This window comes from Apium graveolens, chromosome 6, assembly GCF_009905375.1.
Source record: "Apium graveolens cultivar Ventura chromosome 6, ASM990537v1, whole genome shotgun sequence".
Classification (NCBI taxonomy): domain Eukaryota; kingdom Viridiplantae; phylum Streptophyta; class Magnoliopsida; order Apiales; family Apiaceae; genus Apium; species Apium graveolens.
Window position 1 is genome coordinate 166,091,006 of NC_133652.1, and position 72,089 is coordinate 166,163,094.

A 72,089-nucleotide genomic window follows, 5' to 3' on the forward strand; every position below is an offset into this window, starting at 1 on the left:
TAATGCATCACAACAAGGTGATTGTGTATGCGTCAAGACAACTAAAACCACATGAATTGAAGTATCCTACACATGACTTGGAATTAGCAGCTATAGTATTTGCACTTAAAATCTGGAGACATTACCTTTACGGAAAAAGGTGTGAGATCTACACGGATCATAAGAGTTTGAAGTATATTTTCACTCAGAAGGAGCTCAATATGAGGCAAAGGAGATGGTTGGAATTAATTAAGGACTATGATTGCTCGATAAATTATCATCCGGGAAAGGCAAATGTGGTACCTGATGCTTTGAGTAGGAAAGAGAGGTTGAATATGGCAGCGGTATCAAAGGAATTATATGGAGAAATAAGGAGATTTGAATTAGAACTGTGTGTTTGCGGAAAAACTGAGGAGATTTGTCATACTATGACTTTTCAGCCATCATTGTTGGAAAAGATAAAGAAATGTCAGGAAGAAGTGATGAAACATGAGAATAATCAACTGACCGGAGAAGAGATTTGTACTCAAAGGGATGAACAAGGTATATTAAGGTTTTCCTCAAGAATTTGGATTCTTCATATGACTGAATTGAAGAATGAGATATTGCAAGAAGCTCATAATTCTAGATTTTCAATCCTTCCAGGAAGCACCAAGATGTACCAAGACTTGAAGAAGAACTTTTGGTGGCCAAATATGAAGCGAGAAGTAGCAGAATGGGTAGCGAGGTGCTATACTTGTCAGAAAGTGAAGGTAGAACATCAAAGACCAAGTGGATTAATTCAGCCTTTAAAGATTCCAGAATGGAAGTGGGAAAATATTTCCATGGACTTTATTGTAGGATTACCGCGAACAAAATCTGGACATGACCCTATATGGGTTATAGTTGATCGCCTTACGAAGTCGGCACATTTTCTTCCAATTAACGAGAGGTCTTCATTGGACAAATTGGTACACCTGTATGTGCATGAAATTATATTACGACATGGCGTATCCGTATCATTAGGTTCGGACAGAGATCCATGATTTAACTCGAGATTCTGGAAGCAATTTCAAGAAAGTCTTGGCACCAAGTTGAATATGAGTACGGTGTATCATCCGCAGACTGATGGTCAAAGCGAGATGACAATTCAAACAATTGAAGATATGTTGCGTAGCTGTGCGATTGATTTTGCGGGAAGTTGGGACGACCACATGCCATTGGTAGAATTCTCCTATAACAATAACTATCACACCAGTATTGGCATGCCACCATACGAAGCTTTATACGGACGGAAATACAGGTCACCAACCAGCTGGGATGAAGTGGGATAAAGAAAGATTTTAGGCCCGGAATTGGTACAACAAATGCATGAGACAATCAAATTAATTCAGAAGAGATTACTTGCTGCTCAAGATAGGCAAAGAAAGTATGCAGACCCGGCACGTAAGGATATCAGATTCCAAGTAGGTGAAGCCGTATTGCTGAAAGTATCACCGAGGAAAGGATTGTCTCGATTTGTCAAGAAAGGGAAGTTAGCACCTAGATATATTGGTCATTTTGAAGTTTTGAGTCAAGTAGGGAAGGTGGCCTATGAATTAGCTTTTCCGCCTCGGTATCAGCATGTGCATAATATGTTTCCTTTGTCATTACATAAGAAGTATAATCCTGATGCCAACTATGTGATAGAATACGAACCTATAGAGATTCAGGCAGACCTGTCATTTATGGAGCAACCTGTGAAAATACTCGACTAGCAAGAGAAGAGTCTTAGAAATAATTTGGTTAAGTTGGTAAGAGTACTTTGGAGAAATCCCAAGGTTGAAGAGTCAACATGGGAACTAGAGTCGGATATGCGTAGTCGGTATCCTCACATATTCTCCTAGATTCTGAGGACAGAATCCTTAAAGAGGGAGAGGATGTTACGACCGGTATTTCTAAACCCTATCTATATATAATTATGTGTTTATAATTAAAATTTAAATTTTATGGAATTATAAATATGGATGATCTATATGACTGAGTGCCTATAAACTAAGTGTTTAATGTATTAGTTTATATAAAAATATTTGAAAAGAAAATCTTATCATTTAGTATTTTTAAATGATAATCAAAAGTACTTCATTTTATATGAAAAATCGATTTTAAAAATCATTTAACAATAAACTTTCAAATTTTATATCATTAAATTTCTAAAATCATAAGCTATTTTATGATATTTATTTTTTGATTTATGGAGGTGCATTTATATTTATAAAAATTGTTTTATATAAATTAGTTGATTTTTAAATTGCAAATTACTTAGTTGTCCATGCAAGCAAATGCCCTCCAATTCAATTTAAAAGGTCATAAGAGACAATTCATACCCCACTAACCTTCTTCTATCCAACAAAAGACTAAACTACCCTTGCATGCACTTTTGCTTGGTTATTGGAGAAGGGCACTTTAGTACATTCCAAATTCCACTATTGAATTAGTTCATGATGAACCATAAAGAGAGGAGTTAACCCAAAACCACACTCCACTCAAGCTCATCATTTTTACTCTCAAATTTTCTCTCCTCCCCCTCTCTTTTTCTTCATTCGGCCGAAGCCCCTTCCCCCATTCCCTTCAATTTTTATTCATCAAATCCTTTCCATTCTAGTATAATTCCATTACCCATATAATATATACTTTACAAGAAGTTCCATGCTTAGGAGATGAAGTTTATTGCTTGCATGTCTTGATTTTATGTGATCTCCAAAGAGAAACTCTTAATTCATGTGGATTAAAGAGTTCTCTATGAGATATACTTTTTTATGCATAAACTAAGTGTTTCCATGAATAAAACTCTTTTAAAACCTTTGCATGCTACTGATATTTAGTTTTAAAGTCATATTCTACTTTGCATGTTAGAGATAGGGCATTATTTTCAAGTATAGTCATGTTATATATGCTCTTCTTTTCAAAAATGTACATGTATTCTTAGTTTGTGTTAAATTCGACCTTATATGTGCTTAAAACGAATTGTTTCCTTGATATTATGCTTGATTTTAGTTGTTAAAAGGTAGTGTGCATGATCGTTTGAAGTAGTTAAGTATTTTAGGTCGAATTTATGAGCTAATAACCCTCTTATTTAGTCGAACTTGATTTAGTGATCATCTTGAGTTGCATGTTAAGTTTTTTTTTGTATGTTGGTACTATATGTTGGATTTTTAACACAGCGGGGGCATGGCAAAACTCTTTTACACATACAAAATCCAAATAAAAGCATATAAATCGTGAATAAAAATTCGAGGGATCGAATCTAACCTTTAAAAATAATTCGGAGACAACGATCAGAGATCCTTAGCAGTTGCTCCTCAAGTGTGAAGCACTCCACCGGTATCCACCAAGAAAACGATGTTAAGGAGGAGGAAGGAGGTGGAGAGAATTGGGTTTTCCAAACTTTTTGGGTTTTCGGGTTCGATGTTGGTTAGAATAAAATAGGGTCTATAATAGTGTATTTATAGGCAAAATTTTCAGCTGAAATTTTCCCATAAATAATATTATTATTATCCCAATTATTATTCTCATTAATAATTAAAACACCTTTTAATCATTAATTCTTTTTCTAAACACTTTAGAAATAATTCTCTCTCTTGATTTAATTTCCAAAAATTAAATCCTTTAATTAATAATATTAAAAACTTTTCTTAATTAATTTATAATCAATTAAATCTAATTTAATCAATTATTAAATTTTCCAATTAATTATTTATTTCATAAATAAATAATTATTAGCCATTATTAATTAATTCCTCCACCATTAAATCATTCTCTTTTTATGGTGTGACCCTGTAGGTTCAATATTAAGCCGGTAGTAGAAATAAATAATAATAAAACTATTTTATCATTATTTATATTAATTCTCTAATTTATTAAATATGATTAATTAATTAATCACATTTATTCTACATCGTGAGTGATGCTTCTCAACATATCGCGACTATCCGGATAATATGTATTCACTGCTTAGAATACCAAGAACCTGTCAGTGAATAGTTACCGTACAATAAACTCCTTCTACCCTATAATGTCCCGATTAAATACAAGGCATGGATCTCGTGTCAAGCCTATCTAATTCAATCATTTTGCTTACCATTTACTATGCGTAATTCTATGCAAATTAGAAACTCCTTTCTAATTTCATTCACTCTGGCCAGAGATTTCTGAACTAGCATAAGTGGATCAGCCTTGAACATTCGCTTCCTTCACTGGAAGGGGTAGATCCTTTATTGATCATACACTATCTTCGTGTACAAATTCCTATACCCAGAAGAGCCCTAATAATTATCCCTGGAGACTAAGAACTAAACCAAAGCATAGTTCAGTGTACACAAGATGACTATGATGACCTCAAGTCTAAGGATACTTGTACAACTATCACTATGTGAACAACTGCTGACACGTGAGTGAACTCCATCAGTTGTTCAGCTGGGCGAGTCATGTTCAGTGAACTTATTCCATAATAAGCACCTACATACTAGCTATAGTGTCACCACACAAATGTCTATGAGAACAGACATCCTTCATAATGAAGCAAGCATAGTATGTACCGATCTTTGCGGATTATTAATTACCAGTTAGTAATCCTATGACCAGGAACTATTTGAGTTTAGAGTTATCATCTTTTTAGGTCTCACTATTATGATCTCATCATAATTCATAAAAAGCTTTACTCTAAACTATGGTATATCTTATTTAAACACTTAAATAGATAGAGCCCGTAATAAAAACAAAACAAGTCTTTTATTAATATCAATAAAATCAAAACAGATTACATAAAAGTTATTCCTAAATCCTAATACATGATTGGACTTAGGACATATTCCTTTCAATCTCCCACTTGTACTAAAGCCAATTACTCTGGTATCTAATACCCATCTTGTCTTCATGACGATCAAAGTGACTTTCATAAAGTAGCTTTGTGAGTGGGTCTGCTATGTTGTTATGTGTGTCAACTCTAAACTCTTTTGTAGACCCATGGTTCATCTTTATTTTTGATAAAATCAAACTCTTTGATTGTCTCATCAAAATGAATGTTCCATTTTTCGAGAAGCTTGCATTAAACCACATGGTTCGCAGCAGCTTACACACTAGGTTTTCATTTCTCTTGGAAAGAAAACCATCTGGCCATTTTCCAGATTTCATAGTCGTAGTAAGCAGCAATCGCAAGCAAAATCCGAACTGATTTTAACAGGGCTACAGGTAAAAGGTTTCATCAAAGTCAATCCATTTCCTTTGTTTGAATCCTTTTGCCACAAGCCTGGCCTTATAGGTCTCCACCTGGCCATCTGCTATAATCTATCTTTTGTATACCGTATACATAGATTCCATTCCGGATTTCATGGCACTTTGCCATTTCTCTGAGTCAACACTACTCATAGCCTCATTATAGGTCACAGGGTCGTCATCATCAATGATCGACAACTCAGTGTCATTCTCAATGACAAGGCCATATAACCTCTCAGGTTGGCGAGACACTATCCCTGACCTATGAATAGGATGTTCCACAAAAGGTTGTTCAGTTTATTCAGGTGTTTCCACTTGATCCGTAGTAGTTTGTGCTTCTTGAACTTCATCAAGTTCAATTTTGCTCCCACTGTTTCCTTCAAGGATAAACTCCTTTTCCAAGAAGGTAGCATGTCTGGAGACAAACACCCGATGATTAGTGTAAAAGTAATACCCTAAAGTCTCTTTAGGATATCCCACAAAACTACATTTTACGGATCGATATTCCAGCTTATCTGGGTCAACTTTCTTGACATAAGCTAGACATCCCCAAATCTTAACATGTTTAAGACTCGGTTTCCTTACTTTCCATATCTCATATGGAGTTTGAGGAACAGATTTGGAAGGCACCTTATTCAGTAAATATGCTGAGGTTTCCAATGCATAACCCCATAGGAATACTGGAAGATTTGCATAGCTCATCATGGACCGAACTATGTCTAACAAAGTTCGATTTCTCCTTTCAGATACTAATCTGGAGGAGTCCACTGGGAGACTATACCATTTACTTTGAGATAATCTAGAAACATTCCATTAAAGTATTCACCACCTCGATCTGATCGAAGAGTTATAATACTATGTTTGGTTGTTTCTCCACTTCATACTTATATTCTTTGAACTTTTCAAAGGCCTCAGACTTGTGTTTCATCAAACACATATCCGAATCCAAATCTATCATCTATGAAAGTAATGAAGTATAAAAATCCACCCATGGCTTGCGTAGACATTGGTCCACATACATCTGTGTGTACCATTCCTAGCAAATCTGCAGCCCTCTCTCCATGTCCACTAAATGGAGACTGCAGTGCAACTATGAAGTGAGATTTTCATCATCCCTTTTCTTTTATTAGTTTGTTCAATCTGAAGTAAATTATGTCACATACATACAAACCATTATTTAAAGCACCACGTCCATAAAGAATATTATCTCTAAGAATAGAACATTCATTATTCTCAATAATAAATGAAAATCCAGCCAAGTCTAACATGAGAATAATATTCCTCACAATCGAGGGAACAAAATAACAATTATTTAAAATAATAGTCTTGCCCATAGGCATATGTAAATGAAATGATTCTACATCTTCAGCAGCAACTCTTGCTCCATTTCCCATCAGTAGAATCACCTCCTCTTCCTCAAGAGTCCTACTTCTCCTTGGTTCCTGCAACAAATTGCAGATTTGAGAACCACAGGCGGTATCTAATACCCAAGTAGAAATTTGATTTAATGACATATTCATTTCTATCATGAACATACCTGAATCAGAAGCGGTAGTCTAACTACCCTTCTTCTTCTTCAATTCTGCAAGGTAAACCTTGCAGTTCCTCTTCTAGTGCCCCACCTTGTTACAGTGAAAGCAAACAACTTTGCTCTTGGGGTCTTCAGCTTTTGGTGGAACCGGCATTTTCTCACCTACTTTCTTCTTCTTGGAAGGGTTCCTCTTCCTTTTCTTAGGATTGGAACCTTCACCAATTAGAAGAACAGAACTCTTCTCAGGGGGAAAATTCGATTCCGCAGTCTTCAACATGTTGTGGAGTTCAGGCAGGCTGACATCCAACTTATTCATGTGAAAGTTCACAACAAACTGCGAGAACGAACTCGGAAGCGATTGCAAGACCAGGTCTTGGCTCAGCTCCCCATCCATGACAAAACCAAGTTGTCCAAGACGTTCAATCAAATTGATCATCTTAAGTACATGGTCATTCACAGATGATCCCTCAGACATCCTACAACCGAACATCTCCTTCGATATCTCATATCGAGCTGTCCTCCCCGCCACATCATACAACTCTTGTAGATGCATGAGGATAGTGTGAGCATCCATATGCTCATGTTGCTTCTGTAGCTCAATGTTCATGGAAGCTAGCATGATGCATTGAGCAACATTTGCATCATCTATCCACTTACGATACACAACATGTTCATCATTATGTGCATCACTAGCAGGTTCAGTAGGCTTAGGTGAGTCAATCACGTATTCCAGCTTCTCAATCCTGAGAACAATTCTCAAGTTTCGAAGCCAGTCAGCATAATTAGGACCAGTCAATTTGTGAGCATCTAGTATACTCCTGAGTGATAGTGCAGAAGACATAACGTACAAAGTAAATCTGTAAATGATAAACACATAACAACACTTAGCAAATATTCGATTTCATTTCAAAACACTATATGAATCGGGTCTTTATTCATAAGTGGCTCCCACTAGTTTTCCTAATTTATTCAACCCCCTACATGAAAAATTAAGCATTCATAATGCTAGTGGGAATAGGGATCCTACATTCCATTACACAACCCCGGCTGTGGCACGAAACGCCATGTAATGTTCAATAGGCAGACAACTCTTGTCAATTACATCTTATGTTATTCCCTAATCAAACTTTAGCCTCTTGAATAATTGAGTCACGGCTGTGGCACGACAAACTCAATATTCTAAGTCAAGTCTAACCCAACATTCCGTACAATTGAATCAGTCCCCAAAGGCCCACGGCTGTGGCACGTAACGACCTTTAGATTCTTATTCAATGTACAAATCTCTATGTAATAGACAAGTATTTCTTATTTCGAAATCAAAGCCCTCGGCTGTGGCACGAAACGACAATGATTCAAAAATAAGAACTACTTTCTACCATATTGGAAGGCTATGACCGACACAAGCCCGTTGTATCATTGGCCAATTACTACTTGATATTATTTAATTTTAGAGGGATTATATTACGTTACAATCATAATCATATTATATAGAAATTCTTCCTTGTAAATTAAATATTTCAAATCAATAATCAATAATCAGATGATTCCCAGATCGGGTGGAGCATTGTCAAGAGGCGTCACTTAATAACCCTTTCTTACAGATATAAATCTGTTGTTGACAGAATCATCCTTTCTCTCATATCGAAAATTCATATTCAATTACGTGTTTCATAAACACAAGAATCTCATGATTGTATTCATAATATTATTATTAAGGTTATGAAACAATTTCACTATACTAGGTTGTCTAACAAACGCCCTATGTTTATTTAAGTTCACATAAATCTATCATCGCATGATAAACTAAGCATATATCACATATATCAACATGAATAAACATCAAGGTAGGCATTTACATTATCTAGCACATTAGTCTAAGCATTATACATCTCTATGTATCACATGAAGCATTTAAAATCAATTCAAATGATCAAAAACAGCTTTCAACACTTCATGGAATATAAATAGTTCAAAACTTTTATATAAACTAAAATTGATCACTCCATTAGATCCGTCTCGAAAAAACGAATCCAACGGTATATTGCATGCCTAAAACGGAGTTACGAAACTCCCAGAAAATCAATTTTAAAATCAACAGAATTGCTGTAACGCATTACAGGAACGCGTTACATGGCCTGTAACGCATTCCGGTGATGCGTTACACCCCTTTTCAGCCATTAAAGGGTGTAACGCATTCCGTGAATGCGCCACAGGTGTGTAACGCATTCCCGGAATGCGTTACACCCCTATATTTTTTTTCTGTTCAGAAGCCGCCTGTTTCCTCGGTTTGCATGCATGTCAGACCACCTGATCTTGTCTGTCTTCCGTGCAGCAGAGTTTGTACAGCAAGTAGATGACAGATAAATACATACATACAATACATATATATATATAATTATTTATATATCTTTATTTAAATTTAATTGAAACAACTTCAAAAATTCATAATAAAAAATCTATACATCATAAAATTATGAAAAAAATACCCAGACGATCTACAACACTTGTAGAACCCAGATCAACATTCAAAATTATTCTGAGAAACGATTTCTCATCAGACAAAATTAATCCATGATATAACTTGTAAAAATCATAATTAATTCATACAAGCACATAAAATTCTGAAATTTTTACCACATATCTATATGCATACAACCTATGCTCTGATACCATTGTTGGATTTTTAACGCAGCGGGGGCATGGCAAAACTCTTTTACACATACAAAATCCAAATAAAAGCATATAAACCGTGAATAAAAATTCGAGGGATCGAATCTAACCTTTAAAAATAATTCGGAGACAACGATCAAAGATCCTTAGCAGTTGCTCCTCAAGTGTGAAGCACTCCACCGGTATCCACCAAGAAAACGATGTTAAGGAGGAGGAAGGAGGTGGAGAGAATTGGGTTTTCCAAACTTTTTAGGTTTTCGGGTTCGATGTTGGTTAGAATAAAATAGGGTCTATAATAGTGTATTTATAGGCAAAATTTTCAGCTGAAATTTTCCCATAAATAATATTATTATTATCCCAATTATTATTCTCATTAATAATTAAAACACCTTTTAATCATTAATTCTTTTTCTAAACACTTTAGAAATAATTCTCTCTCTTGATTTAATTTCCAAAAATTAAATCCTTTAATTAATAATATTAAGAACTTTTCTTAATTAATTTATAATCAATTAAATTTAATTTAATCAATTATTAAATTTGCCAATTAATTATTTATTTTATAAATAAATAATTATTAGCCATTATTAATTAATTCCTCCACCATTAAATCATTCTCTTTTTATGGTGTGACCCTGTAGGTTCAATATTAAGCCGGTAGTAGAAATAAATAATAATAAAACTATTTTATCATTATTTATATAAATTCTCTAATTTATTAAATATGATTAATTAATTAATCACATTTATTCTACATCGTGAGTGATGCTTCTCAACATATCACGACTATCCGGATAATATGAATTCACTACTTAGAATACCAAGAACCTGTCAGTGAATAGTTACCGTACAGTAAACTCCTTCTACCCTACAATGTCCCGATTAAATACAAGGCATGGATCTCGTGTCAAGCCTATCTAATTCAATCACTTTGCTTACCATTTATTATGCGTAGTTCTATGCAAATTAGAAACTCCTTTATAATTTCATTCACTCTGGCCAGAGATTCCTAACTAGCATAAGTGGATCAGCCTTGAACATTCGCTTCCTTCACTGGAAGGGGTAGATCCTTTATTGATCATACACTATCTTCGTGTACAAATTCTTATACCTAGAAGAGCCCTAATAATTGTCCCTGGAGACTAAGAACTAAACCAAAGCATAGTTCAGTGTACACAAGATGACTATGATGACCTCAAGTCTAAGGATACTTGTACAACTATCACTATGTGAACAACTGCTGACACGTGAGTGAACTCCATCACTTGTTCAGCTGGGCGAGTCATGTTCAGTGAACTTATTCCATAATAAGCACCTACATACTAGCTATAGTGTCACCACAGAAATGTCTATGAGAACAGACATCCTTCATAATGAAGCAAGCATAGTATGTACCGATCTTTGCGGATTATTAATTACCAGTTAGTAATCCTATGACCAGGAACTATTTAAGTTTAGAGTTATCATCTTTTTAGGTCTCACTATTATGATCTCATCATAATCCATAAAAAGCTTTACTCTAAACTATGGTATATCTTATTTAAACACTTAAATAGATAGAGCCCGTAATAAAAACAAAACAAGTCTTTTATTAATATCAATGAAATCAAAACAGATTACATAAAAGTTATTCCTAAATCCTAATACATGATTGGACTTAGGACATATTCCTTTCACTATAGGGTATGGATGATCTCCATTATTCGTTAAGGCCTTAGTTTAGAGTCTTATAGTAGTAAATTTGCCTTCGTTGAGATTTAATTCATGGTTTTAAAGTGGGAGTTCAGGTGGAAAGGCTAGGATAGAATCCTGAAAATTTTTCCAGATTTGCATGTGAGTTTTGTGTTGATTTTGAATTGGCGTTTCTTAGGAATTGTTAGGCCCAAGCCACGAGGAGTTAAGACTTGGGGTATAATTGAGTCTAGAAGTTACACATTAGAGAAACCCAACCATTTAGTGAAGTGCACACACCAAAATTTAGAATCTGTCCAGCAGGGGACAATTTTGTTGCAACTTAGAAATGAGGAGTTTTGACCATGTCATCGGTAGGCCCTCACTAGGCCTTGGTTAGCCCTAGTTAGAGGGAGTCAGAGGAGTTTTTCCAGCCATAGTTCATTGGAATTGAGTTAGAATAATGTGTCATAAGTTAGTGCAAAATAGGACACTTTTCTGTCTAGAAAACAGGGGAACATTGGACTTTTAGCTTAGGCCCAGGTAGGCCCAAGCTAGGCCCTTGAGCCACACCAAGTTTGAGAGTTTCCTTATGGCCAGAAGAGTCTAGTGTAGAAGTTTTACAGGTAAACCTGAAGTGTAAGGGTGTCAATTGTACTCATAAACCGATTGGTGTCACCCTGAAATCACTATAATGAGCAAAATCACTTAACCATTAGTTTTAGGGCACTTATTAGTGAGGCCTAAGTTGACAACCATAGTTTTAATATAGTATGAGGTCATTAGAGTGTAAGGTCTAAGTCAGGGTCCATAAGAACTTGATGGTTTAGAAAAGGCACTTCGAGTTATGAGGACGATATTAAGAGTTTTGGCTAGTTTAGCATAACTAAGTGACTTGAGTGAGATCATCCAAGCCTAGTGATGGAATATAGTGTGTATGGATATATTATTATGTACTTAAATGTGCTATATGAACATGAGTGGCTATGTGAACTATTATGCTTATAAGGTAATTATAAGAGTTTATGTGTATATAGGCCTAAGTGCAAATGTGCGTAATTTCGGTTTATAATTAGGTTGAGTTAGTGAGTATATATTATAATGAGGATATAATTATTTTGTGTAGGATCTCGAGACGAGGGTAAACTTACCATTAAAGTCGAGTGTTGTGCATATGCTGTGTACTTGATGATTTCATAAACAAAACATCTAAGTAGATTTTACTTAGTGAAATTATGTAGCACTCGATGGATAAGAATTATAGTCCCGACGGATAACTCATTATAGTCCCGACAGATGATTAACTTATTATCCATCGAGTGAGTAGCTTATGTAATAATAAGTTTATAGCACAGTTATGTATGCACCTTTGTATAGAATCTGTAGTAGCATATAAGTCATGTTGACTTTAACTAGATATGCAGAATAGGTTGATTAATTGTACATAAATGATGTCTTGTAATTCTGCATAAGTGAAATAGAGTCAAGTGCCAAAATAGCTACCGACGGATGATTAACAAAGCCATCGACGGATGATCAAATGACTATCAACGGATGTTTAATATAGCAGTCGGCGGATGATCAATTAAACCATCAACGGATGTTCTGAAAGTCAACGGATGATCATATGAAGAATTCAAACAGCAGTTGAACATTGAAAGCTGACACACAGCCGTCGAGATGTATACATACACACTGTGGAAGCCCATTAACTGGGTAATAGAGGATGAAAAGCAGCAAAGCTTAAGACTGATAGTTTTTATATTTGTTCAGTCTTTTTGACTTTGTAATCTTGGTATTATATAAACCAAGAGAGTAGCAAATAGAAAAATAACTGAGATAGCTGAGAAAACACAAAAACAGAGAAATCTTTGTAAGCAGAATCATTAGCATTTCCTGTATTCTCAGTAGTTCAATTTGTAAGCAGCTGTGAGCATTCCTGCACACAGAGTCCTCTCGATATATTATATATATCTCTGGTGGACTTGTTTAAATCCACCAGAAAGTTTTTAAAGACTCTTGTTTTTAATTACTTATGTTTTGATTCTATTAAGTTTCTATTCCATATTGTGCTAATCAAAACATTATATCTATATTCGAGTTGAACATTTTTATTTCGAGAAAAGGTTCAAGAATTCCATTCAACCCCCCTTCTGTAATTCTTGCTATATTGTTAAGGGACTAACAATTGGTATCAGAGCAAGCTCTTAATTTACAAAGAGTTTAAAGATCAAAATAATTCAGCAAGATGAACAAGAAAGATGTTGGAGTCAAGATTCCTTTTCTTGATAAAGATAATTACCATCATTGGAAGGTAAAGATGCATCTTCATATGCTTTCTCAAGATGAGGCCTATATGGACTGCATAGAAAGAGGCCCTCATGTTCCAATGAGAGCTGCAACAGGAAACGAGCCATCTGTTCTAAAGCCAAGGCATGAATGGTCTGATCCTGACATTGAACAAGTCAGGAAAGATAAAAATGCCATGAACATTCTATTTAATGGTGTTGATGCAGACATGTTTGATAACATCATCAACTACAAAACTGCCAAGGAAGTTTGGGACACAATACAGATAATTTGTGATGGCACTGAGCAAGTAAGAGAAAATAAAATGAAGTGAGTCACTCACTGACATTTTTAGTAGATTCCAAAAACTACTAAATGCTCTTAAGTTGCATGGAAGAGTCTATCAGACTAAAGACTCCAATCTGAAATTTCTCAGATCTCTTCCAAAGGAATGGAAACCAATGACAGTCTCATTAAGAAACTCACAAGATTATAAGGAGTTTACTTTGGAGAGACTGTATGGCATTCTGAAGACCTATGAGCTTGAGATAGAACAGGATGAAAGAATGGAGAGAGGAAAGAAGAAAGGAGGATCCATTGCACTAGTTGCTGATCTGGAAAAGGAGAAGGAAATGAAGATGGAAGCTGTAGAATCAACTTCAAAGGTCTGTGAGAATAAGGGTAAGGCGCTAGCTGCAGAAAGTGAAAAATCATTGAGCCAAGATGACATGGAGGACATTGATGAGCACCTAGCATTTCTCTCAAGGAGATTTGCCAAGCTCAAGTTCAAGAAGAACTTTGGAGTAGCCAAGCCAAATAGAAACATGGTGGATAAGTTAAAATTCAAATGTTTCAAATGTGGCTTGGCAGGGCATTTTGCAAATGAGTGTAGAAAGTCAGATTCCAGTAAGAAAAGGTTTGAGTCTGTGGATTATAAGCAAAAATACTTTGATCTACTAAAACAAAAGGAAAGGGCTTTTATTACACAAGAGAATGACTGGGCAGCAGATGGTGTGAATGAAGATGAAGATGCCAGCTATGTCAATCTAGCCCTAATGGCCAAGTCTAATGAAATAGAGACAAGTTCCTCAAGCAATCAGGTAATCACTACAAACCTTGCACATTTATCTAAAGCTGTGTGTAATGATGCCATAAATGACATGTCTACAGAATTGTATCATTTGCGTGTTACACTTAAGTCCCTCACTAAAGAAAATGCTAAAATCAAAGAAAACAACTTGTTTTTAAGTGAGAGGAATAATGTGCTTGAGTCTCAGTTTGTTGAGTTTGAGAAACTAAAAATTGAGTGTAAGATTGCCAAAGAGGAATTAACCGAGTCCTTGAAAAAGGAAGAAATTTTGAAGAAGCAGCTCGAGCGTGAACAAGAGGTGATTAAAGCATGGAAAACATCTAGGGATGTTCATGCTCAAATCACCAAAGTTCAAGGAATTGAGTTTTTTTGTGATGAAGCCTGGAAAAAGAATAAAGAGAAACTAGAACCTATTTTGGTAGATGGGTTGCTGACAGATGTAGACTCGACGGATAATGAGGACTATCCGTCGGATAACAAAAAGTGTTATCAGTCAAATGATAAAAATCCTCATCCGTCGGCTGTAAGCAAACCCATTAGCAAAGCCAAATTAATCAAGCTAAATGATAAGTATGGGTCTGTTTCCAAGAACTTTGTTTCAGGAGACTCAAGTCAAGCTAAGAAAGGGAAAAAGGCTAATGTTGGTCACATGACTGTCAAACAGTTAAGTGACAGACTTGAGAAAATAGAGGTAAAAACAGAGACTAAAAAGAAAAACAATAGGAATGGTAAAGTAGGGATTAACAAACATAATAACTACACACCTGATAAATATGCTCCTAGAAAAATCTGTGTCAAGTGTGGTAGTGTAAATCATTTGTCTGTTAATTGCAAATCTCCCATGCCTACTCCCATGTCTGTTCAGCCTCAATTTCCTAACATGAATGCCATGCCTCCCATGTCTGTTAATGATATGCCTACACAGAATATGAATGCACAGTTTGCTAATGTGCCCTTTGCACCTAATCCATATTATGATGCACACAATATGCCTCAAATGCCATTTAGCATGGCTTACTGGAATAACATGTTTGCACCAAGCATGCCATTTCCTATTAGCCATAACATGCATGATAATTCTGTTGCATTTAGTGGTTTCAAAGGTACAACCCAATTGACTAAGGAAGAATCTGAAATTCCTAAGTCAAATGAGATAAAACCTAAGAAACAGAAGAAGAAAGCTAACAAGGCAGGACCCAGGAAACTTGGGTATCAAAATCAACTTGATTTGATTTTGATGTGTGCAGGGAAACAGAAAGAATCTTTGGTACTTGGATAGTGGCTGTTCAAGACACATGACTGGTGATTCTACCCTGCTCACAGAGTTTAAGGAGAGAGCTGGCCCAAGTATTACTTTTGGAGATGACAACAAAGGTTATACTGTGGGATATGGCTTGATTTCAAAGGACAATGTCATCATTGAAGAGGTTGCCTTAGTGGATGGTCTCATACACAATCTGTTGAGTATCAGCCAACTTTGTGACAAAGGCAACTCAGTAACCTTCAACAAAGAAGCCTGTGTTGTGACTAATAATCAAAACAACAAAGTGGTTCTCACTGGTGTGAGAAGAGGAAATGTGTACCTAGCTGACTTCAACTCAACTAAAGAAGAATCTGTAACTTGTCTTCTCAGTAAAGGAAGTCAAGATGAAAGTTGGCTATGGCACAAGAAGCTATCCCATTTAAACTTCAAGACCATGAATGAACTGGTAAAGAAAGAACTAGTAAGAGGCATTCCTCTAGTGGAGTTTACAAAGGATGGACTGTGTGATGCCTGCCAAAAAGGGAAGCAGATCAAAGCATCATTCAGGAAGAAACTTGATTCAGCAATTCAAGAGCCTCTGCAACTGCTTCACATGGATCTGTTTGGACCAGTCAATGTATTGTCAATTTCAAAGAAAAGATTTTGCCTAGTAATTGTAGATGATTTTTCAAAGTTCTCTTGGATATATTTCCTAAAGTCTAAAGATGAGGCTAGTGAAATCATCATCAATCACATAAGGCAAGTTAACAATCATCCTGATTTCAAAGTTAGAAGAATCAGGAGTGACAATTGAACTGAGTTCAAGAACTATGTCATGAGAGCATTTTGTGAGGAAAATGGAATCTTACATGAGTTCTCAGCATCAAGGACTCCACATCAAAATGGAGTAGTGGAAAGGAAGAACAGATCACTTATTGAAGCTGCAAGGACAATGCTTGAAGAATCAAAATTACCAACATATTTTTGGGCTGAAGCTGTAAACACTGCATGCTACACTCAGAACATCTCTCTGATTAATCAAGCAAGATACATGACTCCTTATCAATTGTTCAAGAACAAGAAGCCAACTCTAAACTTTCTTCATGTCTTTGGCTGTAAATGCTATATTATGAGAAATCAAACTGATCAAAATGGGAAGTTTGATGCTAAAGCAGATGAAGGAATTTTTGTTGGATATGCTGTTGGTAAAGCATATAGAGTCTACAATCTAAGAACCAACATTGTTGTGGAATCTATACATGTTGTGTTTGATGATAAAAAGATTGAAGGACTGAAAGATGGAGATTACCATGAGAGCCTCAAATTCGACAATATTGAGATGGTCAATGATGAAATTGATGATGAGAGTGATCAAGAAACAGTGTCTAAGGATAATGCAGACAAATCTACCAACAATGAATCACAAAACTCAACATCCGTCAAGTTACATAATGCTTCATCCGTCGGAAGGCAATCTATGTTATCCGTCGGAAGACAACTTGCCTCATCCGTCGGTACTCAAAATTCACCATCCGTCGGGTTATCTAAAGGAGCAGGAAGTCAAGGTAGATCACCCATAGAAAGTACCCCTTTCTCAAATCAAAGATCCTCAAACTCAGGGGGAGTTTCTAGCAATCAAAACTCAATCACACATCAAGACAACATTGAGGTCTCTTCATCTAGAGCTAATCTACCTCAACCAAGGAAATGGATAAAAGATCACCCCTTTGAACTGATTATTGGTGATGTTTCTTCTAGAGTTCAAACCAGGAGAGCAACTCAAGAAGAATGTCTATACAGTAGCTTTCTGTCAAAGGAAGAACCAAAGAAGGTAGAAGAAGTCTTGTTAGATCCTGATTGGATTTTAGCTATGCAGGAGGAGCTAAACCAATTTGAAAGGAATAAAGTATGGAAGCCGGTACTCAAGCCTAAAGGAAAGAATCCAATAGACACCAAATGGGTATTCAGAAACAAGATCGATGAAAATGGCATAGTAGTAAGGAACAAAGCCAGATTGGTTGCTAAAGGCTATTGCCAGCAAGAAGGAATATATTTTGATGAAATATTCAGAATCTTCTTAGCCTATGCAGCCCATGCCAATTTCAAGGTCTATCAAATGGATGTCAAAAGTGCCTTTCTGAATGGAGATTTGGAGGAAGAAGTGTATGTTAGTCAACCTCCTGGCTTTGAAGATCCAAATTTTCCAGAGTATGTCTATTATCTACTGAAAGCACTTTATGGACTGAAGCAAGCACCTAGAGCCTGGTATGACACTTTATCAAAGTTCCTTTTGGAAAATCACTTCACAAGAGGCACTGTAGATAAAACTTTATTTTTCAGAAATGTTAATGGCTCTAGCATACTTGTTCAAATTTATGTAGATGATATTATTTTTGGCTCTACAGATGAGAAACTTTGTAAAAAGTTTGCCAAACTGATGCAAAGTAAGTACGAAATGAGTATGATGGGAGAACTAACTTACTTTCTTGGTTTACAAGTTAAGCAAGTTAGTGATGGAATATTCATTAGTCAAACTAAATATATTTTTGATCTTTTAAAGAAGTTTGATCTAATGGATTGCACATCTGCAAAAACTCCCATGGCCACTGCAACTAAGCTTGAATTAAACACTACTGAAAAGTCTGTGGATATTTCAAGCTATAGAGGCATGGTTGGCTCATTTCTGTAGTTAATAGCTAGTAGGACAGATATAATGTTTGCTCCATGTTTATGTGCTATATTTCAGGCTGATCCTAGAGAGTCTCACTTGATAGCTATTAAGAGAATTTTCAGATATCTCAAGGGAACACCAAAACTTGGCATTTGGTATCCTAGAGATTCTGGTTTTGATCTAACTGGTTATTCAAATGCAGACTATGCAGGTTGCAGAATTGACATAAAGAGCACAACAGGAACTTGTCAATTTCTAGGAAACAAGCTTGTGTCCTGGTTCAGTAAAAAGCAAAATTCAGTTTCCACTTCTACAACTGAAGTGGAATATATTGCTGCTGGCAGTTGCTGTGCACAGATTTTATGGATGAAAAATCAATTGCTAGACTATGGTTTGCAAGTTGAGAGGATTCCTATTTTATGTGATAACACAAGTGCAATTGCCATCACTGAAATTCCAGTGCAACATTCAAGGATAAAGCACATAGACATCAAGTACCATTTCATAAGGGAACATGTAATGAATGGTACTGTACAGTTATATTTTGTTCCAAGTGAGAAGCAACTTGCAGATATCTTTACCAAGCCACTGGATGAATCCACCTTTTCAAGGTTGGTAAGTGAGTTAGGTATGCTTAATTACTCTTGAATTTATTTTAGTTATTTTGCAAGTTGAAATGTAGCTAGAAATTTAGCTGATTTTTAGTCATGGATGAAATTTTGGCTAAGTCAAAATTTGCATCTCGACGGATGACCATTATCCATCGAGTTGAGTCATCTGTCGATATACTATTTACAAATAAAAATCAATTACTTTTCTGGAATCTTTTAAAACTCGATGGATAACAGTTTATCCTCATCCGTCGAATTGTCTAAATCTTAACCGTTAATTCCCTGAACATTATCCATCGAGTATACTTACAGTTTGTAAGCATTACACGACAGATAATGGGTGGAATTTTTACAGTTTATTTTTAAAATGACTATTTTAGGAAATTTCTATTGGGTAATTTACTTTTCTTTATTATTTTCATCCGTTGTTTTTGAGATAGTATAAAAGCTTATTTCATTCCAATTATTTTCTTTTATCATTCTCAAATTCAACTGCTTTTATTTCATTCTCTCTCAAGCAAATATTCTCTTTCTCTTCAAGCTTTCATTCTCTAACAATGGCACCTGTAGTAAAGATTATGTCTCAGACTAGGTTCATTATGAGAAGAACAACTTCACTGCTTTGGTCAATAAGGGTATTCAGCAATCAGAAGACTATCATAAGATGATGGACTTCGTGAAGAACTGCAAGTTAAGTTATGCCATGCTTGAATCATCCACAATTTTCTGTGAAGTTGTTGAAGAGATGTGGACCACTGCAATCTACAACTCTACTGACAAAACCATCACTCTAACTATCAAAGGTAATGAGTTCTGTATCAATAGTGATGTGATAAAAGCATGTTTCAAAATTCCTGATGATAATGTAACTTCACCACACAATGACACTGATATTATCAATATGCTTAATTCCATGCATTATGCACTTCCTACTACTAAGCTAAGTGATATTAGAAGATTAGGTCTTAGGAAGGAATGGAGTTTCATGTGTGATGTTGTGACTAAAGTTTTCTCTAGAAAAATCAGTAATTTTGATTCTGTGAACATTTCCATGCTTAACATGCTATACATGCTAGTTACAGATAAATTTTACAATTTCAGTGACCTTGTCTTTTATGAGTTAGGTTTTAAACTAGGCGAGTTAGCCAAAAGGGGAAAGAATGTATATTATGCTAGATTTTTCATGATATTGGCTAACCATCTTTGTCAAGAGATTGTACTTGAGAACTCAAACAATAAATTAGCTTGTTGGGTTCAAGAGAGAAGAATCATTGTAGATTTGAACAGAGCCAACCATCATAGGGATGTGCCAATGTTCTACTTTCCTGTAATGCAAACACCTCAGGTAGGTGAGGTAAGTTCATCCATACCCTCAACTATTCCAATCTCTTCAATTTCTTTGAGTTCAGGAGTAGCTATAGCAACTGTGACAATGACCAAACAGTTGCCTACCAAAGCTGCCAAAACAACTGTAATTTTAAAATCCAAGTCAAAGAAAACCCCCTCTGGTATCTCTCAAAAGGTACCAGTTGAAAAATCCACCAAAGCCAAAGAGGGGAGTGTGAAGGAGGGTCAGTTAGGTGAGGGAAGGGGTGAATATCAAAGAAACCCCAAGGATAAGGTTGGAGAGTTGAGTGAATCCCAGCCTAGCCACACTGCAGTTTCCCAACAAACTGCAATGCTTAAAAAGGACAAAAGCTCACTTCTAACTGCATCCTCCCAAAAGGATGTGGCTATTGAACATAGCTCTCATCCAAAAGCACAGGCCAAAAGGGTTAGGGACACAAGCTCACCCCAAACTTACACAAGAAAGAAGAAATCCAAAACCACTGGGGATGCACAGGGCACACACACAGTGCAAACTAGTGTTAAAGACACAGTCCCTACACTTTTTCAAATTCAGTTTGATGTGGCTCCAATAAATGTGGAGTCACAGCCAAAATCTCTTATAATAGAAGCCTCTGAAACACCATACTCACCAACAAACTCTCTGGAAGTGGATATGATAAGCACTTCAATTCCTGATTCCCCTTCTTTAACTCTGTTGGGGAAGCCAAAATCTAGTGCAAGTGAGCATCATCTTTTAGATGATTTGTTGGCTCACTTGCCAATTCTTTCAGATACTATTGTGACATATGTGCCTCAAATAACTTCAATCAACACAGAGTCAACAATAGTTTCTCTTCCCACCTCATTCATTTCTACTCTCTTGATGGATATTGCTCATCCATCGAGTAGTGATTGTATCCCGACGGATAAGCTTAACAGAAGTTATCCGTCGGATAGCTTTACCACTCACCCGATGGATATCACTTATCCGTCTAGTGTCTCTGCATAACTTCAAACTTCAATTATTTCTAGTGCAGAAGATTTAGTGGTAATACAGTCACTCTTAGGACTGAGAGAGGAGAGTGCATTGAGTGAGAGGCTGGGTTGCTCCCAGGCAAAAGGAGAGGAAAATAGTGAATCTCAGCAATCCATTAATTCAGGATTGGCAAAAGTGAGTGAGAGGAGTCCCACCTTAGTAGGTGAAGGTGAGGGTATGAGGGTGGGGAGCCAGGGTGAGACCCTAATGCAACAAAAGAGAGATTATGAGAGAAAGGCAGGTACAGGAGAAATAAGGGTGGATCCAGCCATTGCTAGTGAGTCAATGATTGTGGATGATGCTGAAAAGGAAAGACAATTTTAGCAACATTACAAAGCTGAAATTGATAACATTTTCTTGGATGCTGACACTTTTACTCATCCTGTGTCAGCCTATCAACTGTTGGCTGCTCAGGGCAATGTGGAGGCAGAACATACTTTGAATTTAGTACACACCTCAGAATCTCTTCAAAGAGATAAAGCTGTTGTCAATAGGATACTTTCTCAAGCTGGTGAGCCATCTGAAGAATTTGGAGTAAATTCTAATGATGATGACTCTGTTTCTCTGGATGGAAGCATGAACTTAGGGGGAGATGAAGGCCCAAGTTATGTTTTAAATTTACCTGGATGGGCATGGACAAAGGAATCTACACCAGGATAATTTGGTGTATCTTTGGTCAAGCAAGTGATGGTTATTCAAAAGGCCCTTCAGGAAACTTCAGATGCTGGTACCAAGGCTATTCTTTAAGCTCACCTAGACTCTCTACATCTCATGAAGATCCAGCACTTAAGACAGAATCTGAGTGTGGATGAAATAAAAAGAGATATAGCTGACTTGAAAACTTATAATTCTGAGAAGCTGGATTTAGTAATGCCATATGGTACCATGCAAGATCTATTACTGAGACTAAGGAGAGAATCAGATTCTGAAAAGAAGCTAGCCAAGCTGAAAGACAGAGTTCAAGTTATTGAGAATTCAGTGGCTATCCTTCTTCAAAATCAACAAACTCAGACAAATCTTCTCATGCAACTGGCTAAAGCACAAGGCCTAACTCCTCAACTTGATGATAACAAAAAGGGGGAGAGAGAATCAAGTAAGGGGGAGAAAGGAACAACTGAGGGGGAGAAACTTCAAGTACAAATCAGCAAAGTAATTGTACCTTCAATTACTGTCTCCAAGCCAACAGTTGCAGATGGTATAGATCTAATTAAAGCAGCAGCAACAAATTTGAAAGTTGCTGAAAAAGGAAAGTTGAGTTTGATCAACTGGAATAAGATTGATGAGGAGATACAGAAAAAGTTTGAACTAGTCAAGGAGCCAGTTAAGTCAGCCATCCATCACTCTCATGTCAAGCCAATCAGTGTGAATGAGATGAGCATGAACTATCTGGAAAAAAGGATAATCTTCCTGCATCAAGTCTACAAAGGCTGAAACAATTCTTAAACCAAGGGCAAATTATCCAAAATCATCTTGGAAAAACCCCATGGACACTGTGTATGAGACACCCAAGCTTGATGAAAAGAAGCTTCTGTCAAGATCTATTGTCATCTATAAAGATCCAGCTGATTCAGCTTCAAAAAAGAGAATTGCTAAGATATTCAGAAATGGAAAGGAAATTTGTGTGGTAGCTGGACATCCACAATTTACTCAAGCAAAGAAAGAAGAAAAATCCAGATTAAAGCAGGAAAAGAGGCAAGATGCTCTAGATGCAAAGAAGTCTAAACAAAAGAAAGAACAAATTACTATCTTGGCCAAGCTACAGGCCGTAAATTCTTCTCAACAAATTCCCTCTCAACCATCTGAAGCTGCTGAATCAAAGAAGAAAATTGAAGAACAGAAGAAATCCCCATGGAAGAAAGAATTGGCTAGAAGAACAAATAGGAAACTGGATGTTGTTGACAAGGAATTGGAAGATCAATTTCCTAAGGAATCCACACCAGCTACAACTCAAGCATCAAAGCCCTCTGTGGTATTTGAAGACATAAGGGTGGTGGATCCCTACATGAACATACATGGTGAACCTATTGTGCCAAAGGATGAGCTAATAGAGTGGGATAACATACCAATTCCTGACTTCAGCTTACCAATCCTTAGCAAGCCAAAAAGGACAAAGTCAAGGGCAGTCAAGAAAGTGAAGTTGTCACCTCTCAAATCCAAGTCACTAGTTAAAGCTGAACCCAAGGTCAATAGGGGAGACTACTTGTACTTGTGTGACATCAAAGAATTTTCAGATCTAAATCTTTATCTGGATGAACTGGATGAAGTAAGGGCCATTGATGCATACAGAAACCTACCTGAAAGGTTGGTGTTCAAGTACAAAGGAGGAAGGGAGATTCAGCGGCCACTTCACAGGATTCTTCAAGAAAGCCAAGCTATGCTGATTAAAGTCTATTCATCCTTCAAGAAAAACTTTGGGTTCAATGTAACTGCAAGAAGACTAGTATTGAAGAAGATTGAAGAGCTGAGGAGTGTTAGAGCTAAAGATGCACTCTCAAAGACACTAATCATCCCATATACAGGGAGAAGAGTGCATCTAAGGCCCTACTGCCGGATGGAATTCATGGATGACAAAGGTGTGAGAAGATTCTTCAGATTAGAAGACCAACTGTGTATCTCTAGCAATGAGACTCTCTTGGAAATGCAAGAAAAGCTAGATCTCTCAGAATCTGATGAACTGGAATTCCACAGGCAGCTCCAGAATCAAATTGAGGAAAATAACAGAAAGCTTGGAAGAAGATCCAGACCTTCAAGGAACTAGAAAAATTTGCTCAGGCTAGAGGAGCATCTTGAATTGACTGTGAGCCAAACCTTGTACATTTTGTTTAATTAAAGCACTTTCAGTTTATCTACTTATCTTTAAAGATGTATGTTCAGGATGTTTTGTTATCATCAAGTATCTCTTAATTTATGGCTACAATTCCAGTAGACATAAATTGGGGGAGATTGTTGTGCATATGTTGTGTACTTGATGATTTCATAAAAAAAACATCTAAGTAGATTTTACTTAGTGAAATTATGTAGCACTTGACGGATAAGAATTATAGTCCCGACGGATAACTCATTATAGTCCCGACGGATGATTAACTTATTATCCATCGAGTGAGTAGTTTATGTAATAATAAGTTTGTAGCACAGTTATGTATGCACCTTTGTATAGAATTTATAGTAGCATATAAGTCATGTTGACTTTAACTAGATATGCAGAATAGGTTGATTAATTGTACATAAATGATGTCTTGTAATTCTGCATAAGTGAAATAGAGTCAAGTGCCAAAATAGCTACCGATGGATGATTAACAAAGCCATCGACGGATGATCAAATGACTATCAACGGATGTTTAATATAGTAGTCGACGGATGATCAATTAAACCATCAACGGATGTTCTGAAAGTCGACGGATGATCATATGAAGAATTCAAACAGCAGTTGAATAGTGAAAGCTGACACACAGCCGTCGAGATGTATACATACACATTGTGGAAGCCCATTAACTGGGTAATAGAGGACGAAAGCAGCAAAGCTTAAGACTGATAGTTTTTATATTTGTTCAGTCTTTTTGACCTTGTAATCTTGGTATTATATAAACCAAGAGAGTAGCAAATAGAAAAATAACTGAGATAGCTGAGAAAACACAAAAACAGAGAAATCTTTATAAGCAGAATCATTAGCATTTCATGTATTCTAAGTAGTTCAATTTGTAAGCAGCTGTGAGCATTCCTGCACACAGAGTCCTCTCGATATATTATATATATCTCCGGTGGAATTGTTTAAATCCACCAGAAAGTTTTTAAAGACTCTTGTTTTTAATTACTTATGTTTTGATTCTATTAAGTTTCTATTCCGCATTGTGCTAATCAAAACATTATATCTATATTCGAGTTGAATATTTTTATTTCGAGAAAAAGGTTCAAGAATTCCATTCAACCCCCCTTCTGTAATTCTTGCTATATTGTTAAGGGACTAACATCGAGTGAAGCTCCAGTTGCTCCCACCTGCCAGTCAAGTCAAGCCTTTCTCAAGGCAAGTGTTTTAACCTACCTTTTTGTTTATACTTAAAGATAGTGTTAGCCCAGCTTTTATATATGATGCGAGTATTCTAATTCACCTTGATATATATGATCCAAGTGGTTTCAAATCTAACTTTCGTATTATATGCAAATGCCATGAACCCTCAAGTATCTATTGTAAGTAGTTTAACTTTGTTTGGAGATTTCTATGCAAGTAATTCAAAAGTCATACCATGCTAATATACCAAGTAATTGTAATGTGGAACCCTGTGCAAGTTATATTCAGTAACCTTATCTTGATACCTAAAAGTCATCTATCCCTTAAAAGTCGTTCATGATTGCTTGATAACCCTATTCTTACCCCTAAAACATGATACTCTGTTCTACTTTGAACTGATGTTCACCTTCTTTATATTTCAATACCTATGTCTTATCTAGAACCATTACCTTGAACCTAGTTTGACTTAATTCGTTCATACTATCTGATAACCCTGCTAATTCTCATTGTCAAATTCCTTGTGAATAGAAACCTTGTAATTCCCTTGATAAAAATGCTCACTGTTTAAGAAATTAACCGTCACTTGGCATCAGTTTTTAAAATAAAAAGTTAAAATTTGGATTTCCAGTCCCAAAGGGGGACAAATATTTTATTTAGATAGTGGATCTGGACTGAGATGCAAGTCCTTTTCGCTCTTAATTTGTAGGTTTAAAAGTTGCCTAGGGATCCCATTAATGTTCTAGAACCCAGCGAGGTTCGGGATTACTTCGCGGCTGATCACCGGCTATAATCCGTAGCGTCATAAAATGATTTTTGATAAGGAAATGTTTTTGAATGGTTTTATTACAAGAAAAGATTCCATCACCCTGAAAGTTTATCTCTTGATACTATATTGTTGAATCTTTCAATTCCATTGTTAATGTTTTATTCTTGTTTATATATATTATAGCGCTTGTTGAGCATTTGGCTCACTACTTTCTTACGCTGATATTTCAGCTAGCAGATATGGTTAGATTCAAGAAGACAGCGCGTAAGACTTGTGATTCCGATTCGTATGTTCGAGCTCAGGTAGTTAGTGTTCGTTTTGTGTGAGGAGTCGATATTAAAATCAGGTTGTATTAGTTAATAGTGTTGGGCTGTTCCAAACCCTAAACTGTAAAGATCTTGGATTCAGATGTATTTACTTCCTTTTGTTAACTAATATAATTACTCGTATATTGTCTTTTGTAAATATTTGGGGCGTGATAAGCCGGCTACTAGCAATTTGACACCTAGCCACACAACAAGCAATGAAATCCAATTTCTCCAATTTTTCAATATCCATGTTTTTTATTATTAAGAGAATACCCTAAATTTTAAATATAAACAAGCGATTAAACCTCGATAATTAAACAAATCATGACTATGATCTAGCACTCTAGCAACCTATAAGACTTAGTGAAATACAAATGTCTCTAGCATGCAAATCAATCCAATAAGACTCAACATCACTAAATACGACATCACTACACTAGCATCAATATCACCAATTTATCGGAAAAATTATCTAAGGGAATCATAATATAATGCAACTACATGAAACTACATGAACAAACTATCATAAAACTACCAAACAAAAACCACATGGCAAAATATATGCAAACTATATGAAATATGCAAATTATATTAAATAAAACTATCATGAACATGTAACTATACGAGACTCACACAAACATATTTCTTAAACTACTACCCCCAAACTTAAAATATTCACTGTCCTCAGTGAAGGTAATAGTAAGGAATCGGGCATACCTACTGCGAATCAGAATCTTCACCCTCAAAGGGTGGAGTGTCAGGTGTGTCCGGAGGTGGATACACGGAATCTTCACCAAATAATGGCCACTGAATGTCAACTTCGGTGGCTCTAAATGTAGTCCCAAGTGCCTGGGTGATATCGCGTGCAAAATGACTATGGATGTCGTGCATCGCATCTATCCTCCTCGCAAGATGCCTATACTGTGTCGAACTCAAACCAGCTCCCATCTCTGCTCCTGCTGCGGCGGACCGGCTTCCTCTCCCAACTCGGCTATCCAAGTCGCCTTGCTAGCCTGTTGTGTACCACCGGTATATGACTGAGGGGCTGGACGTGCTCCTGGTAGATGATCATATAAATAACCAAGCCCCTTAGGATCGAGCTTCCCTCCATACCACTCGACCATGCTGTGCAGCGTAGAACTGTCAATAGGAGCACTGGAAATCAAAAGCTGATCATGTGCGGGCCAATGAAAACCAACTGCCATGCACAACTTCATCACAATGGATGTATACGGAATCGCCCCAGTAGTACCTCCTCTCAAAAGCCTCATGATCCCCTAATATATCACCATCCCCAAATCAATGTAATCACCCTGCAGAATACCCCAAAGCAGACGAGCACGCTCCACCGTAACCTCATGCACATGCGAAGATGGCATGATATTAGCATAAATAAATGAGTTCCAATCCCGTGCATACCTGTTCATGCATAAAGCAGGGAATATTGAGTAATCAGTGGTGCCTCTCTTGAACTTTCAATGAGTCTCAAGCATATAGAGAGTAGCAACGATGAGATCCAAATCGAAGTCCTCAAGAGACTTATCGTTCCAAGTGTCCTGGCCCACCTTCCTCGCAGGCTGCTCAATCACCGTCCTGATAGCCTCAGCACTGTACTCAATAGTCCTCCCCCTCACCACCGTAAAACCATTCTTCTCCACCTTAGCGTAGGTGTAGAACTCCCGCACAATACTCACGGGCACAGCAGCGGGAGCCTCACAAAAAGGAACCCAGCCCATCTCCAAAATCATCTCCAACAGCTTACCATCTTTTCCTGATGGCAGAAATCCTCTCTACTTAGCAATAGGCTTCGAGAGAAGACTCGTGTACTCCTCCTCAGCCTCAGGAGTAGAGAACCTGGGCCTCACACCACTCGCAGTAGAAGAATCGGTGGCGCTGCTTCCAACTTGAGTTCTCTGTCTTTTGGGTGCCATTGGGATTGACAAAGAGAGAATAAAAGCTTAAGTGTTTAGAGAGAATATGTGTTTGAGAGTTTGTGAATTGGTGGAGAAGTTGTATGCAAATGTATGTATTAATAGGTGGAGGGGTGTGAATCTGATAAGGAATAGAAGTGGGAATTGATTATGGGAATCGTGGGAATAATGGAATTGATTAGGAGAGGGAATTATGGGATGTGGAAGAGTAAAAATTGGGTTAGAATTGATTTTGGAATTAAAATCCCGATTTTCTCTTAATAAACTGCTATTTTTATATTTTTCTGAAAAGGGACTCGGCGCGGTCGCGCGCTAGGATAGCGCGGGCGCGCTCACATTCTGGAAAACCGGCGCGGCCGCGTGCTAGGACAGCGCGGGCATGCTTGGTTACTGGAAAAATGGCGTGGCCGCGCCGTTGGCCAGCGCGGGCGTGCCCAGCTTCTGTACTTAACCCCGAATTTTTTTCTTTTTCTGATTTTTTTGTGTTTTTCTATTTTCTTCTTGCTTTCTCTTCTTGCCTCCCAAGAAGCGCTTCTTTTATGTCGCTAGCTCGACATAGAATCTCGAGATCAAGTGGACAATAAAAAGGCACTAACCACCTCGCGGTTTACCATGTCACCATAATAATGCTTCAACCGTTGACCATTTACCTTGAATGTTTGGCCCGGATCATTCTCAAAAATTTCCACCGCTCCATGTGGAAACACAGTTTCAATTATGAAGGGCCCTGACCATCTTGACTTCAAATTTCCAGGAAAAAGACGGAGACGAGAGTTGAATAAAAGAACTTGTGGCCTTGGCACAAATTTCTTGAGCACTAGACCCCGATCATGCCACCTCTTGACTTTATTTTTGTACATTGTGTTGTTCTCATAAGCTTGAAGTCGAAATTCGTCAAGTTCATTCAATTGAAACATCCTTTTCTTCCCAGCCGCATCCAAGTCCAGATTTAATTTCTTCAAAGCCTAATAAGCTTTATGCTGAGCTCCACTGACAAATGACACCCCTTACCATAAACCAAAAGAAATAGCGACATTCCCAATGGAGTCTTATATGCTGTTCGATACGCCCAAACAGCTTCATCAAGTTTCAAAGACCAATCCTTCCTTGATGGACATACCACTTTCTCCAGCAAGTTCGTAGCAATGCGATGATTCACATTATACCTCGTCATCATGGCAGTGAACTTACGGTTGCAAAAATGCGACCCCTCATCACTGATTATGACTCTTGGAGCCCCAAACCTTGTGAATATCTGCTTGTGAAGAAAATTAAGCACTACTTTCGCATCATTCGTTGACAATGCCTTAACTTCAACCCATTTTGACACGTAATCAACCACCAATAAGATATATTAATTGTTGCAAGATGAGACAAATGGCCCCATGAAGTCAATTCCCCAAACATCGAAGACCTCAACCTCGAGAAGCACATTAAGAGGCATCTCATCCTTTTTAGACATATTGCCCACACGTTGACATCGATAACATTTCAAAACAAACTGATGAGCATCTTTAAATAATGTTGTCCAAAAGAAACCTGCTTGAAGAACACGAGCTGCTATCTTTTCTCCACCATAATGTCCTCCATAAGTCGTTGAGTGGCAATCTCGCAAGATCCCTCCCCCCCCCCGTTTCGCTGTATGGAATACATCTCCTGATGATTTGGTCAGCTCTTTGGCGAAAAATAAACGGCTCATCCCACATATACCACTTCACTTCATGTAGAAACTTCTTCCTTTGAGCATAAGATAAGTCGGGAGGCATGATGCTACTCACAAGGTAGTTCACAATGTCTGCAAACCACGTCTCTTCTTCTTGCACTCCAAACAGCTGCTCGTCGGGAAAAGACTCATTTATCAAGGTCTTATCCAATGAAGTAGCATTGGGATTCTCTAAACGCGAGAGATGATTAGCGACTTGATTTTTGGTTCCTTTTATATCCTTGATCTCTAGTTCAAATTCTTAGAGCAAAAGAACCCATCTAATCAATCTAGGCTTCAAGTCCTTCTTTGAGACCAGATATCGAATGGCGGCATGATCGGTGAAAACTGTCACCTTAGTCCCAAGTAGATAAGATCGAAATTTCTCAGAACCATAGAAAATAGCCAAAAGTTCTTTTTCCGTAGTAGTGTAATTCAGTTGAGCACCATTTAAAGTCTTACTTGCATAGTAGACTACATGAAATATATTGTTCTTCCTCTGCCCAAGAACTGCTCCAACGGCATAGTCACTTGCATCACACATCATCTCAAAAGGTTCATTCCAATCAGGTGCAGTTATGACCGGTGCCGAGATTAGACTCTTCTTCAATGTCTCAAAAGCCATGAGGCACTCGATATCAAACTTGAAAGGGACATCTTTCTCTAGTAACTGCACAATGGCTTTGAAATTTTTGAGATGTCTTTGATGAAACGCCTGTAGAAACCCACATGACCAAGAAAACTATGAATTCCCTAGACAGAAATAGGTGGGAAAAGATTTTCAATGACCCCCACCTTGGCCTTGTCCACCTCTAGACCCTTATTAGAAACCTTGTGCCCGGGAATTATGCCTTGACGCACCATAAAGTGACATTTCTCCCAATTTAGAACCAGATTGGTCTCAACGCACCTCTTGAGAACGTGTCCAAGATTTTGCAAGCATTCATCAAAAGAATCGCCAAAGACTGAGAAGTCATCCATGAACACCTCTACATTCTGGTCAATCATGTCAGATAAGATGGCCATCATACATCTCTAAAATATGGCTGGTGCACCATACAGACCAAAAAACTCTTTTAAAGGTGAACGTACCGAATGGACAAGTGAAGGTAGTTTTCTCTTGATCTTCTAGAGCGATACAAATCTTATTGTAACCCAAATAACCATCCAGAAGACAATAGTACCCATGACCAGCCAACCTATCAAGCATCTGATCAATGAAGGAAAAAGGAAAGTGTCCTTCCTAGTGGCCTTGTTTAGCTTCCTGTAGTCCATAGAAACTCTCCACCCCGTGACTGTCCGTGTAGGAATAAGCTCATTCTTCTCATTTGCTACCACAGTAATGCCACCTTTCTTTGGCACACATTGAACCGGGCTTACCCATGAACTTTCAGAGATAGGATAAATAATCCCTGCATCTAGCCACTTCAGAATTTCCTTCTTCACTACTACCTTCATGATTGGATTAAGTCTTCTTTGCTGCTCAACTGTAGGCTTGCTACCTTCTTCTAGCAGAATTTTATGCATGCAGTAAGAAGGCTGATTCCCTTGATATCTGCTATAGTCCATCCAATTGCCGATTTGAACTCTCTCAGAATTATCAAAAGCTTTTCCTCATCGTTACCTGAAAGGTCAGTTACAATAATAACAGGCAGAGTAGATGCATCACCTAAAAAAGCATACCTCAAATGTTCAGGTAAAGGAAAGGCTTAAGTTTAAGAGTGGGAGCTTCCTCAATAGAAGGCTTGAGGCGTTTAGGAGCTTTGCTCAATTCTTCCATTCAAAGAGATTCAAAATGCATATCGATCTTCCTCTTTCAGGGAGAAGCATTCAAATATTGTAATTGCTCATCACCTTCGTCATCGTCACTGTTTGAATTTCCCAATAAGGCTTTTTCTAAGGCAAGCATTCGATCAAGTTCTGATGTGACCACTGAATCGACCAACTTGACTTTTAAGCACTCCTCAATATCAGTAGGAAATTTCATAGAATTGAACGTATTGAAAGTCACATCCTGATCCAACACTCGCATTATAAGCTCACCCTTCTGCACATCAATCAAGGTTCAGCTAGTTGCCAAGAAAGGCCTTCCCAAGATAATGGGAATCTTTTTATCCTCCTCGAAATCAAGAAAGACGAAATCAACAGGGAAGATGAGTTTATCCACCTTGACCAAGATATCCTCCACAATACCTCTCGGATATGTAATAGAACGGTCGGCCAACTGCAAGGTCAAATAAGTTGGTTTAGGATCAGGTAAGTCCAACTGCTTGAAGATTGACAAAGGCATCAGATTGATGCTAGCTCCCAAGTCACATAAGCATCTGTCAAAAGATACTTTTCTAATAGTACATGGAATAGTGAAGCTTCCTGGATCTTTAAGCTTTGGAGGCAACTTCTGCTACAACACAACACTACATTCCTCCATGAGAGCGACAGTCTCTAGATCATCTAGCTTCACCTTCCAAGATAGAATACCTTTCATAAACTTTGCATAACTAGGCATCTGCTCGATAGCCTTCGTGAAAGGTATGTTGATATGAAATTTCTTGAACACCTCCAGAAACTTCTCGAATTGCCTGTCCAACTTTTTCTTTTGCAGTTTCTTAGGAAAAGGCGGTGGAGGATAGATATGTTTCTCGCTTGTATTACCCTCAGGCAGAGTGTGCTCAATAGTAGTCTTCCTTGATTCCACTTCTTCTTCATGTTGCTTTACTTCTTTCTCAACCCTAGCTTCTTCAGTCAACTCTTGAGTTTGTTCGGGATTCGCAACCTTCCCAGACCTCAAAGTGATTGCCTTAACCTGCTCCTTAGATTCCCTCTTTCCTGGAACTTTAGTGTCACTAGGAAATGTACCAGGTTGACGATTTAGCAAGGCATTGGCAATTTTCCCAATTTGATTTTCCAAGGTCTTGATAGAAATAACTTGGCTCTTGCACATGAGCTTCAACTCCTCCAATTCAGATTTTGCATCAGCTTGTTACAACTAGAGTTGTTGTTTCGGTGCATACTGCGGTTGCTGAAAACCAGGGGGTTGTACTGTTTGGCTAGATACTGCTGATAAGGATGTTGAACCGCATTCTGAGCATTGCTCCAGCTAAAATTGGATGATTCTGGTTGTTGGGATGATAGGTGGCTGGCACAGGTTGCTGCGATCGCTGGAAGTTGCTCACAAACTGAGCTGATTCACTAGAAATTGTGTACTGATCAGTCTCATGGGCACCAGCACAAAGCTCACATACACTAGTGATTTGATTAACTCCATAATTAGCCAAAGTTTCCACCTTCATTGTCAAAGCCTTCAGTTGGGCAGCTATAGCACTTGCTGCGTCCAACTCCAAAATTCCTGCTACTTTTCCCTGAGTCAATCTCTAGGAAGGATTCTGGTACTCATTGGAAGCCATCAGTTCAATAAATTCATAAGCTTCATCGTAGGTCTTAGCTCACAAGGCTCCTCTTGATGCTGCATCAAGCATGGGTCTAGAAGTAGCACCCAATCCATTGTAGAAACAGTTGATAATCATCCAATCAGGCATGCCATGGTGTGGGCACTTCCTTAACATCTCCTTATATCGATCCCAAGCCTCACACAGAGATTCTCCAGTTTGTTGAGCAAACTGAGTAAGAGCATTCCTGATTGCGGCAGTCTTCGCCATGGGGAAGAATTTAATGAGAAACTTTTGAGTGAGATCTTCCCAAGTGGTGATAGATCCTGCAGGTAGAGAGTGTAACTAGCACTTTGCCTTGTCCCTCAAAGAGAATGGAAAGAGACGTAGCTTGATAGCATCTTCAGTCACATCATTGAACTTTAAAGTCTCGCATATCTCGATAAAATCCCTGATGTGCATGTTGGGGTCTTCAGTAGGAGAACCCCCAAACTGAACTGAGTTATGTATTATCTAGATCATGCTTGACTTGATCTCAAAAGTGATAGCCCTGATGGCTGGTCGAATGATGCTAGACTCAATGTCATTAATCTTATGCTTAGAATAGTCCATCAAAGCCTTCGGATTTTCTTCTTGATCACCCATAGCTACTTCAATTGGCTCTTCAACTTTCTCTTATTCTTCTACCTTCTTTTCTTCCTCAAAAACTTCCGTACGAACTACCACAAGTTCTTCCTCGGCTTTATCCAGTGTTCTCTTACGAGTACACGAACGCATATGCATACACCCTCGCTAGATCACCTGAAATAAAACAAGAAAACAAATACGTAACAATGTCCGAGTCAATGAACTTTTACGACCACTGATGGAAAGCACATGAACTTAATAATTAACACTGCAGTCCCCGGCAGCAGCGCCAAAAATTTGCTAGTCGCTAAACACGCGCTAATAATACATGCAAGTGTATGAGTTCACAAGTAAATATAAGATATAAATCAAATTCAATCCCACAGAGATTGTATTGGTTAATAATTCAACTCATGCACTTGAGCAACAATGTATGGTTATTTTTCAATAATAAGACGATAACAAAGTGAGGTTGTTTATAACTAAGAATTAAACTAATTATTAAAACTACGATAATAAGATAGACTGAGTTAATATATATATGACATACATAGGATTCTAACTTCATTAAGTACTTCATTCAATAGCCTTATTATTCCTAACCTTAGCATGTAATGGTGATGACACTAATCAGACAATACGAAACTGATAAACGCCAACTTTCATTGCACGAGTACCATTCTACCAGACATCCACAAAAGAGATCGAAGCTAAATAGGCACCAATTATATTGAGACCCTATATGTCTATAGAATTTGACAACATAACGGTTTAAGCACAAGTTATTTATCTTGATTATATAGGGCAATTAAGATGGTTAAAATTACCTACGAATCATGCATAACAATACATGAACCTATGCTAGCATGGCAAGTTCTAAATCCTTAAATTGAGTTTGCTTCATTAAGAATTAACACACTATTTATAAGTTCGCGACGCTCACAAGAAGAATACGCACAACCATAACTAGGATATCATACAATCACCACACACTAAGGTATCAGACAATTTAACTAAAGAAATCCATAAATAAATCCTCTAGAACCCCATGATAACGATTAGCCCATAATCGAACTCATCGCCAACGTGGATTCCAATGAAAACATGATATAACAAACGTAGTCTTTATACGAGTAAATAAACCAAAGTACAATCAAGAATATAGCTTCAGCAAAACAAGAAACAAGCATCCAAATTACAACTCAAAACAAAGATTCATAAGAATAAACTAGATCGTATTCGCCTTTGTTGAATTGTGCCCAAAAGGTCTCTTGTCGTCTTCTCCTTACTTGATGTCTTGATATCTCTGAATATCTCTTAAAAAATGACCTAAGTTATGTTTATATAGCAGGCCATGCATCCCAGGAGTCCAGCAATTCAAATTATAAAAGAATCAGGATTTGTTTATCCCGACTTAGCGCGGCTGCGCGCTTCACCAGCACGGGCGCGCTGACTTCCTGTTCTCCCAGCGCGGCCGTGTACAACACCAGCGCGGCCGCGCCTACCTTTTGCCAAAAATCATTTTTTCTTCTTCTTTATTCCTTGCAGCTTTGAGCCAATCTTTCAAGCATTTATTCCAACACATCCTAAACACCATATTAGCATCAAAACAATGCTAATTCACCTGATTCACTAAGTAAATCCTGAAATGAAAAAATACTTGAAAACACGTTAAAACATAAATAAGTTGAGTACAAATACACCAACTCAAATCTTATTAGAGCATAAATAAGTGTCATAAATGCCACTTAACAATATGCTTCTTATCGATAAGTATTTCAATTTCAGCACATCAGTTATGTATGAATTAGGGAGTAAATTAGGAGATATTAAGAAGAGGTCTAAAAATATTTATTATGCTAGATTCTTCATGATGATAGCTAATTTTGTTTCTGAGAATCTCTCAATTGAGAACCCAACAAACAAGTTAGATTGTTGGGTCCAAGAGAGAAGAGTTATTACTGACCTAAACAGGGCAAATCACCACAAGGATATTCCCCTTGTTTACATGCCGATTATGGAACAGCCTCAGGTAAGTGAGGTAAATATTTTTGTCCCTAATACTTCTCAACCACCTATTTTTTTGCAATCAACTGTGGCTATGGCACCTGTGATAGTGACCAAACAGGTGCCTACTCAAGCCACATAACCAAGAATTTCAAAATCCAAATCGAAGAAAGTTCCCTCTCGTTTCTCTCAAAAGAAGCTAGTTGCAACATCCACTAAAAACCAAGAGGGGAGTGTGAAGGGAAGTAAGTCAGGTGAGGGACAGGGTGAACATAAAAGAAGCCCTCAAAATAAGGAGGGAGAGGTGTGTGTATCCCAGCCTAGCCACACTGCAGTTTCCCAACAAGCTGTGGTGCTTAATAAGGATTTAAGCTCATTACTAGTTTCGTCCTCCCAAAAGGATGTTACTATTAAAACAAGCTCTAAACCAAGAGCACAGACCAAGAGGGTTAGGGACACAAGCTCACCCCAAACTTATGCTAGAAAGAAGAAATCTAAAACACTTGGGGATTCACGGGGTGCACACACTGTGCAAACTATAGTCAAAGACTCAATTACAGCACCTTCTCAAAGTCAGGTTCATGTGGCTCCTGTAAATGTGGAGTCACAACCAAAATCTTTAATAATAGAAGCACCTCACACACCAAACTCACCCACAAATTCTTTGGATATGGACATGATTCACACATCAATTCCTGATTCTCCATATTTAACTCTCATGGAGAAGCCAAAATCTACAGCAAGTGAGCATCATCTTTTAGATGATTTGTTGGTTCACTTGCCATTTCTTTCTGATTCTACTGAGAAATTTGTATAAAATCTCAAATCAATTACCATAGATTCTACAGTAGTTTCTACTCCAAACTCTATCATTTCTACTATCTCGACGGATATTGTTCATCCGTTGACTAGTGATTTTATCTCGACGGATGTGCCTAACAGCAATCATCCGTAGACACTTTCAACTACTGTTTCGACGGATATTTCGCATCCGTTGACTATCACTGCACCCCTTGAAATCTCAACTATTGTCACAAGTACAGATGATTTCATATTTGTACAGTCACTTCTTGGACTGAGGGAAGGGAGTGAATAGAGTGAGAGGCTGAGTTGCTCTCAGGAAAAAGGAGAGGAAAAGAGTGAATCTATGCAAGCTATTTCTTCCAGCTTGGAAAAAGTGAGTGAGTCGAGTCCCACCTTAGTAGGTGAAGGTGAGGGTGTGTGGGTGGGAAGCCAAGGGGAGCCCTTGATGCAAGAAAAGAGAGATAATGAGATAAAAGCAGGTATAGAAGAATGGGAAGAGCCCATTGTTAGTGAGTTAAGGGATGTCAATGAGGATAAAAGACACAGCTATTTCAACAAGATTATCAAGCTATTTTAGACTTTGTTTCTTATGAAGCTGAGGCATTTACTCACCTTGTCCCAGCTTATCAAATTTTGGTTGAACAGGACAATGTGGCTACTAAGAGAATTCTTAACTTGGTGCACACAACTTCTTTCATGTAAAGGGCCAAGGATGTAATCACTGCCATGCCCTCTATAGCTGGTGATGACATTGATTATCCAACTGGTGGTTCTGAGGATATGTTTGGGGATGAAGTGTTGGATTTATATCGCAGCGGAGGCATGGTAAAACACTTTTACACATATAAAATCCAAATAAAAGTATATAAATTGTGATTAAAACATATGAATCGATTACTAACCTTTAATAGCGATCCAAAAGCAACGATCGGAGATCCTTAGCAGCTGCTCCTCAAACGTGAAGCACTCCACCGGTATCCACCAAGAAAACGACGTTAAGGAGGAGGAGGAGGTGGAGAGAATTAGGTTTTTCTAAAATTTTTGGGTTGGTTCGGGTTAGAATTAAAATAGGGTTTATAATAGTATATTTATAGGCAAAATTTTCAGCTAAAATTTTCCCATAAAATATTATTATTATTAACCCATTTATTATTCTCATTAATAATTAAAACACCTTTTAATTATTAATCCTTTTTCTAACCACTTTAGAAATAATTCTCTCACTTGATTTAATTTCCAAAAATTAAATTCTTAAATAATAATATTAAGAACTTTTCTTAACTAATTTATAATCAATTAAATATAATTTAATCAATTATTAAATTTGCCAATTAATTATTTATTTCATACATAAATAATTATCAGCCATTATTAATTAATTCCTCCACCATTCAATCATTCTCTTTTTATGGTGTGACCCTGTAGGTTCAATATTAAGCCGGTAGTAGAAATAAATAATAATAAAACTATTTTATCATTATTTATATAAATTCTCTAATTTATTAAATATGATTAATTAATTAATCATATTTATTCTACATCGTGAGGGATACTTCTCAGCATATCATGACTATCCGGATAATACGAATTCATTGCTTAGAATACCAAGAACCTATTCAGTGAATAGTTACCGTACAATAAACTCCTTCTACCCTACAATATCCTGATTAAATAAAAGGCATGGATCTCGTGTCAAGCCTATCTAATTTAATCACTTGCTTACCATTTACTATGCTTAGTTCTATGCAAATTAGAAACTCATTTCTAATTTCATTCACTCTGGCCAGAGATTCCTGAACTAGCATAAGTGGATCAGCCTTGAACATTCGCTTCCTTCAATGGAAGGGGTAGATCTTTTATTGATCATACACTATCTTCGTGTACAAATTCCTATACCCAGTAGAGCCCTAATAATTGTCCCTGGAGACTAAGAACTAAACCAAAGCATAGTTCAGTGTACACAAGATGACTATGATGACCTCAAGTCTAAGGATACTTGTACAACTATCACTATGTGAACAACTGCTGACACGTGAGTGAACTCCATCAGTTGTTCAACTGTGCGAGTCATGTTCAGTGAACTTATTCTATAATAAGCACCTACATACTAGCTATAGTGTCACCACACAAATATCTATGAGAACAGACATCGTTCATAATGAAGCAAGCATAGTATGTACCGATCTTTGCGGATTATTAATTACCAGTTAGTAATCCTTTGATTAGGAACTATTTAAGTTTAGAGTTATCATCTTTTAGGTCTCACTATTATGATCTCATCATAATCCATAAAAAGCTTTACTCTAAACTATGGTATATCTTATTTAAACACTTAAATAGATAGAGCCCGTAATAAAAACAAAACAAGTCTTTTATTAATATCAATGAAATCAATACAGATTATATAAAAGTTATTCCTAAATCCTAATACATGATTGGACTTAGGATATATTTCTTTCATGAAGATGATGATGAAAGAGATTTCATGCACATAGGGGGAGAAGCAGGCCCTATCTCAAGCACAAACACTCCATCTTGGATGTTTAGCAAAGAATGTGATGGGCACCATTTCAAATGTACTCTCTTCAACTTAATTCATCAAACTCAAACAACTATTCAAGCCACTACAGATGCCAACACCAAGACTCTTTTACAAGCCGACCTTAAATCTCTTCAATTACATAAAATCCAGTCTCACAAGCAAAATCAAGATGTGTCTGAGATCAAGACAGAGATTGGACAGGTCAAAAAGGACATTACTGAGAGATTAGGGTATGTGCTTCCTGCCTCAACAATGTTAGGATATGCTGTCTCTGCACTAATATCCTGCTGTCTCAGATCCATAAGCTGCTAAGAACTAACTCGGTGAATCTGATGTAACCTCTCCCTCAGTATATAATCTGATCGTAATGCTCGGACGGGGCCATCTTCCTGCGTCTCAAACAATCCAAGGATCTCTCTGCACTGGGTCTGCCATCGAACCCTCTCCTCTCTCTCCTCCTGAAAACGCTGATAAGTAACTGTATGATGCTCACTAAGATCCATGCTAGAACCTCGAGAAGGTAACGGCCCACCGACTACTATCTCATCCATAAACTCCTTCTGTGAAAACTGATATACTCCATGAATAGGGGCATAAATAGCTAAAGGGGCAGGAAATAAGACTGGCTGCTCCATAGGTGCATACACTGGTGGCTCTGCCTCTGGCTCCATCTGTGGAATATCTGGAATCTCAGGCTGCGGTACTGGAATCTGCGGCTCTAAATCATCCCACTGTAGAAGATTAATCATATCAGGAATATCAAACATCGGAAACTCCAAAAGTGGAAAGTCAGGCATCTCTGGCTCAAAATAAGGGAAATAATCAACAAAGTCTGGTACCTCTAGTGGAGGTGGTATCTCCGGTGCCGTTCCGGGTGGTAATGGTGGAGGTGGTGGCAATGGAGGAAAAATCTGCACTGATGCTGGGGCTAGTACTGGTGCTGCTACTGGGTCTGCCTCAGTCCGCTCTGACGAAGAAGCCATCTAATAATATACCAAAGAAAAGAAAAGGTCACTAAACAATTCTAAGATTTATATTTCCCTATTCTAAATAGACCTAAATCCTAACACTATTCTTCCTAATCTGACTATCCCTATCTTATGTGATCTCTCTATCCTATCTTAATCCTAATGTTCTTGATTTCAGGGACCAAACCTACAGCTCTGATACCAAACTGTAACGCCCTCCAGACCCGGGGTATAAGTCTGGGGGTTACAAGCTAATCACCCAACCTGTACAAGCTTATTAATAAATAATAAAGAAATGAAACTAAACCCCTTAACAACTACCAGGACCTTTTTAGGTTGAAGTATGAAAACAAGAACCACTAACTACTTTTATTACAAACCAACATTTAAAATCTCACAAACTTTCTTTATTACAAACCATTGTCTAACTCATTTTAAACTAAGTTCAGCTTTTATTCAAACACACATACTATCTATCAACACTCCACCTGTTCGGGCAACTCAAAGCTTTCTTCCTTGATTGGGATCAACACCTTGGGTATAAGAGGATCCCGAGGCTTGACCCGCTTCTTTACCACTCGTGTCCTGACGGGTTTCATATTTCTTAACTGAAACAATAAGGTGAATAACAACAAAAAGGGGTGAGCCAAAATTGCTTAACAAGTCTATAAAATATATACAATGTTAAAGCAATATAACTGAATCTGAATCCCAGGTATATCTGCAAAGATATAACCTCATAAGAATTAAAAGAAGGCCATTGCTGGAGAATACAAATGAACTACACTGGACTAAAGTTTGGAGCTATACCCTGCTGATCAGTCAGGATACAGTGCAGATCTATATCTCACTATATAGATCCCTTCGGCACCCAGGCACTATGGCCCATCTCAAGGATGCGGTTATATCCCGGTCCTTAGGATTAAGTAACCTTAATCCCCAAAAGTAATGTTATCTAGTCCCTGGAATAGCAACCGGAACAATCGGTATACTTTGATATATTCTAATCACCAGAATATATCAATAATTGTGAGTAATAATTGGAATATGAATAATAAATTCGAATGAAAAGAATAATTCAAGAATCGAACTGAGATATGAATAAAGGAATTAAAGTAATGCTAATATAATAAGAATCTGAAGAGAATATCACTATTCTGGAAAATAGAATAGGGGAGAAACTTGCCTTCTGTGCGACTTACTGCAATTAAATCACTTCCGTCTATCCCCTACTTGACCTGCCTTGCTGGCTTAGTTTCTGTTAGCAAAATAGATTGGTTAAGTCATTCTGTACTTCGGTTGCACCTTAAATCGACTTCATTTTGTTCCTACTATTTACCCATACGTTTATAGCCAACTCGAATATTACATTTAAGCAAGTAAGACTCGATTAACCACATAATACACATAAGCACATAAGCGCATAATCGTTTTTATAGTTAAAATAATTTTTAAAATCGAAATCGATTCGCTGATTGCTCCGTTGATCACCTTCTGCTTCATTTCCCATTTTTTCGAAATTTTTCGAACTCATCTCGGCACGCATTTCGATTGATAATCAAGCAATCAATAAAATCAACTAATTTTGAGAAGAAATTAGGTCTTCATATTATTTTTAGTGAAAAGAATTCATTTTTCTGAGTCAACAGGATTTCGTTTCGCTCAATTCGGACTAACGGTTGAATTATTATCAATTAAACACTGATAATTCAATTTATTATTCAATATAAATAATTATTTCTAATTTTTAAATCCCAAAATAATTGTTTAATAATTATTTAAGAAAAATCAAAGACAAAAATAATTTCTCTATAATTTTTGGAGTTAAAATGAAGAAGTTATGATTTATCGAAAATTATGTGATTAATTATCGAAATAATTAATCACTTATTAAATATTTAATAATTAAATAACTAATAAATAATTAATAGATAATTATTTACTAATTTAAAATAATTAATCCGTAATTATTCGGATTAATCATAATTTATTACAAATATTTACAGCTCATCATTATTTATTTGATTAGATCGATTATTTACAAATAATCAATCGATTTAATTAACTGATACGCTATTTATCGAATAACTACGAGTTACTCGAATTATAAACCAACTCAACGATTAATCACTCGTATAAATACGAGCTACGCACTATTCTCGAATACTACCGAATTAATATATTATTATTGGAATTTAAACGATTCGTTAATCAATTAATTATCGGTATTTAATTATACGATACAAACAATTACTGCAATATTATTCGAATAACTAACGCTCGAATAATAATTCTCATTATCGAATCACTATTCGAAATATTTACTAATTATCGGATCATTAATCGTATTATTTAATCTTTAATTAATTACCTAATTACTAATTAATTACCTAATTATTAATTAATTAGATAACTAATAAATAATTAGATAAATAACTAAATAATTAAATTAAAATTTATAAATTAATAAAATAATTCATAAATTAATAATATTATTTTTCAGAATTCAAAACTGATTTTTAATTGATTTATAGAATTAATCAAAACTAATTTTTAATTTAACAAATTTAAATAAATAATTAATATTTCAAAAACAGGAAACATAAATTGGTTTTGGGTTTTGGGGGATCAAACCCGGGTCGATTTCCGGGTTGGAACCGGGTCGACCTCGGGTCACGGATGAACAGCCACCGGCAACGACGCCGGTGGTTTTTCCGGCGATTCGAACGGTGACTACACAACATTTGTTACTGCTAAAACTTCCTGGAATCGACTCCTACGAATCCCATGAACCTAAATACGCAGCTTTAAATCACAGACGATCGCTGTAGTGGCCGGAAAACTGGGGAACGCGGCGGCGGCGTCAAAATCCGGCGAGCTCGCAAACCACAACCAAAATCGACGAAACAGATATGTATCGACAAGAAATTTAACGATCTACATGCTTATGGCAACGAAAACATCTAACAATCAATCAAACAAGAACCCCTAATTCGAGTTTAAATCCGAAAATTACGAAATACAAATCAATACCTTTGTTGATGATTTTGACGAGATAATCTGATAGAACAAGCTTTGGGCTTCAAATCGGTTATTCACACTTCGATTTCTGACACCGGAATCACGATCAAATTGGCTTTGATCCGCAAGAACACTCAAGAACCCTAATTACTCTTTCTGAATTTTCTATTTATTTTGCTGATTTTTAATTAAAATTAATAATTAATTACTGAAAAATCAGCTATTTATACTATGTAAAATAATATCCCTAAATAAAATTAAGGGTCTAATTACACCCCTAATAAAAATATTTGGCCCCAATTTTTATAATTTTGGGGTATTAATATTGAATTTTTAAATATTTAATAAATACAAAATAAATGCTAAAAATTCCCAAAAATTGTGAATATTACAAAAATACAAAGAAAAATGATATATGATAATTTCATGATGATATAAAAATAAAAATGTGATTTTTGTGGGGTTTTTGGTACCCGAAGGGGCCCGAAAAAGTCATTTTTCGCGAAAAAGGTCAATTTGTAAACGTCTAGGGGTTCAAAATAGCGATATGGTATAGGGCATTTTTGGCAAAATAGGGCCAATGATTTTGTTTGAAATACGGGCTTTTAAAACATGGTTTTGAGATGTACGGGTTTTGATATAAGATATCTAACTTGCAATAAAACACTCAATAAATATCCAAAACACGTTTGCATCAAAACAAATAACACTTAACACATAGCAGTTATGGTTTAATGACTCAACACATTTAATCACATATAAATGACATATTAATCCACATATTTTATTATAAATATGATATAATACAACGTAAATTTCCCGGTCGTTACAGATAGCCTGCCACTTCTTGATCTAAACACTCTAATCCAAGCTAAACCAAGAAAGACAAATAAAAGAGCAATCAAGAAGGACAAGCCTGTGAAACTTCAAGCAAAAGCATCAACCAAACCCAAACCAACTGTCAACAAGGGAGAGCAACTCTTCATTTGTGACATCAAAGAATTCTCAGACATCAATCTTTATCTGGATGACCTAGAGGAAGTTAGAGCTATTGATGCCTACAAACATCTCCCAGAAAGATTAGTCTTCAAGTACAATGGTGGAAAAGAGATGACTTGGCCCCTTCACAGAATTCTCATTAAAGGCTATTCTACTTTGGTGACTATCTTCACCTTAATCAAGAAGAACTTTTGATTCAACATAGTTTTTAAGAAAATAGTACTAAATAAGATTGAGGAGATAAGGAATAGCCGAAGAGGAACAAATGCACTCCCATGAGTATTAAACAATTCCTTTTACTGGAAATAGGGTGCATTATAGGCCATACTGGATGATGAAGTTCAAAGATGAAAAATGCATCAGAAGATTCTTTAGATTGGTAGATCAGCTAAAGATTTCAATCAATGAAACTCTCATGGAAATGAAATAAAAGCTATATCAGACAAATGAGGATAAATCTGAGTTTTACAGGCAACTCCAATACCAAATTGAAGAAAATAATGTGAAGTTGGGAAAGAAGTTCAGACAGTCAAGAAAATAAGCTAAATTTGCTCAGTCTAGAGGAGCACCTTGAAAATGACCTGTGAGATCCTCTACAAACCTTCCTCTTTATGTTTATTAAATAAATTACAACACTTGTAAATTTTGTCTTCTATAATTTAGTTTGTATTAAGAGAATACCCTAAATTAAATATCCATGTTTTTTATTATTAAGAGAATACCCTAAATTTTAAATATAAACAAGCGATTAAACCTCGACAATTAAACAAATCATGACTATGATCTAGCACTCTAGAAACCTATAAGACTTAGTGAAATACCAATGTCTCTAGCATGCAAATCAATCCAATAAGACTCAACATCACTAAATACGACATCACTACACTAGCATCAATATCACCAATTTATCGGAAAAATTATCTAAGGGAATCATAATATAATGCAACTACATGAAACTACATGAACAAACTATCATAAAACTACCAAAAAAAACTACATGGCAAAATATATGCAAACTATATGAAATATGCAAACTATATTAAATAAAACTATCATGAACATGTAACTATACGAGACTCACACAAACATATTTCTTAAACTACTACCCCCAAATTTAAAATATTCACTATCATCAGTGAAGGTAATAGTAAGGAATCAGGCATATCTACTGCGAATCAGAATCCTCACCCTCAAAGGGTGGAGTGTCAGGTGTGTCCGGAGGTGGATACACGGAATCTTCACCAAATACTGGCCACTAAATGTTAACTCTGGTGGCTCTAAATGTAGTCCTAAGTGCCTGGGTGATATCGCGTGCAAAATGACTATGGATGTCATGCATCACATCCATCTTCCTCGCAAGATGCCTATACTGTGTCGAACTGAAACCGGCTCCCATCTCTGCTCCTGCTGCGACGGACCGGCTTCCTCTCCCAACTCGGCTCTCCAAGTCGCCTTGCTAGCCTGTTGTGTACCACCGGCATATGACTGAGGGGCTGGATGTCCTCCTGGTAGATGATCATATGAATAATCAAGCCCCTTAGGATCGAGCTTCCCTCCATACCACTCGACCATGCTGTGCAGCATAGAACTGTCAATAGGAGCACTGGAAATCTAAAGCTGATCTTGTGCGGGCCAATGAAAACCAACTGCCATGCACAACTTCATCACAATGGATGTATACGGAATCTCCCCTGTAGTACCTCCTCTCAAAAGCCTCATGATCCCCTAATATATCACCATCCCCAAATCAATGTAATCACCCTGCAGAATACCCCAAAGCAGACGAGCACGCTCCACCGTAACCTCATGCACATGCGAAGATGGCATGATATTAGCATAAATAAACGAGTTACAATCCCGTGCATACCTGTTCATGCATGAAGCAGGGAATGTGGAGTAATCAGTGGTGCCCCTCTTGAACTTTCAATGAGTCTCAGGCATACAGAGAGTAGCAACGATGAGATCCCAATCGAAGTCCTCAAGAGTCTTATCGTTCCAAGTGTCCTGGCCCACCTTCCTCACAGGCTGCTCAATCACCATCCTGATAGCCTCAGCACTGTACTCAATAGTCCTCCCCCTCACCACCGTAAAACCATTCTTCTCGGCCTTAGCGTTGGCGTAGAACTCCCGCACAATACTCACGGGCACAGCAGCGGGAGCCTCATAAAAAGGAACCCAGCCCATCTCCAAAATCATCTCCAACAGTTTACCATCTTTTCCTGATGGCAGAAATCATCTCTACTTAGCAATAGGCTTTGAGAGAAGCATCGTGTACCCCTCCTCAGCCTCAGGAGTAGAGAACCCGGGCCTCACACCACTCGCAGTGGAAGAATCGGTGGCGCTGCTTCCAACTTGAGTTCTCTGTCTTTTGGGTGCCAACGGGATTGACAAAGAGAGAATAAAAGCTTAAGTGTTTAGAGAGAATATGTGTTTGACAGTTTGTGAATTGGTGGAGAAGATGTATGCAAATGTATGTATTTATAGGTGGAGGGGTGTGAATCTGATAAGGAATAGAAGTGGGAATTGATTATGGGAATCGTGGAATAATGGAATTGATTAGGAGAGGGAATTATGGGATGTGGAAGAGTAAAAATCGGGTTAGAATTGATTTTGGAATTAAAATCCCGATTTTCTCTTACTAAACTGCTATTTTTATATTTTTCTGAAAAGGGACTCGGCGCGATCGCACGCTAGGATAGTGCGGGCGCGCTCACATTCAGGAAAACTGGCGCGGCCGCGCGCTAGGACAGCGCGGGCATGCTTGGTTACTGGAAAAACGGCGCGGCCGCGCGCTTGGCCAGCACGGGCGTGCCCAGCTTCTGTACTTAACCCCGAATTTTTTTCTTTTTCTGATTTTTTTGTGTTTTTCTATTTTCTTCTTGCTTCCTCTACCTACTAATGTACAACATACTTGGATTGCCTCCCAAGAAGCGCTTCTTTTACGTCGCTAGCTCGACGTAGAATCTCGAGATCAAGTGGACAATAAAACGGCACTAACCACCTCACGGTTTACCGTGTCACCATAATATTGCTTCAACCGTTGACCGTTTACCTTGAATATTTTGGCCCGGATCGTTCTCAAAAATTTCCACTGCTCCATGTGGAAACACAGTTTCAATTATGAAGGGCCCTGACCATCTTGACTTCAAATTTCCAGGAAAAAGACGGAGACGATAGTTAAATAAAAGAACTTGTTGCCCTGGCACAAATTTCTTGAGCACTAGACCCCGATCATGCCACCTCTTAACTTTCTCCTTGTACATTTTGTTGTTCTCATAAGCTTGAAGTCGAAATTCGTCAAGTTCATTCAATTGAAACATCATATTCTTCCCAGCCGCATCCAAGTCCAGATTTAATTTCTTCAAAGCCTAATAAGCTTTATGCTCGAGCTCCACCGACAAATGACACCCCTTACCATAAACCAACAGAAATAGCGACATTCCCAATGGAGTCTTATATGCTGTTCTATACGCCCAAACAGCTTCATCAAGTTTCAAAGACCAATCCTTCCTTGATGGACATACCACTTTCTCCATCAAGTCCGTCATAATGTGATGATTCACATTATACCTCTTCATCATGGCAGTGAACTTGCAGTTGCAAAAATGCGACCCCTCATCACTGAATATGACTCTTGGAGCCCCGAACCTTGTGAATATCTGCTTGTGAAGAAAATTAAGCACTACTTTCGCATCGTTCGTTGGCAATGCCTTAACTTCAACCCATTTTGACACGTAATCAACCACCAACAAGATATACTGATTATTGCAAGACGAGACAAATGGCCCCATGACGTCAATTCCCCAAACATCGAAGACCTCAACCTCGAGAAGCACATTAAGAGGCATCTCATCCTTTTTAGACATATTGCCCACACGTCGACATCGATCACATTTCAAAACAAACTGATGAGCATCTTTAAACAATGTTGTCCAAAAGAAACCTGCTTGAAGAACACGAGCTGCTGTCTTTTCTCCACCATAATGTCCGTCATAAGTCGTTGAGTGGCAAACTCGCAAGATCCCCCCCTGTTTCGCTGTATGGAATACATCTCCTGATAATTTGGTCAGCTCCTTGGCAAAAAATAAACGGCTCATCCCACATATACCACTTCACTTCATGTAGAAACTTCTTCCTTTAAGCATAAGATAAGTCGGGAGGCATGATGCTACTCACAAGGTAGTTCACAATGTCTGCAAACCACGTCTCTTCTTCTTGCACTCCAAACAGCTGCTCATCGGGAAAAGACTCATTTATCAAGGTCTTATCCAATGAAGTAGCATTGGGATTCTCTAAACGCGAGAGATGATCAGCGACTTGATTTTCGGTTCCTTTTCTATCCTTGATCTCTAGTTCAAATTCTTGGAGCAAAAGAACCCATCTAATCAATATAGGCTTCAAGTCCTTCTTTGAGACGAGATATCGAATGGCGGCGTGATCGGTGAAAACTGTCACCTTAGTCCCAAGTAGATAAGATCGAAATTTCTCAGAACCATATATAATAGCCACAAGTTCTTTTTCCCTAGTAGTGTAATTCAGTTGAGCACCATTTAAAGTCTTACTTGCATAGTAGACTACATGAAATATATTGTTCTTCATCTGCCCAAGAACTGCTCCAACTGCATAGTCACTTGCATCACACATCATCTCAAAAGGTTCATTCCAATCAGGTGCAGTTATGACCGGTGCCGAGATTAGACTCTTCTTCAATGTCTCAAAAGCCATGAGGCACTCGTCATCAAACTTGAAAGAGACATCTTTCTCTAGTAAACTGCATAATGGCTTTGAAATTTTCAAGATGTCTTTGATGAAACGCCTGTAGAAACCCGCGTGACCAAGAAAACTGTGAATTCCCTTGACAGAAATAGGTGGGGGAAGATTCTCAATGACCCCCACCTTAGCCTTGTCCACCTCTAGACCCTTATTAGAAACCTTGTGCCCGAGAATTATGCCTTAACGTACCATAAAGTGACATTTCTCCCAATTGAGAACCAGATTGGTCTCAACGCACCTCTTGAGAACGTGTCCAAAATTTTGCAAGCATTCATCAAAAGAATCGCCAAAGACTAAGAAGTCATCCATGAACACCTCCACATTCTGGCCAATCATGTCAGACAAGATGGCCATCATACATCTCTAAAATGTGGCTGGTGCACCATACAGACCAAAAGAAACTCTTCTAAAGGTGAACGCATGGAATGGATAAGTGAAGGTAGTTTTCTCCTGATCTTCTGGAGCGATACAAATCTTATTGTAACCCAAATAACCATCCAGAAGACAATAGTACCCATGATCAGCCAACCTGTTAAGCATCTGATCAATGAAGGGAAAAGGAAAGTGTCCTTCCCACTGGCCTTGTTTAGCTTCCTGTAGTCCATACAAACTCTCCACCACGTGACTATCCGTGTAGGAATAAGCTCATTCATCTCATTTGCTACCACAGTAACGCTACCTTTCTTTGGCACACATTGAACCGGGCATACCCATGAACTGTCAGAGATAGGATAAATGATCCTTGCATCTAGCCACTTCAGAATTTCCTTCTTCACTACTACCTTCATGATTGGATTAAGTCTTCTTTGCTGCTCGATTGTAGGCTTGCTACCTTCTTCTAGCAGAATTTTATGCATGCAGTAAGAAGGCTGATTCCCTTGATATCTGCTATAGTCCATCCAATTGCCGATTTGAACTCTCTCAGAATTATCAAAAGCTTTTTCTCATCACTACCTGAAAGGTCAGTTACAATAATAACAGGCAGAGTAGATGCATCACCTAAAAAAGCATACCTCAAATGTTCAGGTAAAGGAAAGGCTTAAGCTCAAGAGTGGGAGCTTCCTCAATAGAAGGCTTGAGGCGTTTAGGAGCTTTGCTCAATTCTTCCATTCCAAGAGATTCAAAAGGCATATCGATCTTCCTCTTCCAGGGAGAAGCATTCAAATATTGTAATTGCTCATCACCTTCATCATCTTCACTGTCTGAATTTCCCAATAAGGCTTTTTCTAAGGCAAGCATTCGATCAAGTTCCGATGTGACCACTGAATCGACCAACTCGACTTTTAAGCACTCCTCATTATCAGTAGGAAATTTTATAGAATTGAACATATTGAAAGTCACATCCTGATCTAACACTCGCATTGTAAGCTCACCCTTCTGCACATCAATCAAGGTTCGGCCAGTTGCCAAGAAAGGCCTTCCCAAGATAATGGGAATCTTTTTGTCCTCCTCGAAATCAAGAAAGACGAAATCAACAGGGAAGATGAGTTTATCCACCTTGACCAAGACATCCTCCACAATACCTCTCGGATATGTAATAGAACGGTCGGCCAACTGCAAGGTCATATAAGTTGGTTTGGGATCAGTTAAGTCCAACTGCTTGAAGATTGACAAAGGCATCAGATTGATGCTAACTCCCAAGTCACATAAGCATCTGTCAAAAGACACTTTTCTAATAGTACATGGAATAGTGAAGCTTCCTGGATCTTTAAGCTTTGGAGGCAACTTCTGCTACAGCACAACACTACATTCCTTCGTGAGAGCGACAGTCTCTAGATCATCTAGCTTCACCTTCCAAAATAGAATACCTTTCATAAACTTTGCATAACTAGGCATCTGCTCGATAGCCTCTGTGAAAGGTATGTTGATATGAAATTTCTTGAACACCTCAAGAAACTTCTCGAATTGCTTGTCCAGCTTTTTCTTTTGCAGCTTCTTAGGAAAAGGTGGTAGAGGATAAATCTATTTCTCCCTTGTATTACCCTCAGGCAGAGTGTGCTCAACAGTATTCTTCCTTGATTCCACTTCTTCTTCCTGTTGCTTTGCTTCTTTCTCAACCCTAGCTTCTTCAGTCAACTCTTGAGTTTGTTCGGGATTCTCAACCTTCCCAGACTTGAAAGTGATTGCCTTAACCTGCTCCTTAGCTTCCCTCTTTCCTGGAACTTTAGTGTCACTAGGAAATGTACCAGGTTGACTATTTAGCAAGGCATTGGTAATTTTCCCAATTTGATTTTCCAAGGTCTTGATAGAAACAGCTTGAGTCTTGCACATGAGCTTCAACTCCTCTAATTCAGATTTTTCATTACCTTGTTACAATTGGAGTTGTTGTTTCGGTGCATACTGCGGTTGCTGAAAACCAGGGGGTTGTACTGTTTGGCTAGATGCTGCTGATAAGGATGTTGAACCGCATTCTGAGCACTGCTCCAGCTGAAATTGGATGATAGCGGTTGTTGGGATGATAGGTGGCTGGCACAGGTTGCTGCGATCGCTGGAAGTTGCTCACGAACTGAGCTGATTCACTAGAAATTGTGTACTGATCAGTCTCATGGGCACCAGCACAAAGCTCACAGACACTAATGATTTGATTAACTCCATAATTAGCCAAAGTTTCCACCTTCATTGTCAAAGCCTTCAGTTGGGCAGCTATAGCAGTTGCTGCGTCCAACTCCAAAATTCCTGCTACTTTTACCTGAGTCAATCTCTAGGAAGGATTCTGGTACTCATTGGTAGCCATCTGTTCAATAAGTTCATAAGCTTCATCGTAGGTCTTAGCTCACAAGGCTCCTCTTGATGCTACATCAAGAATGGGTTTAGAAGTAGCACCAAATCCATTGTAGAAACAGTTGATAATCATCCAATCAGGCATGCCATGTTGTGGGCACTTCCTTAACATCTTCTTATATCGATCCCAAGCCTCACACAGAGATTCTCCAGTTTGTTGAGCAAACTGAGTAAGAGCATTCCTGATTGCGGCAGTCTTCGCTATGGGGAAGAATTTAATGAGAAACTTTTGGGTGAGATCTTCCTAAACGGTGATAGATCCTGCAGGTAGAGAGTGTAACCAGCACTTTGACTTGTCCCTCAAAGAGAATGGAAAGAGACGTAGCTTGATAGCATCTTCAGTCACATCATTGAACTTGAAAGTCTCGTATATCTCGATGAAATCCCTGATGCGCATGTTGGGGTCTTCAGTAGGAGAACCCCAAAACTGAACTGAGTTATGTATCATCTAGATCGTGCTTGACTTGATCTCAAAAGTGATAGCCCTGATGGCTGGTCGAATGATGCTAGACTCAATGTCATTAATCTTATTCTTAGAATAGTCCATCAAAGCCTTCAGATTTTCTTCTTGATCACCCATAGCTACTATAATTGGCTCTTTAACTTTCTCTTCTTCTTCTACCTTCTCTTCTTCCTCAAAAACTTCCCTACGAACTACCACAAGTTCTTCCTCGGCTTTATCCAGTGTTCTCTTACGAGTACACGAACGCGTATGCATACACCCTCGCTAGATCACCTGAAATAAAACAAGAAAACAAATAAGTAACAATGTCCGAGTCAATGAACTTTTACGACCACTGATGGAAAGCACATGAAATGAATAATTAACACTGCAGTCCCCGGCAGCGGTGCCAAAAACTTGTTAGTCGCTAAACACGCGCCAATAATACACGCAAGTATACGAGTTCACAGGTAATATAAGATATAAATCAGATTCAATCCCACATAGATTGTATTGGTTAACAATTCAACTCATGCACTTGAGCAACAATGTATGGTTATTATTCAATAATAAGATGATAACAAAGTGAGGTTGTTTATAAATAAGAATTAAACTAATTATTAAAACTACGATAATAAGATAGACTGAGTTAATATATATATGACAGACACGGGATTCTAACTTCATTAAGTATTTCATTCAATAGCCTCATTATTCTTAACCTTAGCATGCAATGGTGATGACACTAATCAGACAACACGAAACTGATAAATGCCAACTTTCGTTGCACGAGTACCATTCTACCAGACATCCACAAAAGAGATAGAAGCTGAATAGGCACCAATTATATTGAGACCCTATATGTCTATAGAATTTGCCAACATAACAGTTTAAGCACAAGTTATCTATCTTGATTATATAGGGCAAGTAAGATGGTTAAAATTACCTACGAATCATGCATAACAATACATGAACCTATGTTAGCATGGAAAGTTCTAAATCCTTAAATTGAGTTTGCTTCATTAAGAATTAACACACTATTTATAAGTTCGCGACGCTCATAAGAAGAATACGCACAACCATAACTAGGATATCATACAATCACCACATACTAAGGTATCAGACAATTTGACTAAAGAAATCCATAAATAAATCCTCTAGAACCCCACGATAACGATTAGCCCATAATCGAACTCATCGCCAACGTGGATTCCAATGAAAACATGATATAGCAAATGTAGTCTTTATATGAGTAAATAAACCAAAGTACAATCAAGAATATAGGTTCAGCAAAGCAAGAAACAAGCATCCAAATTACAACTCAAAATAAAGATTCAGAAGAATAAACTAGATCGTCTTCGCCTTTGTTGAATTGTGCCCAAAAGGTCTCTTGTCGTCTTCTCCATGCTTGATGTCTTGATATCTCTGAATATCTCTTAAAAAATGACCTAAGTTATGTTTATATAGCAGGCCATGCATCCCAGGAGTCCAGCAATTCAAATTATAAAAGAATCAAGATTTGTTTATCCCGACTTAGCGCGGGCGCGCGCTTCACCAGCGCGGGCGCGCTGACTTACTGTTCTCCCAGCGCGGCCGCTCATAACACCAGTGCGGACGCACCTACCTTTTGCCAAAAATCATTTTTTCTTCTTCTTTATTCCTTGCAGCTTTGAGCCAATCTTTCAAGCTTTTATTCCAGCACATCCTAAACACCATATTAGCATCAAAACAATGCTAATTCACCTGATTCACTAAGTAAAGCCTGAAATGAAAAAACACTTGCAAACACTTTAAAACACAAATAAGTTGAGTACAAATACACCAACTCAAAGCTTATTAGAGCATAAATAAGTGTCATAAATGCCACTTAACAATATGCTTCTTATTGATAAGTATTTCAATTTCAGCACATCAGTTACGTATGAATTAGGGAGTAAATTAGGAGATATTAAGAAGAGGTCTAAAAATATTAATTATGCTAGATTCTTCATGATGATAGCTAATTTTGTTTCTGAAAATCTCTCAATTGAGAACCCAACAAACAAGTTAGATTGTTGGGTCCAAGAGAGAAGAGTTATTACTAACCTAAACAGGGCAAATCACCACAAGGATGTTCCCCTTGTTTACATACCGATTATGGAACAACCTCAGGTAAGTGAGGTAAATATTTTTGTCCCTAATACTTCTCAACCACCTATTTTTTTGCAATCAACTGTGGCTATGGCACCTGTGATAGTGACCAAACAGGTGCCTACTCAAGCCACATAACCAAGAATTTCAAAATCCAAATAAAAGAAAGTCCCCTCTCGTTTCTCTCAAAAGAAGCTAGTTGCAACATCCACTAAAAACCAAGAGGGGAGTGTGAAGGGAAGTAAGTCAGGTGAGGGACAGGTTGAACATAAAATAAGCCCTCAAAATAAGGAGGGAGAGGTGTGTGTATCCCAGCCTAGCCACACTGCAGTTTCCCAACAAACTGTGGTGCTTAATAAGGATTTAAGCTCATTACTAGTTTCGTCCTCCCAAAAGGATGTTAATATTAAAACAAGGTCTCAACCAAGAGCACAGACCAAGAGGGTTAGGGATACAAGCTCACCCCAAACTTATGCTCGACGGATATTGTTCATCCGTTGAATAGTGATTGTATCTCGACGGATGTGCCTAACAACAATCATCCGTAGACACTTTTAATTACTGTTTCGACGGATGTTTCGCATCCGTTGACTATCACTGCACCCCTTGAAATCTCAACTATTGTCACAAGTGCAGATGATTTCGTATTTGTACAATCACTTCTTGGACTGAGGGAAGGGAGTGAATAGAGTGAGAGGCTGAGTTGCTCTCAGGAAAAAGGAGAGGAAAAGAGTGAATCTATGCAAGCTATTTCTTCCAGCTTGGAAAAAGTGAGTGAGTTGAGTCCCACCTTAGTAGGTGAATGTGAGGGTGTGTGGGTGGGAAGCCAATGGGAGCCCTTGATGCAAGAAAAGAGAGATTATGAGATAAAAGCAGGTACAGAAGAATGGGAAGAGCCCATTGTTAGTGAGTTAAGGGATGTCAATGAGGATAAAAAGAAACAGCTATTTCAGCAAGATTATCAAGCTATTTTAGACTCTATTTCTTATGAAGCTGAGGCATTTACTCACCTTGTCCCAGCTTATCAAATTTTGGTTGAACAGGACAATGTGGCTACTAAGAGAATTCTTAACTTGGTGCACATAACTGCTTTCATGCAAAGGGCCAATGATGTAATCACTGCCATGCCCTCCACAGCTGGTGATGACATTGATTATCCAACTGGTGGTTCTGAGGATATGTTTGGGGATGAAGATGATGATGAAGGAGATTTCATGCACATAGGGGGAGAAGCAGGCCCTATATCAAGTAAAAACATTTTATCTTGGATGTTTAGCAAAGAATGTGATGGGCACCATTTCAAATCTACTCTCTTCAACTTAATTCATCAAACTCAAACAACTATTCAAGCCACTACAGATGCCAACACCAAGACTCTTTTACAAGCCGACCTTAAATCTCTTCAATTACATAAAATCCAGTCTCTCAAGCAAAATCAAGATGTGTCTGAGATCAAGACAGAGATTTGACAGGTCAAAAAGGAAATTACTGAGAGATTAGGGTATGTGCTTCCTGCCTCAATAATGTTGGATATAAACAAGCAACTCAGGAAGAACTCTGATCTCAGTACCAAGGTGGACATTTTGGATACCAGTCTAAGGTTTCTTGAAACCTCCATTACTCAAATCCACCTCCATCAAGCTTAATAAACACTGCTTCTTCAGAAACTGGTGGCTGCAGAAACCTCAACCTTTACTCAACTTGATGCTAACAAAAAGGGGGAGAAAGACTCTATCATTCCAGTTAGCCGGGGGAGTCAGCTAGTGAGGGGGAGCAAGTGCACAACATACAAGTAAGCAAGGTGATTGTTCCAGAAATTACTCTCTCTAAGCCACCAGCTCTTGATAGCATTGAACATCAATTTCTTAAGTAAAGGGTGATTTCTATATTGGAACATAGACATCAGTTTTATCCTAATCAAAGTGATGTCTATGTACCATTTAGACTTGAAAATGTCAGTCTTTGACATCAGTATTTTACAAAAAGCGATGTATATTATGTTATTCCCTAACAATACAACAAGAATTATAGAAGGGGGTTGAATGTAATTCTGGCTTCTTTTTAAATATTTTAAAACAGTTCTTACTTGATAATATATAAGTGTTTGATTCGCAAAGTACGGAATGAATAAATTATGTGAATCAAAACACAAAGTAATAAAAAAACACAAGCTTTTAAAACTTTCTGGTGGATTTGAAAGTATCCACCATATATATATATATATATACATATATCGAATGAGAACTCTGTGAAGCTTGAATAGCTCATAGCTGCTCACAAGTATGAACAACTAAACTTACAGAGAAATGCTACAGAATATAGCTTGAAAATATATCTCTGAAAATGTATGTGCTTAGTTCGATAATTGTTCTACTTGCTACACTTGGTTTATATATCACCAAGTTCACATGATAATAAGACAAGATAATAAGACAAAATGTATCTAGTCTAACTCCATGCTACTTCACTATTCTATTCCAGCATCTTTGAATATCTTCATAATAGCATGGAAATGGTAATGCTTCTTTGTTCTCAAATTGCTGCTAAACAGGCTGCCACATTCCTTTTACAAACACCCAACGTCTGTGACTATCAAGAAGAAATGGAAGAAGATTGATGAGAATATCAAGAAGAAATTTGGTCCAATTTAGAAACAAGACAAATTTTTCTCTCATTCTTCTCAGTTGAGACCAATTTCAGCAAATGATATGAGTTTAGGGAACATGTAAAGGGGTCAACCCTCAATAATCAAATCTTCAAAGGCCAAGGTGATTTTTCAATCAAAGAGAAACTATCCAAAGAATTCAGACAATTATCCATTGGACCTAATGTATGAAACCCCTAAGCGAGATGAGAAGAAACTGCTTGGAAGGTCTATTGTTTTCTTCAAAGATACCAGAGATTCGGTTTTAAAGAAGAGAATAGCTAAAATCTACAGGAATGGGAAGATGATCTGTGTAGTGGCTGAACATCCACAGTTTGCATATGCTAAGAAAGAAGAAAAGGTGAGGCTCAAACAATAACAAAAGCAAGCTACTTTAGATGCCAAGAACCTAGCTAAGAATCCTGCAACCACAGAAGTTACTTTGCCTACTTTGAAAAATGAGAATCTGATTGAAGGGAAGCAAGAAAAACCAAAGTAGACTAAGAAATTAGATACAAGCTCAAACCTAAGAGGAATTTGGATTTTGATGAAGATAAGGAAGAATAAATGCCAACCAATTCTACTACTTCAAGTCAACTAGCCAAACCCATAGTGGAACAAGCTGAATTCAAGGTTTATCCTGACAAGAATTTCTATGGTGACCTATAATTCCCAAGGATGTACCTATAGATTGGGATAGCCTGCCACTTCTTGATCTAAACACTCTAATCCAAGCTAAACCAAGAAAGACAAATAAAAGAGCAATCAAGAAGGACAAGCATGTCAAACTTCAATCAAAAGCATCAACCAAACCCAAACCAACTGTCAACAAGGGAGATCAACTCTTCATTTGAGCTAGAGGAAGTTAGAGCTATTGATGCCTACAAACATCTCCCAGAAAGATTAGTCTTCAAGTACAAGGGAGGAAAAGAGATGACTTGGCCCCTTCATAGAATTCTCGATAAAGGCTATTCTACTTTGGTGATTATCTTCTCCTCAATCAAGAAGAACTTTGGATTCAACATAGTTGCTAAGAAAATAGTACTAAATAAGATTGAGGAGATAAGGAATAGCCGTAGAGGACCACATGCACTCCCATGAGTATTAACAATTCCTTTTACTGGAAATAGGGTGCATTTGAGGCCATACTGGATGATGAAGTTCAAATATGAAAAATGCATCAGAAGATTCTTTAGATTAGAAGATCAGCTAAAGATTTCAATCAATGAAACTCTCATGGAATTGAAAGAAAAGCTATATCAGACAAATGAGGATGCATCTGAGTTCTACAGGCAACTCCAATACCAAATTGAAGAAAATAATGTGAAGTTGGGAAAGTTCAGACAGTCAAGAAAATAAGCTAAATTTGCTCAGTCTAGAGGAGCACCTTGAAAATGACCTGTGAGATCCTCTACAAACCTTTCTCTTTATGTTTGTTAAATAAATTACAATACTTGTAAATTTTGTCTACTATAATTCAGTCTGTATTCATAGTAGGTTTTGTTATCATCAAGTTTCTCTTAATTTATGGCTACAATTCCAGTAGACATAAATTGAGGTAGATTGTTAAGAATATGTTGTGAACTTGATGATAAGTTAAACAAAACACTTAGTAGATATTATTTAGTGAATTTTGTAGCTTTCAACGTATGATCACTTCAACATCTGTTGAAAGAGTAGCTTATGTAACAATAAGATTCGTAGCACATTTATGCATACTATAATGCCTTAGAAAACAAAATGATGTATAATGTTTTAAGTCATGTTGGCTACTAGATTGATATGCAAGATAGGTTGACTAATTGTAAATATTAGATTTCTTGTAATCTTGTGTAAATAAAATGGAGTTAACTGCTTTGAAGATAGTCTCAACGGATGTTTCACAAGGCTTCAACGGATGATCAACTAAAGCTTCAATGGATGATCAACTAAAGCTTCAATGGATGTCCCATAAAGTTCCAACGGTTGATCAACCAAAGTTCCAATGGATGACCAACCATAGTCCCAATAGATGTTCCAATGAAGTTTTAACGGATAATCAAATTCAAAAGAGCAGTTGATAGTGACTTGACAGTCACATGCGTTGATCGTATGTAAATGGAATGTGGTAGCATATTTGTAGGATTTAGAGAATAAAGAAGCATTTACATTTCAATGCTAAACTGAAGAGATTCAAAGATGCTGGATAGAGAAATGAAGGAGCATGAAATTAGATTAGAAATATTTTGTCTTATTTGTTTGTCTTTTAATCATGCAACTTGGTGATATATAAACCAAGTGTAGCAAGCAGAAAATTATCCAAGTTAGTAAGCAACTACTAGAGAAATAGATAAAGCTACATCTGTAAAGAATTTCTCTGATCTTATGAGTTCAACTTGTAAGCAGTTGTGTATAACATTATAACACAGAGTTCTCTTATTAATATATATCTTTGGTGGAAAAATTCAATCCACCAGAAAGTTTTTAAGTACTTGTATTTGATTACTTTGTGTTTTGATTTATTCAATATTTTCATTCCACACATTAGCTAAATCAAACACAGTTATATATTCATAATAGAATTGTTCTTAAAATCAAAAAGTAGCCAGAATTACATTCAACCCCCTTCTGTAATTCTTGTTTAATTTGTTTGGAAATAACATCATCCTCTTAAATTATGTGGTTGAAACTGTATGCATTAATTCCCATTTAAGTAGAGTGAATGAGCCATCCTGATAATAGATTCTGACTTCTATCAATGATACAACCCAAACTTTGACCATTTCTTCAGATAATTGTTAAAAGTAATCAACATCTTTGATGCACCAGTTTAAAGGTAGAAAATCAGTCCGATTATAGCAATTCCAGATAAACCCCTTACCAACTTGCAGCTTCTTTGGTTTTCTCCCAACAGTCTTGAAATGAGCCTTGATTGGTGGTTTAAATGAAGGAAGGTTTGAGATTTTCTTTAAGGTGGTTTGGCTAGAAGTGATTGGTATTTTTAGTAAGGTATTTGTAGTTTATTTGTACAAAAGTTTAGGCTTAGAGGTTAAAGGTGGTTGAGTGTTTGAGCTTGTAGGCTTAAAGGTTTGAGTAAGTTAAATCTTGACTTGTAGTTCTTGGACATTTCTCTTCTTATAATCCCCTTCTCCACTTTTTCTACTTCTTTTTCCATCATTCTTCTTTTCATCTTTTCTCCTCTTTTTCTCATACACCTTGCTGTCAGTTTCCTTAGAGGATTGACTTGGATTTGAGCTAGAAGGTTTTTGATCATCTTTCTTCTGCTCATCATCATCCAAATCATCCTTAGTGTTGATTTGAGTTTTAGGCAACATGGTTTCAGCATCTCTCAAGTATCTCCCTGGTATCTCGATCATTTCCTCATCTTCAACAGTCTTGTTCTGCTTTATCTTCAAATCTGTTTCCAGAGTCATTATCAGCTTCTTATTTGCCATGACACATTGCTTTGGAATTTGGAAGTGTTTGCAATGTTTGGTGGATGGAAAGATGTATGTAACTCCCTTGCTTGGTTGGAATTATGCTTCTGGAAAAGCAGCTCCTTGAGCCTTTTTCAATTCAGTAAGCACGAGAGTGTCTTCATGTATCACATGTTAACCTTGTTGATTAGGATATCCAATTTAGATGCCCTTCTAGTGATGAGATAGTTGAATGACACTTGCATGCACCTATCCACACCAGAGTCATTTATATTGACAACAATTCCTCTCTCTTGAAAACCATCCTTAGTCACCACCATGATTACCCTTATAAACTTAATAGTCTTGTCCAAAGCTTTCTTGTAATTGAAGAAATTATTGGATAGAGAATTCCTGAGAGCCCTTAGCAGTTCATCAAATTTTTTCCTTGGACTAGGTCCTCAGCTACTTTTAGTAACCTTTCCATCCCAACATCTTGTTGTTCAGTTTCCTGGGCATTGGCTTGTGTAATTTCTTTGGCTTTAGAAATTTGGGTTTGGAAAGATGATTTTAGCCTCTATATCCCCCTTAGTCTTGATAGCAGGCAGGATAGGAGGTGTAGGAAGTTCAGGCCTAACAGCTTTTGGAAGTGCAGGCAAGGGAATATGTAGAGCACCCATGATAGCTCCCAATGAGACTGAATTCTGCATTTGTAAGTGTTTATGGGAGTCTACCAAAGTTTTGATATTTGCCTATTGACTTTGAACCAGTGTTGTCAGTTGAGAGATTTGATTTGTGAGAGAATCATTAGATGACTATAGAGATGAGACTTGAGCTTGAAGAGCTTGGATCTGCATATTAGTGGATATTGATATTGGTGGTTGGGAGCTTGATGAGACAGAAGCACCAAATGTGGCTTGAAGAGACTCCTTGATTCCCTCCATCAAAAGAGCTGAAGGTTCATACCTATCCTGATGTGGTTGATCCATTTTTTCCCTTGTGTCATTATTACTTGTGATGTGATTCTGGATAACTTCATACAGAGCCAGAAAGGATTGTTTGAGATTTTTGATGCTCTGATCCATACTGGTGACATCAAACCTCTCCATTTGCGCAACAAATTTGTTGAATTTATTTTTATATCCACCTGAGTTGGCACAAGGTCATCCAGTTTGTCTTTTACCAACCTCTTTTTTCAGTCTTGATGACTATTCAGAGTCTGTTGTAGTGCTTTACCAATAAGGTGAAAAGCTTTGAGTTGTGCCTTGTAGAATTCTGTAATAGCATTATAAACTTCCTGTGGACTGAGAGTTTTGGCATTGCTTCCTAGGATAGTTATGTACTATTCTCTAAACCTAGCCAAAACCTCATCCATCTCCGAACTGAAGTCTTTGTCTAATCAAGCATCAACATTTCCATATTGCTCAGCTTCATTGACAATCTTTTGTTGTTGTTCTTCATTATCTATTTTATAAGAAAGCAAGATAGCCTGATAGTCCTGATTGGACATATCAGTTGTGAGCATCTATTGGGTAATATTGGCAAGGCTAGAAAGTTGGTCCACTAGAAGATCATTCATGATTATAGGGTGAGTGTGAACATTCTGCAACCATTATGAGATGAGGTGTGAGGGTTGTTGTGTAGGATTGGATGTAGAGGGCGTGTCTGTTTAGTTTGAGGTGGAGGGTTGAGAGATGATAGGTAACCCCTGTGATTGGAATCACAGTTGAACTCACAGTAGAACCTGTGGTTATGATAGTGTGTTGTTCACCAAGGGTGGGAACCTCCATTTGAATTGGAGGGGATTTGACCAGGTTAATGTCATGTACCATGGCCTCAAACCCTTGTTCTTCTTGCAAAGAACTGGCACCTGAATGTGCTTGACTTGTCTCGCCTATGACAGGATCATTGACAATTGGACTCCTCGCTTCAATTGCTAAACAATTTCAGCCAGGGTTTTGTGGGGAGTTGTCCATACCTGAGGAACCTCCAGTTGAATTGGAGAGGATTTATATAGATCCCCTTCAGGAGTACTACTTGCAAACTTTTCAATATGTGAAGAATGATTTGCACATGAAGGTGCATTTGTTACATCCACATGGTCTTTAGTAAAAACTGATGAAACCCCTGTGTTTTTGTAGGTGTCATCAAGGTCTACCCCGGAGTGTATCCTCTCCCCAACTGAGTGTGGTTCCTTGGTGGTGAGCAGAATTTCATGAACTATGTCACTTGATGTTGGCAACACTTATGAAGTGGATACAAGTGTTTCATTGTATGTAGAAGAAATTTGAGAGATTAGATTAGTGATATAAGAAGTGAGTGTTTGAAGCTCCTTCTGAATAAATGATGGAGCTTCAAATGAGGTGCTCTCAGAGTGTGTGCCATCCTTATTCCTTCTTTCATAAACTTGAATCTGTTCAAGTTATGGTGCAGACTCTTTACCAGATGCAATAGGGAGAGTGCTTTGTTCAATAAAGACACCCTATTGAGAGGATTCCTCTAGAGTCTGTTTTAATCCCTCTTTTATAACTGCATCCTTTTGGGAGGATACTTTAATATCCAGGATATATCGTGTAATTATTTTTATCAATAAATAAATATTTTGTGACTATTATGTGAATTTTGGTGAATTATCTACTAATTGGTATTCGTGTTTGGATGTTTAAATGTGGTAAGATTTGAGTATTTTAATTTTTATATATCCAAAATAAAGTACAGACAATTTTGATATTTTTCTATTAATTTTTATGTTACTATATGATTTTTTAAATGATTTATGGATTAAATAAATCATTTTTCTGAGTAATTATAAGTTACTTTATATAAACAGGAATCGTCTGACTTCAACCATTTTTGTATTTTTACAACCCGGAAGTCTCGGGAAAATCTTTCCTAGCCTAATTTAATTATTCTGAGCATTTTCCATGTTTTGACTTTTTCGATCCGGAGTACGGTTTTACCCGTGCGGGTCCCAGCGTAAATTTTATGATACAATATTCGTTTCGGTAAATCGATAAACCCCGTATTTTCGATAAACGAGATATTTTGATTAAACTATTATATTATCTTCTTGTAATTCATGTAATCCAAGCACTGCGACCATGACTGTATGTACAAAAAGCCTGGTTTTAATAATTATCCTAAAACCGGTACCAAATTGGATCAGTTTTATTAGTACTTAATAATTAAGTATTCTATTTTTATATCTGATATGATTCAATGGGGTACCAATATTCTGTAAATATAAATAGCTTTTCCCGAGACTTATTTTATACAGATAAACACTATTATACAGTAAAAATTTATCATTATCCAGAGAAACGAACCGTGTTCTTCGTAATTAAACAAGAATTTGAAGACGTTACTGAAATCCGATGGAGGCGTATGAATAGTCAAAACGAAGCTCTCGACGAGACGATCATATCCGTATCAAAATCATCGTATAAGGTTGTATATTTATCAATTCCATATTTTCATTTCTTTAATTATTTAAATTTAAATTCGATTTTTGATTTCAAGCAATCGTTTGAACGATTTGATTTTAGAATATAATTGTGGAGTTCCTCAGAATCATTTTGGTGTGTAAACTTCATGATTTTGGTAAAGTTTTGATTAAAAATGAATTTTGAGTTTTGTCCAGATTTTAATTCAAATATTTGAGTTGTTCGGTGATTTGTAATTGATTTTGAATACGTGGATAGATTGTATATGAATAGATCTTTAATTTCAGATGTTAAACGCTCGATTTGATTTTGAAATGAGTAAAATCAGTTGTTGGCCGAAAAATAGAGGAGGGTATCAGTTTTTGATCGGGAAATGAATTCCCAGAATATTTTTGATGTTCTAAGTCTTCAGGAAGGTTGAGGAAAAGTGATAGAGCAATTGGCCATCAAGAATCAGTCGTTTATGTGCGGATTTGGCCTCGCCGGAGTTCTTTCCAGCCGGCCGGAAACTGGGAATTCCCAAAAACCGGTGGAACTCCGGCCACCTTCAAACCCCGACCCATTTAGTTCTTCATGACCCGGTTGTTGACCCAATAACAACTCGGGTTTGATCCTCGTGAATCTAATTCTGAAATCTGTTTCTATAGATTTTTTATTTAAAAATTAATTCAAAATTCTATTTTATTTTTAAAAACTTTTAATTCCAAAATTCATTATTTTTAATTCTGAAAATGATTTTAAATTCAAAAATAAATCTGAATTATTTAATTAACTTATTTTAGTTAATAATTAATTATTTAATTAGTCAATTAATTTAAATATTAATTGATTTAATTAGTTATTAATTAATTTTAATTAATTATTTAATTAGATTTAATTATTTCTTTAGATTTAAAAATTTTGCAAAATAGTTTTGAGCTTTAAAATATTATTTTAAATTATGTTTAAGGCTCGACAATTATTATTAAATGATTTTAAAGTCATTTTCTGGTATTCGAACCCTGCTAATTATTTATAAAATGATTTGTTGACCGTTTTAATTCCGAAAAATGTTTAAAATTCGTATTAAATACCAGAATATCATTTTGACCACGAACTTTCTTTGAAAAATTATTTTTACTGAATACCTTGCGTGCTATGTGCTGTCTGATTATTACGTGATAAGCCTATGTGTTCATTGTTTCACGATTATCGTCATAACTTTCAATCCGTATGTCGGATTTGGGTAAAACGAAGGGTAGATAAAAGCTTATGACGTCTATGTGACAATTAAAAGAATATGAGATTGAGTATTGATAGATAATTGTGATGCTTAGTAGAGGAAACAAGTCGTAGAAAAGGAAAGCAAGAGATCAATAAATAGAACCGAGGTGTCGAAAAAGAAAACAAGTGATCAGTGAGTGGAAGCGAGGCATAGAAAAATAAGGATAGCGGTTGTTCAGTAGAACTTTTAGATGAGTACAAGTAAAGTTGGAAATCATCTGTGATACGACAAGTACTTCTGAACCTTCCTCGAGATATATTGAAAATATTTCTAAACTTCGTCGTGACATGTTGCTAGTAATTAAAATAGTCTTGTTTTATATTGTAAGTGCTTTGAATCATTCCACCTTGAACCCTGATCACATAATTAAACTTTGAGTTGTAAGCCTTATTCTTTGTAAACCATCGATTGTTGATTTTCCAAAGATTAAACCATACAAATACGATACCACCTCATAAATACATATACACCATATACCAAACACTAAGACAGAATTACTTGAACATACAGAAACTTATATACCCTATAATACCTTGTGACATCAAAGATCCACACCTTATATAATCATTGAAACATTGTTCATCTAATACCTGACTTTTCAATTGGCTTGAAGCCATTTTTTATATATATACCTTGACTTACCCAGGTGATACTTATGAATTGCTTTATACTCTGAGATAAATGTTTTATCAATGATAATCATGATTCTGTTTTATTCAATTACAGTGTTTATCATATTGAATTGTTTTAGAATTGGATAGTTTTCTTTATGTGGACCAGATTCGTGGTCGAATTAAGCCAATGTGTGCCTTGGATCCAGTTTATAGAGCAGAGTCGTGTGCCTTGCTAGGGGTTAGTGCGTGACTAATCAACATCCTAACCTTGGTTTTAAAATTTCAAATGAATATCCAATTTTAATGATTGTTTGACAAGAAACTTGATTCCTCTGAATCATCCTAATTAATCATTATTTAACTTCAGTTATTGTTATTATGACTTGCTGAGCTAGTTAGCTCACTCTTGCGAATCTATTTATGTATCCTACAGTTAAAAGGAAATGGTTGATAGCGAGGTTTCCCAGTCCAGTGTGCGAGCTAGGATTCCAGGTTAAATTGGATCGAGCTAGCAAGAGCTTTACATTATAGTTGAGTTATGCAAGATTGTAAGAATAATTTTATTATCAGTTGTAAGTTAAACTAGTTGGGATTTGGTATGAAGTAGTAAAAGTTGAAGATGTGGCTTGTTTTCATACTTTAACCTGTTGCGATCAGTGGTTATGGAAAGAAGGGTCATTACTTATAAAATTTTATATACAGGTTTATATGTAACACCCCCAATTTCAAGGTCGGGAATTCGGGTTGTTACGATCACTTAATATTGTCTAATAAATAATTAATCCTCTTTTCACATCATTACTCGACCTTTTAACCAAACTCACACACACACAGGTTATATGCTCAGAAACATTACTAAATTAACGTTAAAGTATTTAGGTTATTACAGACCGAAGGAAATTATCCCAAAAGGGTGAACGTCGAGAATAGCTCTACATGAGACTGGCTCGGGTCACAAATAGTCTTGGTTTAAGTACTCAAAAGGAAACTATCTCTACTCGTCTACCTGAGGTGGCTAGCGGACGAACAGTCTACAGTACTCACGTGCTTCCCCTACCCGCTTGCGGGCAGTCATCCTGGTTCGGGCCATGCTGGTAATCTGTTGTGATATGATATTTATAAAAGCAATAGTGAGCACTAACGCTCAGCAATATATAGATATCCATTATTTAAATATGATCATTTAGGGAAAAACAACCATTACGCATTGTATATCCAAGGTTTCTAAAAGTTTATATGCTTGTCAATTTTATGAAAAACTCAACTTTAAATGTATCAGTTTAATCAGCTTATACTCGTACTCATTTCATCTCAAAATCTCAATATGATGCTTGAACCAAGATTCTCATATGGATGTGATATATATACATCAACATACTTATTTAAAACTCAGCCTTATCGGCCTTCTGCTATAGGTTTCACAATAATTTATCCAAAGTGGAGGATAGGGACTATACTGGAATAAACCATGTACTGGTGATCAGCCGAATACGAAATTTTCTCTACTAGTAGAAGGAATACAAACCTAGCCGCCTTTTGGCTTATCAAGACATTACACGATGGTTGCCCATTTCCGTGCATGTCCGAAAGTCAATGGTCACAGAGACCATATAACTGTATATTGTGCCACTATGCGCTTGGTCACTACCCGATACCTCTCCGTGCCGGGCATGTAACACCCCCAGATCCGGGGTCGGGGATCCGGGTCGTCACGAGTTCCACTTCCCTTAACAATACCCAATCTTATTAAACAATCAACTACTCTTTACTGTGACCCCACAATATACACACACACACCACAAGTTATAGTCTCAGAGATGAATATCCAAAAATAATCACAAGTCATTTTATTCCACAATTAAGTCAATACACCTTAAAAAGGTTTCTGAATAAATTTACATTTCTTTTCCATTATTACAATTCATAATATACATAAGTCTGGTACATTACTAGTTGAAAACTTAGCCTATTGGTAATTTCTACCTCAGCTACAGCGGCCTGAACGCTTCCGGAAAGCTGCGGAACGTTTCCTATCCGCTTGCGAATTGGGAGCTTGGTCCTGTTCATCTTATCTATCTGATGTTGTGTGATGAAAGAAGAAAGCAAGGGTGAGCAGCAAGCCCACCAAAATAATATGTATAATGATTAACAATATATGAGCCTACTCATAATACTCATGAAAGTCTTGGTCAAAAGAAATGAACCAAGTTTGATATCTTAATGCGATGAAGTCGCAAAATATTCAGTATATATACATATATACTTTTCAAAATATTGGAAGTCCTCTTCCATGCATAATATACACAAAGTCCCAGTGTATAACTGTATAAAAAATATCGTTGCAAGGTGATCTCATATATCTAACCTTGTCTCAACATTTTTTTTTCTGAAAATCTTTGCCATGCATAAGATAATCATTTACTAGATATAAGTTTAAAAGATGAAGTTACAAGATACTCCAATATACTTATATCCTTTCCAAATACTACTTGAACTACCACCGTTCAAGTTATAATTAGTTCAAAAGTTCATCACATAGATGAGACTACAAGATAATACTTGAATATATTCAACCTTTAAAATATCATCAAAATAAAATGAAGTTATGAGATACTTCATTTGATGCAAACATCATTTTGAAAACTTGACCCTGCCAACACTCAACAATCGCCCAACCGTAGCCTTTCTATCGAAGTGCTCTGGGTAGTGTTGCAGAAATATCCAATTGGATGATGAACTCATTACGGGAGTTTGCCGCGCCAGGAAGACCACTTACGATGATCAGTCGTAGTAGTGCAACCCCACCATTTTCTACATGTAGAGGAGAACCTGTCGGATTTACTTGTCAACCGAACACTGAACTCCTAAGGAATGGACCGCCTTAGCGGAACTTCCAGGCCATTTGGGCCAATATAATAAGGTTGGGCCGGCGCTACTCGGCCACTTACGCCACTCCTAGTTCAGATGAAATCCATGACTCTGAAACGTAAAGCTCGTCCCCACTTTCCCCAAGTAGAAACTTGTTGATACGGCTCCACCAAGAAGTCGTATCTATTTGGAAAGGAGAACTCACCGATATTTCCCAGGCGATGCCTGTTAATGGATTAACTTGTTCCAAGAATTTTACTTCCCGAGTGTTGGGTAAGTAATCAATTCATTTATCAAAACAGCAACCTTGTTGCGAATATAAAACACACCACAGAGCCGGATCCCTCAGGTTTTGAGCGAGTATTTAAATCCCCTTCGAAAGGAGGATCTTAAATATAAAAATGAGTTTTGGGATCCGCTCTAACTTTTAAAAATCATTTTGAAGACTCGCAAAACATTTTCAAGAATGTTTGGAGTAATGCTGATTTAACAAAATAAATCAGTCCCAATATATTAGAAAATATCTGAATATTATTATTTAAATAATATTTCCATAAAGAATAATCTTTATAAAAATAATTGAAGTAGAAGTTTTGAAACTTATACTTGAAATGAATATTAAATATCCAAAGATATACCTATACGAAAGTACTATCTTTATTTGAATAATCAGAAGTGAGTTTGATTATCGACACCTTATTCTTTAATAAAATAAAGAATATATCTCAGAAAATAATCGGAGTCATAGATCCTCAAATGAATATTCAAATAATATTCAATAAATAAAATAAGCTGAGTCATAAGTCCTCGAATGAATATTCAAGATAATATTCATTAATAAAATAAAGTTAAAGTTATCGAATAAACCTTATTCGATTAATAGTTTTGAAAACTATGACCATATATATATATATATAAGTATATATATATATATATTTATATCCATATGTACAAAATCTACTTGGGATCCTCGACTCCCGGTTTTAGAAAATATTTCCACCTTTGGGTCCCTATACTAAGGGTATATGCAAATTACCGCTATCCTCTAGCATAGGTATTATAAATTGAATCAACAGATATATATCAAGATTACGAAACAGACATTCATATATACCATATCAGCATGCTCCAATATATCGCAAAATTTGCTAATAACAATCATGCACTTATCACAAGATAATGCATATACATATATTTACATCACAACAACAGTATAACGGGTAGAAAACTTGCCTGAGCGACTGGGGGTTACGAATGGCTCGGGACGAGTCTGGTAACCTATAAACAACAAGTAAGTTGGAATTAAACCAAAGTCACTTGTACATCTATACTCTAACCAACTCAGACTCTAACGCTCGTTTTGTGCTTACTGATTCTCTTAAGTCACTCGAGTACCCTCGGCTCCACCATTTTTAATAATTTAACCTTTACGAGTTTTAAGGCGATTCCTTCGCGAGTGTCTTACCAACTGCCTAACACACTTACCTTAAATGTTTCATGCATTAATTAACCCTTTTTGGTCTTTAACCTATGTTTCAAAGTAAGGCGAGGGAAAAAGTTTCATTCGCGAAACGCCGTTACTTGAAACGGTCGTTTCTCCTAAACCGTGCATCGGAATCGAACGAACTACATATCAAAACGAAGCTCGTAACATGAGCTATCTAATCATGGCAGTGGTCATAATCTAGCAGGGGGTTCTCGGGTCCTAATGCTATGCACAAAAACAGTCCAAAGAAAATCGGACGTTACGACGGCTATGTTTACGCGATTTCCCAATTTTAAGCCATTCAAAACCAACCACAAACCAACCTCAAATCCAACATACAACCAACATCCATCCTTATCACATCATAACAACCCCAACCAATTCAATTTAATCATTCCTACTTATGCCTAAGCTTAACTTTAATCATACTTAAGTTCTTTTAATCAAAACCACAACATTTACCATTCCATTTCACTACCATTCCAAATCCCAAACTCTAAATCACCACAACAAGCTACAATATCATCCTACTAATTAAAATCATCTTATAATACATAGGGATCTAGGGTTTGGAGATGGTATACCTTCCTTGAAGTGGTGGGAGGAGCTAGGAAGCCTTAAGAAGCTTTGAGAAGTCTTAGGAAAGCTTGGATCTTCAAGAAAAACAAGAAAACTTCAAGTTAAAAAAACTTGAAAACACTATTCATAGTCTTCTTCTTTGATTAAATGAAGAAGATTGAGAAGGAATTAATGGCTTAAACTCATGATATAGTCCTAACTAAGCATGAAGATGGTTAGGGAATTATCTTACCAATTTAGGAAGCTTGGATCTTTGATTTTGAATTTTTCTTGCCTTTTGAATAGTGAAAAGCCGTGAGCAATGAAGAACTAATGTCTTCGTTCTTTTTGATTTTTGATGAAGAATGAATTTACTTGGCTTGGTTGCTTGGTTTTTGTATTTGCTTTAGTCAATTACCTTCTTGCCCTTGAATTTGTGTGGTTCTCATTCAACCACACCTCCTTCCTTCCCTTGTCATGCTTGTGTCACCCTCATGATGTCATCCTCCCTTCCTTGTCCTCTTTCTATTGGTTGGATGACATCATTCCCACTAATCCCTTTGACTAACTTCCTAATCGTTTGCCTAATGACCGCTGATCTGTTATACGGTTCGCTTAACTTTCATTCTCGTTTATCGTTTGAAGGATCATACCCGGGATCTTATTACTTAGGTTCCCTTAACCTTTCTCAATACATTATATTCCTTTTTATGATCCTCTATTATAATCCTTTAATTTAAATCCTTTTTATCCTGTTACCTTATACTCAATTCTCTCCGTATCTTGTGGATTTCCGGGAAAAACCAAAGTGTTCGGAATTGGATTCTGACGATCTTTACATACACTTATATACCATATAGAGTACTAATAAAATCTCAGAATATCCATAACAGAACCCCTACATAGTGTGGCATGAAAAGTTTTCTCGTTCAGCAAAAAAACTATTCATAAGGGTTTCAAAATTTCTCAAAAATTGGGGTTATTACAGTCTCCCCTCCTTAAAAGGATTCCGTCCCGGAATCAGATAGAAAACAAATGGGGATACTTTCTTAGCATTACACTTTCTAACTCTCGAGTCAATTTTCCCACATTGTGGTTCTACCACGAAACTCTGCCTAGTTTGATAATCCTTCTCCTAAGCACTTGTTCCTTTTCACTCTATAACCCTTCCTGGTTTCTCCATATAGGTTACGTCGGGTCGCATATCTATGCGCTCATATGCCTCTATTTATCTGGCATCTGAATTACACTTCCTTAACATTGATACGTGAA

At 37.1% G+C, this 72,089-nt stretch overlaps 2 non-coding genes across 2 annotated transcripts; both read left to right on the forward strand.

Annotated features, from left to right (window-relative positions):
* Window positions 1–33,599: 33,599 nt before the first annotated feature.
* Window positions 33,600–33,706, forward strand: LOC141669999 (small nucleolar RNA R71). The gene has a single exon (XR_012554251.1). It is a non-coding gene; the product is annotated as a small nucleolar RNA R71 (small nucleolar RNA).
* Window positions 33,707–52,056: 18,350 nt separating this feature from the next.
* On the forward strand, window positions 52,057–52,163 carry LOC141670160 (small nucleolar RNA R71). The gene has a single exon (XR_012554403.1). It is a non-coding gene; the product is annotated as a small nucleolar RNA R71 (small nucleolar RNA).
* The last annotated feature ends 19,926 nt before the right edge of the window (window positions 52,164–72,089 follow it).